This window comes from Erpetoichthys calabaricus, chromosome 9 (genome assembly GCF_900747795.2).
Source record: "Erpetoichthys calabaricus chromosome 9, fErpCal1.3, whole genome shotgun sequence".
NCBI classification, from domain to species: domain Eukaryota; kingdom Metazoa; phylum Chordata; class Cladistia; order Polypteriformes; family Polypteridae; genus Erpetoichthys; species Erpetoichthys calabaricus.
The window spans coordinates 44,574,979-44,647,067 of record NC_041402.2 but is presented as its reverse complement, the minus strand read 5'-3'; the positions used below and the strand labels follow the sequence as shown (position 1 = coordinate 44,647,067).

Here is a 72,089-nt window from a genome sequence, read left to right as displayed (position 1 = left end):
TTGCCAATCAATCTAACACATTGGGACATAAGAAGAAACTGACATGGACCTACTGTATGGAGAACATTCATAGTCCAAATGATAGAATTCCAGTCCAGGACTCCGGAGATGTGATGCGGCAGTGCTAAACAACATGCCATGATCACACCTCAGTAAAACGTATTAGAGAAAAAAATAAGAAAATACTGTTAGAGCATCGTCTCTTAAAGTTTGCTTGATACATTACACATGCTTTGCTCATTTTTGCACATATTCCAAATTTCCATATGATATTTATGCTATGTGTCTTGTAGCATGTCAGAATCAAGGTCACGTCTGTATGGTAAATTATGAAAGGAAGCCAGTGAGGACTGGATTACAATGGCTTCTAAGTTGATCTGATATCTAGTAATCTGGCCATCCAAGAAATAGTGAAATGCTGGTGAATAATTGACACCAAGTCAAGCATCAATGTTGTGGTGTGCCTACTTACTAAAAGGATATTGTAAACAGGCATTCCTAGAACTTTGGATAGATAACTCATGGGTGCCACATTCACTATAATAAATGCAGAATGTCCACTAATTTTGATATATGACTTCAAGGTGACTGATGATTCATCTCATGTGCTGCAGTGAAGTTTAAAACCAGAGTTGCTCAAGTGCATAGGCTCATGTTATAAAGCGGCAATGATGTCACAAGTTTTGTAGTTAAAAGGTAGATTAGTCACTTGAACTAATGGTGCGTTTATTTAGCACAAATGGTTCAAGAGCTTCTTTGTCACACCCTACAGTGAGGATTGCCCAAGGTCACAAAAGACGTAATTTATAGTAATACATCCCAGAAACTCAGTGAAATATAAGAGGTTTCTCTCACATATGCACAAACAATTTTCTGGTCTTTTCGTAAAGTTATTTTTTTTTCACACAAGATAAGACATAAAGATTCTTTATTATATGTGGACCTCGTTTTATTTAAATGCCTCCACATCTCATATGCATCACCACATTCCCTTTTTAAGCTACATTCTCACATTCCCTACCTGGATACTCTCAAAACCCTGGCTGCACCCACATACCCTGAGGGGGACAGGTTCTTGCAGAGTTTTATGCCCATTTTAAGCAGTATAAAATGATCAGACTCGATACACTTGAAAAGGTTTGGGGCAGCCACGCATATATTATCCCTGGCTGCAATGGGTTGCTTTTTTACAAGAGATGTTTCTCTGCTGGAGTCCAGATTTGAACTGCTGAAGGTTTGCAAAGATCAAACCAGAAGTGATGTGTAGGAACCGGAAGTGATGTGGGGGGACCAGAAGTGACATTATTCTGACACCAGTTTGTCCACCAGAACCGGAAGTTACCTTCTTCTAGGTGCCGGAACTGGAAGTGACGTCATCCTGGGCACCAAAACTGGAAGTGATGTCATCCTGAGCGCCAGGACCGGACGTGACGTCATCAACATTGAGTCAGACAGGTTTTCCCACAGCTGGTCTGCAGAGATAACAGGAGAAGGTTTAGTGCACCCCACCACCCCCTGGCCTGGAGTGGAATTACCTCCTACTCGCACGTGCGTGACAGCATATATTACTTGAAGGTACTGGACTTTCATTTCACTTATTGCCACAGGACCTGATATACAATCAGTACTGTCCATAATATATCAAGGATATGGAGTTGATATATCAAAGATATGGAGTTGTAGTCTTTCTGTAAGTCCACAAATTATTCATAGAAAGCATTGTCAAATCTTAGTGATTCCAGTAAAGACCATAGTTTTATTACTAGGAGTGAATTTACATTGACTCTCCGGCATCTGAGGTTTGATTATCAACTACAGTTTTTATTTCTTTACTAGAGTAATGGCTGAGGAGTGTGATATCTTAAAAATTGACAACTGAAATTAAAAATGTTGTCACCCACCACAGTTTGCCTTTCTCAAACAACTTCTCTTGATGACCATATCATTTTGAAGATACATGTTAAACAAAACTCACCTACCATACCCAGAACTTTTAGCATTTCTGAACAGTTCTTATCTAGAATTGTGACTTTGTTCCTACAGGGCTTTTTACCTACTACTTTGTCTACCAGAATGCACCACTTACTGCCCATCCAAGGAGGGTAGAGTTATACGTTTCTAACAATGTTCCACGTCAACAAGTTGAAGTCTACTTCCCCTCCATTGATTTGAACAGTCCCACCTATTATCTCTAAGTGAATAAATGCTCTGTCAGGACCACCTTGAGGCTACTTGGAAGTAATTCTCCTTGGCCTCACCTGACCCTTCTCACACATGTACCTTCACTTTAAATACAGTCAGTGACTTTCTGTTGGATCTACAGACCCTCTAAGCTAGTATTACAATGAAAGTCTCTTTATTTAACTAGCTGCTTGCATCATTGTTAATTTCTGCTGATGGGTGCTTGGGTTTCCACCGTGAAAGCCAATGACAAACTTTTAACAACAGCTCCTAGTTGAAGCCTTTTCTGTTGAGGTCTTGAAAAGTTTCCATGCAGACTCCTGTGACCCCCATAGCTACTTCTGTAAGTACAGCACTGCAGTAACACTCATTAAATTGCAATATATAAGTTGAGAATTGTATTTTCAATTTTTTGTTACTTTTTCCTTTAATCTCTGTATTGCTATGGTAATTGTTTTTTCTTTTTCCTGAAAATAACCACATTTGCAATAATTTCTGCAATAACTACAAATACTAAGAACTATAATTTGAACATGATAGCATTGATCTTAGTTGAGTATATTTTTACTTAGATAGTAGTCAAGAACGATATTAAAATATTACAGTTTACTAAATAAATAATTTCTGAAGTTACAATGTTGTTTTTTTTTTATTTCATTCTGGGTGGTTTCAAATAATGGTTTCTATTTCCAGTCCTCTGTGTGAATGTACAATATCATGTTCTCCTTATTTGGCTTTCTTGCCCAGATTTCCTCTCTTATGTCAAAGGTGTGTCTGTAAGGTTAATTAGTAAATCAAAATGAAGAGCCCATATGAGTGAGTGCTGGTGAATCTGCCTTGTAGCTCCAGAAATCTGGGTTTGCTTCCTAATCTGGTCACTTTCCATATGTAGTTTTAAAGTTCCTCCTGTGTTCACATGATTTTTCTAACTTCCTCAATTATCATTATTATGTGAGTTTTACATTTTTTGTCAACTTCAGATTTGCTCAGTATGAGTCTGTGATAGACTGGCATTTCATCCAGGGTTGGTTTATGTCATAAACCAGTAATGAATAATGAGTATTCACGAAACACATGGATTGAGAATGTGTCTAATACAATGAACCTTTTGTATAAAGTGTTCGTGCAGATCAAATAAATAAAGTATAAAATATCTAAATCCTTCTCTATAAAATAGGAGCTCCTCAGAAAGATCCTACACACCAGAAAACTGACTTCTCTTTGATATTCCAAATTCTTAATAAAAGGCAATTCTTTTAAACGCAACAGAACTAGGTTACATCTCTTGGTTGTGAGAAATGTCGTGACTTGAAGAATGACATTTTGGAATTCAATAAAGAAAAGGCAGGTCTGCAACCTGTCCCCTAATGGAGGCTAATGGAGATTCACAGAAGGCTGCACACCAGGTGAATGTGTCAATCAAACTGAATGAGCAGTTGCTAAGAGCACTGGAGCAAAGCTCTGAAACACCCAAAGCAAAGACAGATTGTCATTTTCAAACCTCTTCTTCTGACACTACTCATTAAAGATCATGTGCTATAGTTTCTTATCTGCCCTGATTACAGAGAATTCCTGTCTACTACAGACTATGACCACAGACTATCCCCCTGTAGCTAAAGGCATCAGAGCGACAAATCTGCAAGGTTTACCTAAATTGACACCAGGCTATGCCTTAGAGTCTCTGAAAATGGTCTCTTCACTGTTCTCGGGACTTGCTCTTTATAACCCATCTAGTTTTGTAGCTCACAGTCTCCAGATTCCTGTTCTCATTTCCCTGCATTGTTTAAATCTTATTGCTATGTGTCATTAATTGCTTTGTAGAGCACTTTGTGAAAAGTGCCTACTGTAAGTGACATTCTCCTGCATTCTAGACCCACTTCCTGGATTTAATTATTTTAAGACGGCTCTGCTGTGCTGCCTCTGTTAATGCTGATCTTGCTGTACTGTCCATCAACTGACTTCTGGTATATTCAGTTAATTTCTTTCTCCTTTGTTTTGATGTCAAGATTCCGCAGAATCTCATCATTGTTCTGTTTTATATTTTGGATTTGTGTAATATACAGTTCCCACTTTTAATTGTATTTTTCTTTGCATTGGAAACCTCTTAGTGTAACTCAATGTTAAAAAAGCCCTGTGTGTATTTTTGAATAACTGTGTTGATCTGTAGAATTATACAAATGCTTCCTGTTCAATAAGTGCATACAAATATAAAATGATTCTCTAAAAAAAAAAACAAACTAAAGAAGCATGAGTAGATTACTGAAAAATCTCAATGTATTCTCACTTGAAGCAACCCCCGATGTTTCACAAGTCCGTTTGTCTGATAGTCTGGCTTCAGTCTGATCTAGTGTTTCATTTTCTCCAAGCCACCAGGAGGCACATCAAGCTGTTGTAAAAACGGAAGAAAAAAAAGGGCAACCCTGGGGTCAAACTCATGTGTCACAACATAGTCACCCATCTGCCCTTGATCAAATGAGTAAGGTGAGCAAGTTCTGGCAGAGATTGGTCTAACAGTATAGATTTGTACATACACACACTCACACAGATTTTGAGTTTTCTATATAAGATACCACCTGTCTCAGAAGAACTTTAATAAGAATCAATTTTTTAGATTTTTTCAGTACCTTTCACACTATCCATCCTGCCAGATGGGAAGTATGTAAAAGGCCAGAATGGTAGATGCTCCCACATTGACCTGGATCATGACTGAAAACAAGTAGTTTGTGAGACCCAGGGAGTGTGCGTAGCAGATCAGCAAGACCAATACCAATGATCAAGAAGCACAGCGGCACTGTTAGAGTCACACTGTCCTGTAAATGAAGATATGGCAATGAAGAAGAGGATGGCAAAATCAGTGACCATCTTGTCTAATGCTGATCATCCAATAATGATATTACAAGACTGAATCACAATGATTTTAATATGTTTTTTCGACAGAATCTTTATTGTCAAAGAGAAAACAGATTTCTGTAAAGTGGTCTAAATTAATTATAAATAGAAAACACAAAATGGTTGATTGTGTAAGTATTCTCCCCTTTTAATACAACACTAAATCATCTCTGGTGCAGCCAAGTGGTTTTAGAAAACCCATAATTAGTTCAATGGAGATCAGCTATCTGGGGTTTTAATTGATTGTTGTTTAAATGCTCCTTATCTGGAAGGTTCCACTTGCAGTGAGTCAGTATGGTGGCCTAACCTACACAATAAAGACCAAAAAAAAAATACCACCCCAAGAGGCTCCATGAAAAGGAGATTAAAATGTACAAGGCAGAGGATGGAGACAAGAAAATATCAAAGTCACTGAATATTCCTTGGAGTCCAGTTAAATCAGTCATTAAGAAGTGGATGGAGTATGGAACAGGTCTAAATCTGCCTAGAACACGCTGTCCAGAAAAACACATTGTGCAAGAAGAAGAATAGTGAGGGAGCAGAGCAAGAAAGCTCTGATATCTCTGAAAAAGTTAAAAGCTACAGCAGATCAGATTGGAGAAACTGTGTAGACAGCAAATGTTTCCAAGGCATTCACTAGTTGCAACGTTCTGAGAGAGTGGCAAAGAGTGTTAAAAAAGCACACAGGACATCTGGACAGAAGGCATATGGGAGACTGAAATCAACTGGAAGAAGGTTCTATGGTCTGATCAGATCAAACCTCAGCTTTTTGGCCTTCAGACTTAATGTCATGTTTAAAGACTACACATCATCAAAAGCACATTATATCCATCGTGTTGGATGCTTCTCTTCAGCAGGCCCTGGAAGGTCTCTGAAGGTAGAGGGGAAAATGAATGCACCAAAATACAGAAAAATCCTAGAAGAAAAACTAATGGAGTTTGCAAGAAACCTGTACCTTAGGAAAAATAAAATGTGAAAACTTTTAAGGGAGGAATCATTTTCATAGGCTATCTATCATACATAATGTCTTTCTTATCTATCTATCTGTTGTGATGGACAGCGCACATGTCCTAGCCAGGATGGGGCATGTTTCCTTAACTGGATGGGAGGCCAACTGTACAATGTCAAGAAACAGGGTGAAGATCATCCGGTTTCAGCCACAAGACAGGCAGAAGATGCCAGTGTGGCAATGGGTACACTGGCATCCCAGCAGGATTGGACCAATGAACAATACTCAGCTGGGAGGCCAGTGTAGTGGAAGAAGAGGGGGCGACAACCAGGCAGTATTGCATGCTCCCCCAACACATTAGGTGGCAGCCTTCCTGGGAAACGATACCTGTACAGACCTCTGCAAGGCATGCTGGGAATTGTAGTGCCATATGACAACTTTGTCAGGTTCCAGGGGTGCTGCAAGGGGGAAGTACTTCCATTGGGCTATATCCTAGCACCAGAAGTACTCCGGGGTTCAACATAAAATACAATACATCCATCGATCCATTCATTATCCAACCAGCTATATCCTAACTACAGGGTCACGGTGGTCTGCTGGAGCCAATCCCAGCCAACACAGGGCGCAAGGCAGGAAACAAACCCTAGGCAGGGCGCCAGCCCACTGCAGGGCACGCACACACACACACACACACACACACCAAGCACACACTAGGAACAATTTAGCATCACCAATGCACCTAACCTGCATGTCTTTGGACTGTGGGAGGAAACTGGAGCACCTGGAGGAAACCCACGCAGACACGGGGAGAACATGCAAACTCCATGCAGGGAGGACCCGGGAAGCAAACCCAGGTCTCCTTACTGTGAGGCAGCAGTGCTACACTACCCACTGTGCCACTGTGCTAATACAATACAATACCATTTATTTTTGTATAGCCCAAAATCACACAAGAACTTCCGCAATGGGCTTTAACAGGCCCTGCCTCTTAACAGCCTCCCAGCCTCCTCTAACAAGACAAAGAAAAACTCCCAAAAAAAAACGTTGTAGGGAAAAAATGGATGAAACCTTGGGAAAGGCAGTTCAAAAAGAGACCCCTTTTCAAGTTCCTCAATACAGTACAAAAATAAAAAAATTACAAGTATGGAGTAGAACTTAACAGTAGATGATATCACATAATATGATTTGGATTTGTTTAGTGTCCTGGAGACCGCAGCCATCAAACTGCCTCCCCCATTTGGCCATTACACAGCTGAACAGCGCTGTACCAGCCAATCCGATGAAAGGACACCTCTACCTCACGATTCCTGTGATCCTCCATCAGAGATGACTTTACCTTAGGCAGGCAAAACAACTTAGCAGGTGGGCTGTGGCACCAAGTGCCACATTTGAGTACCGAGAAGAGAAACAGAATACTGTATATGAGGGTTAGTAACAAATTATAACTACAGTATCATGTTACTTATATTTTAGTGCTAATGACTGACAACAGAGATGCAGTCTGTACAGTTAATCAGCAGGTCTAGTCAGGATATGCTAAACTGAAGTATTGAGTCTTCAGTCGGGATTTAAAAGCTGAGACCGAAGGGGCATCTCTTATAGTAGCAGGCAGACCATTCCACAGGTTAGGGGCTCTAAAAGCTCAACTTCCCACTGTTATTTTATTAATTATTGGAATAATAAGCAGACCAGCATCTTGAGATGTTAGTGTGCGCTCTGGTTTGTAAGTCATGATAAGTTCAGACAAGTAAGCTGGACCTCAGCCATTTAATGCTTTATATGTTAAAAGGAGGATTTTGAAATCTGCCCTAAACTTAACCGGGAGCCAGTGTAAGAATTTAAGAACTGGAGTTGTGTGTTCGTATTTTCTTGTTCTTGTCATAATTCTTGCAGCAGCATTTTGGATTAACTGGAGGCTGTATAAATAACAGTTTGAACATCTGGTGAATATCGCATTGCAGTAGTCAATCCTACTAGAAATAAATGCATGAATTAATTTCTCAGAATCCTGTTTATTTAGAAAGCGCCTTAATTTCTCAACATTTTTAAGATGCAAGAAACATGTTTTGGACAACTTTGTAATATGCGCTTTAAATGATATGCTAGAGTCAAAGATAACTCCTAGATTGCAGATTGATTCAATAAAATTAATGATGATTCCAACTGAGTTAAATGATGACAAAATATTGTTGTGATCAGCGTCATTCCCTCCAACAATTAACATCTCTATTTTATCTGTGTTTAAAGACAAGTAGTTCTCATCCATCCACTTCTTTAATTCACTAACACAACTAATTAAAGACAACATCAGAGAAACTTCATTTGATCTAAATGAAATGTATAACTGGGTGTCATCTGCATACGAGTGAAAATTAACATTATGTTTCCTAATGATAGATCATAGTGGAAGCATGTAAAGTGAAAACAGTAAAGGTCCCAGTACTGAGCCCTGTGGGACACCATATCTCACTTCTGTGTATAATGATGAGGTACTGTCAGCACATTTCTGTACATATTGCAATCGATTTGATAAAAAAGAACTAAACCAGGCGAGCACAGTGCCTGTAAGCCCAACATCATTTTCTAGCCTGTGCAGTAAAATAGAACGGTCAATGGTGTCAAATGCTGCAGTTAAGTCCAACAACATAATTACAGTGGAGTTTCCTTCATTAGAGGATATCAAAATGTCGTTTACAACCCGTGTTAGTGTCGTTTCTGTACTATGACTAGTGTGGAAACTAGACTGAATTTCTCAAATAAATTGTAATGCGTAAGCTGTGGCTGAAGAGACCACTCAACCTCATCCAGGCGAGTCAGAGCTGAGTGGAAGAGGACGAAGCTTGCCTGGAGGAGTGAAAGGAGAGAAAGAGGGAAGAATTGTATTGTGTTTGGTTTATGCCCATTCTGAAGTCTTTGGGCAATTTATTTGTAAGAATAAACCTTTTATATAAACCAGGACTTGTGAATGTGTGGTTGTGTCTGGGGTTTGGGGTGCTGCAGCTCACACTATGAGAGGGGACCCAAAAATAACAAGATTTTTTTTTTTTCTGGAGGCTGGAGAGGCATCAGTTCCAGTGTTTGCCACTAGGTACATTAACTAGACTGCCCTCCGCAACATTTGGCCAAGCGGCATGCTTGAGGTGCTCAAGCAATTGAATGATGCAGTGCGGAGAAAACAACCAAAATTGCAGCGATCAGGCAAGTGGCTTTTGCATCACGACAATGCTCCTGTGCACATAGCATTGACTGTGCGGCAGTTTCTCATGATGACAACAGTTACCCCCCCGCCCCTTGCAACCTTGCCCCTTGCTCCACCCAAACCTTACTGCATGGACCTTGCAGGAGGAGGTCAAGATGCAAACAACAGAGGCACTGAAGGCTATCACTTTGCAAGAGTTTCAGAACAGTTTTGAACAATGGAAAAAGCGGTGGGACAAGTGTATTGCGTTTCAGGGAGAGTATTTTGATGGTAGTTAAATTTTAGAAATGTTCTGAGAAATAATATGATTTTTTAAAAATTTCTCGATACTTTTGGGTCCCCACTCATATATATATCTGGAAGGAATACTCAGAGCACAGACTTGTTCCTTTTAAGATAGCTAACTAAATCACAACCATTGGTACAAACAGGCTTTTTGACATACTGTCCCATCTCTGCTAGGTATGTTTTGTCTTTCAGACACAGCACATTTCATGCTACCAGTGTTAATAGTTATTAATTTAAACATGTTCAGGAACATCAAGAAGTAATCTACCCATCCACTAACACTCACACTGACTCAGTGTGGGCCAATTTAAAGTGAGTAATTAATAAAAATGGTACCAAGAGAACAACCTACAATAGCACAAAGATAATATGCAAATTCCATATAAAGTGGACCAGCAGCAGTGCCACCAGACCTTAACGAAGAGCGTGTTTTCTGCCAAAAAGCAAAGCTTTCATTTCCAAAATGTATGTTTTTTAGCAACCTTCAACTCCTTAAAAGGGTTCTAAACATTTTTCTTTATTAGAAACCCTCTGTATCCTGTACCCTTTACATATACACTATGTGGTCATATCACAGTCTTTCTCTGCTTTATTTGAAGGCTTGAAATATTCATTGCATTCTCCCACACCTTGTTTGCTCCACTTGCATTCTTTACCTTGCTGGGAGAATACTAAGGTGTGCATGGCCAAGTAAACATTTGGTTTCTTGCTTATTAAAAATGCTTCCGCATAGCTTCTACTTAAGAATTCTTTTAATATGCTGGCAAGGTTTTCTTGTGTAAGAGCTGGGCCTAGCCTACTTTACCCTGGTCGCCCCATTTCAAATAACCAGGCAGACAACTTCTTTTTTCAGAGCATTAAATGATTCAGCACAACATGGCCCTAACCTAAATTCACATAAGGTGACATCATTCTTCTGGTTTAGACACACACAGGAGGTCAATCTGAGACAACATTGTCCTGCTTCATGTGTTAAGCATTCCATACCTGATTAAAGAAGATGTTCAAAGACCAATGTTTTCAATCAATCAGTTTTGTATATTATCTTGTAATGATACTAGCTATGAAAGGTGTTATGTCAAAAAGATAAAAGGACTGACAATTTGTAATAAATTTAAACAATATACTTTTAAAAGTGGAAGGAATTGAATAGAAAAGCAAGAAAAGCTACAGGAGGAATGACTCCATCTAAAAAAAGTGTTAAGCTGTGTGTATCAAGATGAGACTTCAGACATGGGAAAGGTTTGGGGGAGCCACCCGTATAATATGTTCGTGGCTGCAAAAGTAAAGAATTGTAAGACCAGAGTAGTTTATAAACCTGAGTCCAAAACAGAACTGAATTCCAGAGGAAGGGAGGGAGGCTTTATAGGAGGTCTGGGGGAAGTGATGTCGTCCTCGGGGCCGGAAGTGATGTCGTCCTCGGGGCAGGGGCTGGAAGTGATGTGTCCTGAATTGGAGCAGAGGTTCCTGGTGGGATTTCTTGGGAAAGGTCTGCAGGGGACTTAGAAAGAGAGTTAGTGTGCCCCTCCGCCCCTGGGCAGATGTGTTACCATTATTCTTTAAGTCCTTCAGCTGCCTCCTATTCACACATGTGTGACATGTGTCAAAAGCAAGTGAACCCCTTGAAAAGTGTTATATCTTTCACTTTACTGTAAAACACTTGACAGTCATATTTCAAAGCGTAAGTAACATTCTTAGACCTGTTCAATTCAGGGCCACACGTGGCTGGTGTCTATCCTTGTAGCATTGTCTACAAGGCAGGAAGCATTTGAAGCAGGATTCCACTCCATTCACATAAAGTCAATTTAGAACTGACAACCAAATGTGAACAAAGTTTATTCCTTAGGATATGGGTGCCTTTCTGTAGAACACTGCCATTGCATTACTGAGTTTACTGTCACAATTCTAAACCTGCACATCTGTATGATGTATGATGAAACCAGAGAAAAACCCATGCAGAAACAGGAGAATGTGTAAATTATCAATGGACAACACTTAGATATGGGTTTCAAAGTGACACCAGATGCATGAGGCAGCAGCACTAAAATGAACAGACTCTAGTTTGGGTTTTGCCTATGCCTTGAGATGAACTAACATCTCACCCTTAGTTTTATCTTTCTCATTCCAAAGACGCAAGGACAGGCTATGATTTTCTGAAACTCGATTAGAACAAACACTCTAAACTAGTCTTAGATAGATAGATAGATAGATAGATAGATAGATAGATAGATAGATAGATAGATAGATAGATAGATAGATAGATAGATAGATAGATAGATAGATAGATAGATAGATAGATAGATAGTACTATACTCAGAGTATTAAAGTAATACAGAAGGTCTGTCCATTTTTGAGAACCTGTTTAATCCAGTGCACAGTTGCACAGGCTGGAGTCAATCCAAACAGCAGTAGGCACAATGCAAGAATGAACTCTGGGTCCTCCACCAAAAAAAAAAAACATATGAGAAGGACAGCCAACTATTGTGCCACCATGCCATCCTGGAGTATAAGGTGAATAATTCAATAAAAAGGCCACTGGAGATTCCGGTTATACTGCATGACTAGCTTCTAGGATAAGTGGCTTTTATGAGATGTAATATGATCTCAGGTTCTTTCTTGGCATTCCAATCTATTTGGTAGTAACATTCTTTGAATTCCTTCTTTCTTATTATCTTCGACTGTTTCATTTTCAAAATCATTAAAAAATGCATTTCTAGCAATTGATACATATACTCATTCACTTCTTAATGTCGCTCACCAAGGCTTCAACATTCTTTTATAATTTGTCAAGCTGTTTTGTGAATTCTGTCACATGTTTTACCTGATTCAAGTAAGATAAAAATAACTTGAAATGCTTATTTGATAAGTCATAATCATATATCCTGGAAGGGAGGCACCTGTATCAGGAGACATTGATTTTCATTTTTTAAGAATGGTATGTACAGTATATCAAAGAAGTGCTTTAAAAATAGGCAAGCTGAGTATTTTCCTTAACCATTTAATTCCCAGACACGGTCCTACTCTACAAACAGGTCTGTAGATAGCCATCTGGAAAGTCCTCTCAATAATCAATGGGAACTGTGCTCTATATTCATGTCTGATCCTTTTTGAGATGTATTCAGGGATAAGCTCATTTTTTCCCAGCTAGGGCTTATTTCTGTTCTACATGTAGACATTTAGAAATATGTACTTGGTATACTTCAGATCTTATTTTATTTACTGTTTTCCTGTGTATACATTGCGGCTGGAGTGACAGGTCTCCAGACAGCAAGAAAATTTTGCAGCGGCAACCAGGTCATCCTTTTCACTGGCATAGCTGTGTGTTGTTGGCAGAGGAGTAGGTCTGCCCCAAGCGGCACTGTGCAATAAACTTTAGTACCAGACGTTTTAGATTTTTTTGGAGAATTTTGTTTGATAGGGCTTCAGCAAGCTAATGTGTGTTATCTATGTGAAAATTACACCATTTTGATGTTTATAAACTGTTACAAATAAATATGTTGTAAAGTTATATTTTACAAATGTGAATCTTGACTGGGGACTCATGTATAAACGGTGCGTATGCACCGTTTATACATGAACGGTGCGTATGCACAAAAATGTAAAAACAATTCCACACTCAAATTGCGATGTATAAAACCTTAACTTGGCGTAAAGCCACGCACATTTCCACGGTACCTCATACCCTGTCGTACGCAAGTTCTCCGCTCGGTTTTGCAGACTGGTGGTACCCAGTATCAAAGCAGTGCTACTGTTCCTGTGTGTTTACCCTTTCTTTCGTAGATCCACATTCCTGATGCGGCTTTATAAATTCACTGAAACTAACTGCATATTGTTTATTAGTGTAATGCATCTGATTGTAATTAACCTGTAACAATATAATGGTGCAGGCAATAGCCATAGTATTCCAAATACCATAACTGCTTTAGCGTTGTTACTCTCACTGCACCTTCTTTTTCTTCTTTCAGCTGCTCCCGTTAAGGGTCGCCACAGTGGATCATCTTTTTCCATATTACTCTCACTGCACCACTCGGAGTATTTATATCACTGTATCTGAGTTTTGAATCACAGCAGCAGCTGATCGGAAAGAGAATTATCAGGATACGGCATCAAGCACACGCTGACTCAGCCACGGCAAAACACTTCAGAGTCTTTCCTGTACGGACCTCGCGGTTCAGAAACAGTTTCATCCCAAGAACTTTAAACGCACTCAATCAGTCCATTAAATGCTCCTTGTAGAACTGTTTGTACTTATAAGTACAATTACCTCACTGTAAACTTGCACTACAGTTATAATATTGCACAACCTGCGCCACTTTATAAAGCGCGTATTTACATATGATGACTGTATCATTTTTAAGATGAAATGCAGCAAAATATGTTGATTATATTAAACAGATAGAACTTTAACTTCATTTAAATAATCTATATTGTTAAAAATCAAACATGTGAGGACACGGTGCCGCAGTGCTGGCTAATTCACAGATTATTCTATACTTCGTACATTATTCTTGCTGGGCTGGCATGACACTGGTAGAATAGATAGATAGAATAATTAAACACGTACTACCAAGATATTTCAATGTTCCTTAAACGTTATGAAGAATCGTCGTTCTAAGCTTACAGGTGGCTTAACGTCTATTACAGAGCTGATTGTGTGGCGATTGGGTATTTGGAGAAAGAAAAGTAAGGACAACAATTGGAGGTTAGTATGTTTGACAGAGACAGTACAATACTGCTGTGATAAATTATTTCATTGAAGGTTTGCGCATGGCGCAGCAAGCATCTTGCGTGAGACATGAACAAGCACTGCGTCGCCGTGTTCCCATGTTTAATAACATGCTTTCATTCCTATCATCATGAAAAAGATATCCTGTATACATCTCATTATTTTAACTATTCAGAGAGCTGTAATATCACGAATGTAATGGATTATGTGTCCTGTCGGAGAAAGAGAAAGCCCGTTTAAGAAGCAGGTAGTGATTCACATACATAGAGCACATAGAAGATAAAATACAGAACAAAGCATTTAACGTGCTACTTTAGTTATGAAGGGATTTGAGAAACTAGTAAATTAAACAATTTTAAGATGAAGTTTATGATGTTCTACTTTAATGGCAAAATAAACTACGTGATTAAAGTAGAAATTTCGAGATTAAAGTTGACATTTCGTGCTTTTTTCCCACTGTGTGCCTATTTTTTTTGTCTGTACCCTAATAAGCTTTCATATGTCACTCAGACGGTGGGTGACGACTCGCCTTTTCATGGCGACTTTGATATGTGACTTCTTTTTTATTTTGGGCACTGTGCGACTTTGTGAACTTGAGCTTTCGAGTTTCTCCGACATTCTGTCACTCGATCAACTTCCTTTTGTTGATTATACCACTGTTTAAACCGACAAATAGTACGTTTTTTTTGCCTCCACTTGGTATTCGCTGAAATTCTTATATTTTCCCCCATGCTTTTCCCATTGTCATTTCACAGAAGGCTGAGCTTAAGGGATATTTATATTGATTTGCATATTCAAAGAGGCATAATTCTGGGAGGAGTTGGGGCGGGACAGCAGGCGCGTGCACGTGCGTTACTTTTCACGCTGATCGGGATTTATGTAACGGAAGAATGTGGAAGTTGGCGAACGCACAGACTCCTGCATCTGGATTTTTTTGTGCGTAAGTACATTTCCGCTTTTGTGCTTACATCATGTTATAGTGTGAATTCTACGCACGGTGTTATGCATGAGGCCCCAGATCACCAACTTACTCCAACCAAAGATTCTCTCCATCAGCTCCATCAGCTTCATCTCAAGATGAAGTGAATAAAAAAGAGTGGTGTTGCTTTTAGAAAAAAGAAAAAAGGCAAGAGAAGAAGTATCAAAAAAGAATGAATGGGCATTATTGAAATACCTCGATCATAATTGATAATTAAGAATGTAGTTATAATTTTCATTGTTTTCATTTCTTATATGATATGTATTATCTTTCATTTTGTAAGTGGGGAGGGGGGCAGCAAACTCAAAGACTACCCCAGGCAACAAAAACTCTAGCTATGCCACTGGTCCCTTATATTGCCCGCAGACAACAAAAAAATAATTAAAAGAAATGTCGCTCTTTGGCATATGTTCCTAATTCAACAAAATGAAGAGTAGCAGGGTTGCATTCACTGGTAGCAGAACTCTGTCTGGCGGGTTGCTCTAGTCTGAAATGATGCCTCTTTCTGGGACAAAAGGGTTTTTATGGCAGCTGGACTGGAAGGGGTGGGGTCAAAAGACTTCATCGGGTGGCTTCTCAGCACTGTGGAGAATGAAGGAGATGACAACATTTGCGGCAGTGCTCCCTCTTGTCTCGGCAGGTTACTACATACTTCGAATGAGCCTGCAAGGAGGTCCTCCAACATGCATGGGTGACAGCATGAAGATAAGAAATACATACATTTTTAATGTGGTTTGCTTCAAATGTTACAAGAGGTGCTTTCACATGGGCATATCTGTAAATGCTTAATGTGATCGACCTCAAATTATCCATCCATCCATCCATCCATCCATCCATCCATCCATCCATCCATCCATCCATCCATCCTTCTATCCAATTATATTCAGTTGTTTCTATGATAATCTTAGGAATATATTTTGTATGGTTTTGTTTATGTACAGTGGATTTTGAAAGTATTCAGACCCCATCAACATTTTCACATTTTCCTATGATGCGGCCTTGTGGTAAAATCGTTTAAACTCTTTTTTCCCCAAATTAAGCAACACTCAATACGTGAAGTGAAAACAGCATTTTTAAAATTTTTAGAATTTAAAAAAAAATTAAAAATCTGAAATATCCCATTGACACAAATATTCAGACCTTTTGTTATAACACTTGGCTCTAGCTCTTGTGGTTCCCGTTTTTTTTATCATTGTTGAGATGTTTCTACATCTTGTTTGGAGTCCACGTGTGGTCAATTCAGTTGTTTAGATATGATTAGTAAAGGCACACAGCCTGTCTATAGAAGGGCCCACAGCTGACAATGTGTATCAGAATGAAAACCAAGCCATGAGGTCGAAGAAATTGCCTACAGAGCTTAGGGACAGAATTGTGTCAAGACACAGATCTGGGGGAAGGCTACAAAAAAATTCCTGCAGCATTGAAGGTTCCCAAGAGCACAATGGCCTTCAATATTATTTTTTTAATTGAACACATTTGGTACAACCAACACTGTTACTAGAGCTGGCCACCTAGCCAGACTGAGAAATCACAGAAGGTTGCCATGCAAAAGGCAACCAAGAATGATAGCCACTCTGGCTGAACTCCAAAGAACCTGTGTGGAGATGAGAGAATCTTCAATCACTGCAACACTCTATTGATCTGGATTATATGACAGAGTGGTAAGACTGAAGCCTCTGCTCAGTAAAAGACACATGGAAGCCCACTAGGAGTTTGCAAAAAGGTTGCTAAATGACTTACAGATTATGAAAAATAAGATTCTCTGGTCTGATGAAACCAAGATTAACATCATGTGTGGAGGAAACCAGGCACTGCTCATTATCTCTACACTACCATTCCAATGATAAAGCATGGTGGTGCCAGCATCATGCTGTAGGGTTGTTTTTCAGTGGCAGGGGCTATTGAGACCAGACAGGGTTGAAGGAAAGCACAGAAATATCCTCAATGAAAACTTGGTCCAGAGTTCTCTGGATCTCAGACTGGGCTGAATGTTCACCTTCCAACAGGACAATGACCCTAACCACAAACCAAAGACAGCACAGGAGACAGTTAGGAACAACTCTGGGAATGTCCTCGAGTTGCAGAGCCAGAGACTGGGCTTGAACCCAAATGAACATCTCAGGTGAGACCTGAACCACTGACAGTCTCCATCCAACCTGATAGACCTTGAGAAGATCTGAAGAGAAGAATGGCAGAAAATCCCAAAATCCAGGTTGGGATTTTGTTGCATCATGATACCCAAGAAGACACCAGTCTGGAATCACTGCCACAGGGAGGAGAGGAGGCGAGGTTAGGAGCGTTTGCTGATACAGTGCATTGCTGCACCCACCACATGACAAGATCCCAGATTAGGATCACGCAGCCATGTGACGGGATCCATCTAAAAACAAAGAAAAGGATCTGAATACTTGTGTCACTGTGATATTTCAGTGTTTTTTTAATTTGCAAAATGTTGCATTTTGTGGAGGGTAATGAGTATTTCTTAATGTGGGAAAAAATAATTTAAATTACTTTAGCACAAGGCTGCAATGTACAGTAGCAAAAAGTGGAAAAAGAGAAGGGGTATGGATACTTTCTGAATCCACTGTTTATTCAGAAATGTTTTTTCTGCTCTTTCTCATATCTTATTCGATTCAATTCATTTTACCATCTTCACAGAAATACATGGCATTCCTCAGGCAAAAACGGAGATCTTTCTGAGGTTTTATTGTATTCAGTACCTTCCAAAATTCCTCTGCATGGCTTTAATCCTATACTCATTGTATCTCAAAGCTTATGATATCTAATCCCTTCTTAAATCTTCCCAAATATCCTTATGATCTTGCAAGGCCTATTAAGAGATGACCATCTAAGTCTGTCTCATATCTTCTCAGATTTTATTAGAAAGACTAAGAACAATCGTACTATTCCATATTTAGAGAAGCTTAGTATATTCTAAATAAGAGTTAATCATATATACAATAGATAGATAGATAGATAGATAGATAGATAGATAGATAGATAGATAGATAGATAGATACTTTATTAATCCCAATGGGAATATATTTGGGGGGGGGGGGGGGTATTCTGAGGTGTCACTGTAGACCACCTCAGATCTTACCACCATGCAATGTTTTTTCTTAACTCACATGCTCCAGCCTCCCAGAAATGATACAAATAGTTCACATAAACACCGTGTGGATTGTCTGAGATTTAGGACGTTATTTTGTTCTCAGATTTTCCAAGAAATGTTCAAAGTTGTCTCGCTCACGCAAAGCCAGAGATGCTCTTCTTTGAGCAGATCAATCAATTATTCTTCAAACTAATCCAACAGAAATCCTTACTTCCAGCTATTAATGTTCTTAATCCGGCACCTGCCTTTCTTTGTCTAGGAAAATTAGATTTCAACTAAGCACTACATAAATACAGTAGTTAGTAAAGCGATCTTTCTTTACATGAGTACCTCACGCCACCTCGTGGCGATATAAAAAGGCTGCATCCTTTATTATGAGGTCTAACCTAAGTAAAGCCCGCCGAAATTCTAACCTCATTTATTCAACCTCATAAAGTGCTCATCTGCAAACGAAACTACAAAACCGTATTTTTATTTGTTATTTTGGTTATTACGAATTCTCTCGGTGACGATGTAATACATATCCATTCCCCAAACTGATCCCTCTACAGTGAAACGTCTTTAAAAAGTGTCGTTACAGTAAAATCGTACGAGTTCTGAGCAGCCTGTTTGAGCATTTCCACTGAATTCCTTTGCGAAGCTCACTAGTGTTATCAAAACCAAAGCTACTGAAGACGGAACCTTTGAATGAAGCGTCAAGTTCCGACCGGAGCAAATACACAGCTGCAATTGGTATCTCAGCCGATGGATAACTTTTTGTTGTTTGGGGGTTTTTATGGTGTCTCATCCTTTTCGTCAGTAGGATTTTTAAACATGAAATAAAAGGTGCGTAAGCAAGACTGTCTGCGGAGAGGTTTTATGAACAGAGAGTAAGCAATTCGGAAGAACCGCGTATTTATTTGAAAGTTCATAAGAATGTTGTTTTTGTAAATATGGGTGCGTGTTATTCTATATTTTTGAGTGAGAATATATTCAGTATGGGAGGGATGCTGTAAGAAGCAGGATAAACTGCTTGGGTAGATACGTATGTTTTGGAGGATTAAGTCGGTTGTGTGAGAGACAACAGAGAGTTCTTTTTAAAAATACGTTATTGACTAGAGAAATAGTTTGTGGTTCATTAAGGTTGACTGACAATTCATTGATGTTATGGATGACAGTGTGAAAGAGAGTACATGCGATGATTACGGCCGATGCTGAGTACATCTTGTGTGAATCGACGTGTTCTGTGGCCAGAAGTGATAAAGTGTGCGAAAAATACGCTGGTGTGCATGGTCGAATATGCGGTGTTGTTTTAAGTTTGAACAGCACCAACATGTCGCTTCTGTCATCAGGAATGACAGGTGTTACAATCAAAATCCCTCAGTTCTGAAAAAGACTAGGAATGAGACAATACACTTAGCCCACTTTACAATTCGTATTGCGATTTGGGCTTCACGATACAGTATTCTCACGATATGAAATTTTCATAAAATAACTGTACTTAACTGTTTAGTTTTTCTTATTATGAGACTTCAATAAATCAAAAAGTAAATTTACCTCTTTGCACACATTCCAACGTTTTAACAAGTTTGTGAAAGCTTTTTCTTCCTTTTTATTAAAATAATCGTAAATAATAACATAAAATATTTGCACTGCAATAACATAAGATGCGCTGCATGTTGATTATGTACACACTACAATAAAGACCCTGTTAAACTAGTGCAAAACCATTAAAGTTTAAATGTTATCTTTTTGTTTTCTGAATGAATATCAAGCATTGGGGATTAACAAAGTATATCAAATAAAATTAAACAAAAACATTTCCCCAACAGTGAATTTCTTTTTTCTTGCCTGAATCCTTAGCTATGGTTCCTGACTATACCAATGAAGAACTTACAATGTATGGAAGATTATTTTGGACAAAATTAAATAAATAAAAATAAATAAAAGTATTGTGAAATATGAGTATAAATAAATAAAAACTGCCTGAAATGTGAGCATAAATCAGTAAATCTGTCACGAAATATGTTTTTCACTGCTTATTATTTATTTGTTTAAATTTTGTCTGTAAAACTCAGGCCCGGTCTTAGGTATTATGGGGCCCTAGGCGAAAGGGGGGTCCAGAGCCCCCCTGGAAGCTCTGTGAAATGCGTGATAATTAGACCAAGGAGTCGATCCGTGGCCCCCCGGACGTCGGGGCCCTAGGCGGTAGCCTACTTCGCCTATGCCTAAGGCCAGTCCTGATTGGAACAAATAATGCTGTAGTACAGTGGTGTGAAAAACTATTTGCCCCCTTCCTGATTTCTTATTCTTTTGCATGTTTGTCACACAAAATGTTTCTGATCATCAAACACATGTAACCATTAGTCAAATATAACACAAGTAAACACAAAATGCAGTTTGTAAATGGTGGTTTTTATTATTTAGGGAGAAAAAAAAATCCAAACCTACATGGCCCTGTGTGAAAAAGTAATTGCCCCCTGAACCTAATAACTGGTTGGGCCACCCTTAGCAGCAATAACTGCAATCAAGCGTTTGCAATAACTTGCAATGAGTCTTTTACAGCGCTCTGGAGAAATTTTGGCCCACTCATCTTTGCAAAATTGTTGTAATTCAGCTTTATTTGAGGGTTTTCTAGCATGAACCGCCTTTTTAAGGTCATGCCATAGCATCTCAATTGGATTCAGGTCAGGACTTTGACTAGGCCACTCCAAAGTCTTCATTTTGTTTTTCTTCAGCCATTCAGAGGTGGATTTGCTGGTGTGTTTTGGGTCATTGTCCTGTTGCAGCACCCAAGATCGCTTCAGCTTGAGTTGACGAACAGATGGCCGGACATTCTCCTTCAGGATTTTTTGGTAGACAGTAGAATTCATGGTTCCATCTATCACAGCAAGCCTTCCAGGTCCTGAAGCAGCAAAACAACCCCAGACCATCACACTACTACCACCACCATATTTTACTGTTGGTATGATGTTCTTTTTCTGAAATGCTGTGTTCCTTTTACGCCAGATGTAACGGGACATTTGCCTTCCAAAAAGTTCAACTTTTGTCTCATCAGTCCACAAGGTATTTTCCCAAAAGTCTTGGCAATCATTGAGATGTTTCTTAGCAAAATTGAGACGAGCCCTAATGTTCCTTTTGCTTAACAGTGGTTTGCATCTTGGAAATCTGCCATGCAGGCCGTTTTTGCCCAGTCTCTTTCTTATGGTGGAGTCGTGAACACTGACCTTAATTGAGGCAAGTGAGGCCTGCAGTTCTTTAGACGTTGTCCTGGGGTCTTTTGTGACCTCTCGGATGAGTCGTTTCTGCGCTCTTGGGGTAATTTTGGTCGGCCGGCCACTCCTGGGAAGGTTCACCACTGTTCCATGTTTTTGCCATTTGTGGATAATGGCTCTCACTGTGGTTTGCTGGAGTCCCAAAGCTTTAGAAATGGCTTTATAACCTTTACCAGACTGATAGATCTCAATTACTTCTGTTCTCATTTGTTCCTGAATTTCTTTGGATCTTGGCATGATGTCTAGCTTTTGAGGTGCTTTTGGTCTACTTCTCTGTGTCAGGCAGCTCCTATTTAAGTGATTTCTTGATTGAAACAGGTGTGGCAGTAATCAGGCCTGGGGGTGGCTACGGAAATTGAACTCAGGTGTGATACACCACAGTTAGGTTATTTTTTAACAAGGGGGCAATTACTTTTTCACACAGGGCCATGTAGGTTTGGATTTTTTTTCTCCCTAAATAATAAAAACCATCATTTAAAAACTGCATTTTGTGTTTACTTGTGTTATATTTGACTAATGGTTAAATGTGTTTGATGATCAGAAACATTTTGTGTGACAAACATGCAAAAGAATAAGAAATCAGGAAGGGGGCAAATAGTTTTTCACACCACTGTATATTTAAGTATATATGACAATTGCTCACTCGGACAATTTGTTTTGGGGGCCCCCAAGAAGGCGGGGGCCCTAAGCTATAGCTTGTGTAGCTTATACGTAAATCCTGCACTGGTAAAACTCATCCAAACGCATCGTGAAATATGGCTTGAAATAAAGCTGTCACTTTCACTTGTCAAAGTTGAGAGGGCGGGCTGTTGCATATACTGTGTTTTGATTGGTGAATCATCTTCTGTTGATTGCACATGCCTAATTCAATATGTTAATGCGGGAAATGGAGGTACATGAGATGGCACAAAAATTAATTAGAAAAATTCTTACTACTGCTGATGAAATTGATTCTGCTGAGGTCATCACGTATTTCAGAGAAAAATAATTGAAGATTTATTAGAAGAAATTACAATGTTGGCAACCCTTTTAGACTATGATATTGATGAAACTATTTTTGAAAACGCCAAAGAACAGGTGGGACAAACTAGGATACATTCCAGTTCAGGTGACGAAATTAACTGCCCTGGATGCCCATCCTTTGAAATTCCAGCTGAGTCAATAGAACACTTTTTTTTAATGCGGTTTAAAAGTACGACAGACTGTAGGTCTATATGGTGTATCAGAGAAGACAGTCACAAAGCAAATGAGTCAGTATGAGATATGGTGAGCTACACCTGAATCAGTTTAGTCACTTTGACATGGAAATACCAAAGCAGCGCCAACTAATATTTTGAACTGAATATTTGACCCTTGTTTTATGAATCTAAAGTCAGGTGTATAATAGCAGCTATGAACTGTAACCATTTAAATGATATTTAGGCCCTTGAATTAGTCTGAATAGCATAGTATAATTGTTATCGCTAAACATTTACCCTTGATTTCTGCTTTCTGTTTTTTTGCTAGTATATGCAAATAATGTAGTATCACCATCCCGTCTATGCCCTTTGTCAGTTTTTACAGCTCAGAAGAAATTTTTTAGCATGCCAGGAGTAGAAATGAATGTGAACAATATAATTTTTAAGTAAATGATGGTGATGAAAAACAGAGGACAAGATATGCAAAGTTTTAACCCAAGTGTTCATGTAAGGCAATTATGCAGATTATGCCATTTTGTAAGTTTTTTTTTTTATTTCTGGAATCTGTTTAACGTATCCGACACAATGTCTGTTAAATGTTTCTTAAGTTCACACTGTACATGTTAAAAGCGCAGGCATCTTCTAACTTGCTTGGCAGTCAGAAACAGCCAAGAGTAGTGTTCAGGAGGAGCAATACAGCCAAGTTTCACTTTGAATTCAGTTTCATATTATACACTTGTATTGTTTTTTAATGCCTATTTTATGCTTTATTATTTCAAAGTTAATCTTAATGGATATATATATATATATATATTTTTTTTTTTTTTTTGGAACATTCACATAATGCACTGTATCGCAAAGCCCATATAGAAATACATATTGTATGTGAATTAAGTGCATTGTCTCATGCATTTAGTGATATTGTGGGGGCAGGGGGTGAGACATAATGAATTATAGTTGAACTTTGATATTAGTTGATGGAGCAAAGTGTAGTGGCAGTTCAGTATGTTGATTATTATTGGATGATGGTTTTAAGTATTTGGGGTGTGGAAAATGTGGAACGTATGGAAGCCAATTCCATGGGAAAGTAATTCGCATAAAATTCCCTTATTTTTTTAAAAAAATAAGTCCTTCATATTTCATCCCTTGAAACTCTTCCTTCTATTTTCCCCATGACCCTGATTCCCCTTCCTAGGAACAGGGTGATTCGCCCTGACCAGGCAACTCTAGCTGTCATTTGCTTGAACAGTTGTGCGTTGTTAACATTATCTCCTCATCTTTGCAGGGCATTATGATTTGGAGAAGTGTCTAAGGATCAAGACATTGCAGATAAAAGTGGTTTGAAATACACAGACTGAAAGCTTAAGCATTTTAAAAGTTACCTGGGGCCTCATGCATAACGCCGTGCGTAGAACTCGCACTATAACATGACGTAAGCACAAAAGCCAAAATGTGCTTATGCACAGAAAAATCCAGGTGCAGGAATCTGTGCGTTCACCAACTTCTGCGTTCTTCCGCTACATAAATCCTGCTTAGCGTGGAAATAAATGCACGTGCACACGCTTGCTGTCCCACCCCAACTCCTCCCAGAATTACGCCTCTTTGAATATGCAAATCAATATAAATAGCCTTTAAGCCCAGCGTTCTGTGAAAAGGCAATGGCAAAAGTACAAGGAAAAATAGAAGAATTTCAGCGAATACCAAATGGAGGCAAAGAAAAACGTACTATTTGTTGGTTTAAACAGTTATATAAGCAACAAAAGGAAGCTGATCGAGTGACATAGCATGTCGGAGAAACTCGAAAGCTCAAGTTCACAAATTCGCACAGTGCCCGAAATAAAGTTTGTCACATATCAAAGTCGGCGTGAAAAGGCGACTCGTAGCCCAACATCTGAGTGTCATATGAAAGCTTATTAGGGTACAGTGAAAAAAAAAAGGCACACAGTGTGAAAAAAGCACGAAATGTCAACTTTAATCTTGAAATTTCCACTTTAATCACGTAGTTTATTTTGTCATTAAAGTAGAACATCATAAACTTCATCTTAAAATCGTTTAATTTACTAATTTCTCAAATCCCATTGTAACTAAAGTAGCACGTTAAATGTTTTGTTTTGTATTTGATCTTATATGTGCTCTATGTGCCTGAATCACTACGTGCTCTTCCTCCGACAGGACACAGAATCCATTACGTTCGTAATATTACAGCTCTCTGAGTAATTAAAATACTGAGAAGTATATGTGATATCATTTTTATGATGATATGAGTTAAAACATGTTATTAAACATGGGAACACGGTGGCGCAGATTGTTCATGTCTTACAGCAAGATGCTTGCTGCGCCATGTGCGACCTTCAATGAAATGCTTTATTACAGAAGTACTGTCTTTTTCAAACGTACAAACCCCCAATTCCTGTCCTTACTTTTCTTTCTCCAAATACCCAATCGCCACACAATCAGCTCTGTAGTAGACGTTAAGCCATCTGTAAGCTTAGAACGCCGATTCTTCAAAACTTTTAATGAACATCGAAATATCTTCGTAATCTTTAATTATTCTATCCATCTATCCTTCCAGTGTCGCGCCAGCCACAGCATGAAAACAGCGCGAGGCAGGAACAAACCGTGAACGAAGCTCAAGCTCGCTAGCGCTGCAGTGTAGTCAAAGTTTTTTCTGTATAATATAACCAACATATTTTGCTGCATTTCATCTTAAAAATGATATCATCATCATATGTAAATACGCACTTTATAAAGTGGCTCAGGTTGTGCAATATTATAACTGTATCATAAGTACAATTACCTCACGGTAACTTGCAAGTACAAACAGTTCTACAAGGAGCACTTGAGCCGCCGTCGTGGATGTGGATCTAAGAAAGGGTAACCACACAGGAACAGTAGCACTGCTTTGACGCTGGGTGCCGCCAGTCTGCAAAACCTAACGGAGAACTTGCGTACGACAGGGTATGAGGTACCGTGGAAAAGTGCGTGGCTTTACGCCAAGTGCAGGTTTTATACATCGTGATTTGAACGTGGAAACGTTCTTACGCAACATTTCTGTGCGTACGCACCGTTTATACATGAGGTCCCTGATGTTTTTACATCTTGATCAAGCTGTACTTTTTAGTTACTTCAATTTGTAAATATGAACACACTAGTAAAGGCATGGTGCCAACCCAGGATCAATGAGAGGGTGTTAATGAGTCAAGAGTTTCCCAGAAAGGTCATTTTGTGAAATGTTATTATTATATTTTAGATTTGTCAATTTTCAGCATTTGTGAAGAGAACAAACGAAGGAGAGGTAAACAGCAAATCATTTCTCCTTATTTTTTTTTTGCCTTCTACTCAAAAGTTATTCTTGTTTTGAGATGTAACATTTGTGTAGGGTAAGCGACCTGAGTTAAAATATACATTAATAAATATGATTAATAAAGTATGATATAAAGGATTATTTTTGTCACAAATATTCTTTACAGCTGAAATTTCTATTTCAGTTATGCTATTCTCTTTTTGTCTAGCAAGGTAATGCAGCAGGAACTTTATCACAAACAAGAAAATATATTTGTAAATGTTTTAGAAGAAAAGCACACTGACTTTCTTTATGATATTCAGACATTGTCAGCATGAAAACAGCGATCTAGAATGGAAGGTGCACACAGAAAATGCAATAGAAAAAAATGTAAACCTATAAGCCACAACATTAAAACCACCTGTCAAATATTGTGTAAGTCCCCCTCCTGCTGCTAAAACAGCTGTGACATGGACTCCACAAGGCCTCTCAAGATATCATGTAGTATCTGACACTAAGACGTTAGTAGCACATCCTTTAAGTCCTGTAAGTTGTGAGGTGTGGCCTCCTTGGATCAGAATTGTTTTTCTAGCAAATCCCACAGATGCTCAATAGGATTAAGATCTGGAGCATCATGTATAATGCTGTGCGTAGAATTCATACTGAAAAATGGCATATGGACAAAAACAGAAATGTGCATAATCACAAAAAATTTAGATGCATAAAACTGTTTGTAAGCAAAGTTCCACGCACTTCACCTTTATAAAATCCAATCAACGTGAATTTTAACTCATATGCACAGCTCCTACGAGTCACACCCTGACCACTCCCAGAATTTCACATATTTGAATATGCAAATCAATATAAATGGCCCCTTTCATTCAGTGTTTTATTAAAAGACAATAGTAAAAGCACAAATAAAAAAGAAGAATTTCAAAAAAGACATGGTCTGATGTCAAAGTTGATGTGAAAAGGCAAGTGTCTGAGTGTCATACCGAAGCATATTAGGGCCATAGAGGAAAAAAATAGGGACACAGTGAAGAAAAAAAAGGTCTTTGTCAAGTTTAGAGTTGAAATGTTGACCTTAATCTCGAAATTTCTACGTTAATCTTGTAGTTTATTTTGTCATTAAAATGGAATGTTGTAAACTTTATCTTAAAGTCACTGTTTAATTTATTAGTTTCTCAAATCCCATCGTAACTAATGTAGCACTTTAAATGCTTTGTATTCTGTGTGTTCCCTAACTCAGTCATTAATCGCTGCGTGCTTCTTAAACAGGCTTTCTGTTATGGCAACAGGAGTACGCAGGCAGTGATCGCCACACAGAATACATTCCATTCATGATATTACAGCTCTCTGAACATTTTAGAATACTAAGATGTATACTTGATGTCATTTTCATGAAGAAATGCATTAAAGCATGTATTAAACATGTGGGGGCACAGTGACACAGCGGTAGCAATGAACTGGTGCCCCGTCCATGGTTGTTCCTACCTCCCACAAGATGCTTGCTGTGAAGCATGTGACCCTGGATGGAATAATTATTACAGCAGTACTCTGCCTGTCAAACATACCAACCCCAATTCCTGTCCTTCAGTTTGCTTTCTTCACATAACCAATCACCACACAATAAGTGTCTGTAATAAATAAAAAAAATAGCTGCAAGCTTAGAATGACGATTCTTCATAAGTTTTAAGGAACTTTGAAAAATCTTCATTGTACATGTTTAATTATTCTATCCTTCTATCCAGGGTCGCGCCAGTCCTAGAAAGCATAGAGCGCAAGGCAGGAACAGTCCCAGGACAGGGCACCAGCTCATCACCACCGATGCGCCATATGTGCCCCCACATATTTAATTATTAATAGTATACATTATTTAAATGAAGTTAACAATTTAATAATAATAATAATAATCTGTAAAATGTAATATACATACTTTAATGCATTTCATTATAAAAATTATACCAAGTATATGTCCTAGTATTTCAGCACAAAGCTCCAAGAGAACAGCTCTTAGAAATCAAAATCAGCGTAGAAGCCAGTCATAATAATTTGTAAATACACGCTATCTTCTATTGAATTGAATTGAGTTTCTTTATTGTCATTTTATGGTACAATGAGATTCAATATGCAGCTCGTCCATAAACGTATTTTTCTATAAAATGATTAATAATAATAATAATAATAGTAATACAATGAAAAATATGCAGTATGAAAGCATAATTACAATATACATGTGCATATAGAGCAGATGGTGCAAATGGTTCATAAAGTCGCTCAGGTTATGCAATATTAGAGTTGTAGTGCAAGTTTACAGTGAGGTAATTGTAATTATAAGCACAAACAGTTCTACTGGGAGCACTTGATGGACTGATTAAGTGCATTTATAGCTCTTGCGATGAAACTGGCTCTGAAACATTTGCCGGATTGGAGAAGTTCAGATAGACTATGGCATGAGTGAGTGGAATCCATGCTGATGCTAGTGGCTGTCCTGAGGCATCGTGTGCTATAAATGTTCTCCAGGGCTGGAACCTGTATCCTATACTGTAAACTAATCCTCTGAGCTTTCGAACACAATGAACAGGTTAAAATACTATTTTTGGTGCTCTGAGAGTAACAATGCTAAAGCAGTTATGGTATTCGGAATAGTTGGGCCATTCGGTGCACCATTATATTGTTACAGAATGATTACAATGAAGTGCCTTAAATTTGTAAATGATAAGCAGTTCAGTTCAGTATATTTGATAAATCCCGCGTCATGTATGCAAATCTAAAAAAGAAAGGGACACCACAGAAGCAGTAGCACTGCTTTGACGATGGGTGCTGCCAGTTTGGAAAACCGAGCAGAAAAGTGTGGATGCATGGTGTGAGGCTGCTGTGAAAATGTGCATAGCTTTACTCCAAGTTTAGTTTTTATACGGTACATCTCAAAGTGAGCATGGAAACAGGTGTACACAACATTTTTGTGCATGCGTATCGCTTGTATATGAGGCTCCTGGTGAATTTGGAGGCTAAGTCAACACCATGAACTCTTTGTCATGTACCTCAAACCATTCCAGAACAATTCTGCAGCATGACAGGTGCATTATTTTGCCAAAAGAGGACATTGCCATCAGGGAAGAGCATTGCCATGAAGGGATTTATGTGGTCTGCAACAATTTCTAGGTAGTTAGCATGTGTCAAAGTAATATCCACATGAATGCCAGGACCCTGGGTTTCCCAGCAAAACATTGCCCAGAGAATCACACTGCCTGTTCCAGCTTTTCTTCTTCTCCTAGTGCATGCTGCTGCCATCTCTTCCCCAAGTAAACAACATACACACACCAGCTGTCCACATAATCTAAAAGGAAGTCATTCATATGATCAGGCTGTCTTCTCTCATTGCCCCATGGTTCAGTTCTGACAGTCACATATCCATTGTAGGTACTTTCTGCAGTGGACAGTGGTCTGCAAGGGTGCTGTAAATGGTCTGTGGTCCCTTATATGGACACCTTTCTCTTAATGCCAACATTAAGCTTTTCCATGTTGTATGCTACAATAGCTCTTCTGTAGGATCAGACCAAGTGGGCTAGCCTCGTTCCTTACACACGTAGCCTTAAGTGCCCATGACACTGTCACACTGGTTGTCCTTCCTTGGACCACTTTTGGTAGGCACTAACAACTACATACTAGGAATATACTGGTCACTTGCTGCTTAATATATGCCACCACTTGACATGTGCCATTGTGGCGAGATGATCTGTCTGTACTTTTAATGTTGTGGTTTATTAGTGTATAGAAGGCATTCAAAAAAATATAACTTCATTGTCACAATGTGAAATTCACTTTGAAACATTGTTCACTCCATTAATTTGACGTGCAACATAAAAATCACAATAAAATATTATTTACATCAAACATATTGAACATCTTTCATGTCATTAAATTGAAAAGACCATGCCTCTCCTTCTCTGTTTAATCACCAATTTCACAAAATAATATGTCTATTTTTCTTACACTGGGGGACCCAAAGACTCTTGCCTGGTTAAAGTGCAAAGTATTTGTGGGATCTGAGATGCTTTTCTGGGCTTGTCCTCCCAATAGGTTATGTCACTTGCATTTTCTTCTTTCTTGTCTTGGCTACTTTAGATAACTTTTCCTACTTTACACTGCAGCTTTTTTTTGACTGAGCCAGGAGACCACCTCCATTAACAGTATAGTGATTGACATCCAGGTAACCCAGAGTTCAAGATTCTTGCTTGAATATCATTATCTCCACATATGCGTCTGCTGCTTGGTCAGGCAGGTGATCCTGACCAAAGAGCATATATATTTAGTTTACTAAAATTTGGAAATGTAGAATCACCAGGAATTCTGTTGCATAACTTGTCTTCCAGTTGTATTTATTAATAAATAATTTACAGTTGAATATTTCTTTTAACAGACTAAACAAAATGGTATCATGGAATTGAGCACGGCATTCTTCCAGCCTTGGATTGTGAAACTTATAGAACAGTATGAAAATTCAGAAGAGCTGACCAAAGCAGTTAAAGCTAAAGTGTTAAAGGTAAATAACACTTGATTAGCAATGAACTTCCTGTAAATTACTTTCTAGAACTACTTTGCAGTTTGGGTATTTTCAATTATTACCATGTTTAAGTAGTGGAAAATTTAATATATATTAAAAAATAATGTTTTGGATAGCTCAATGGTGACTAATATAGTGATATTTTCTTGCATGAGTTAGAATCTCAGCCCAGACACTGCTTTCTTCAACATACTCTGGTTTCCCCCTCCATATCCCAAATTTGCAGGTTAGACTCTCTTGGTGTAGCTTTGTGTTTGAGTGCACCCTGCACCTGACTGACTCTTAGTCCAAGGATGGTTTCTGCCTTTGCAACCAGTCCTGTCAGGATAGACTCCGGAACCCTTGACCTGGATTATAGCTCAATGATGAATGGACGGATTAAAAACAGATTTATTTTGAATTGCTTGATACCCAAAATGAAATGGCCTTGATTGTAAGGGCTAGATTTTGCACAAATGAAATGCCACACTTAACCGTAAAAACACTGTGCCATCTGTGAAGCAGTTGTGGATAGATTTCAAAATAGACACAGCACAGTACATTGCAATTCTGGACTGATACAGTAGGAGAACTGAAGTTATTTTAAAATGAAAAAGAAAAAAAAAACAAAAACCATATCCTTTAGCAACCCATTCAAAATCTTGAGACTATGCCGTTTGGTCCAATTAAAATTGTCTGTAATTATTATTTAAAATTAGGAAGATTGAGCTGTTTTTAAAAAGAAGAAAAATAGGCAAAAATGTATCATTCTAATATGTAAAGCTGATAGGGATGTCACCTATTAGCCCAAAGACTCAATGGATGAGAAAATAAAACAGCTGAAATTGCTGTCTTTTGGGAAGAACCCTGTAATGACAAAATGTAAAAATAATAATTTATTTTTTTATGATTTAATAATAAAGCATCTACCCACACTGTAATTTTGACACTCCAGGTTTATTCAGTTTATTCTCTGTTGTCCTTGAATCCACAGCTGAATCTAACAGTCATTTTAGATCTGTGGTCTGTAGACCAGAACCTTTGTAGCATTCATTTAGTAATTAATCAGTATTCTGTGTGTGTGTATTTATGTATTGTGGTGGACGGCCGGGACGCCTCCACGCTGGGAGGACCGGGGAAGCAAGTGTGGTCAGAACGTTATCTCCCCCGGAACGCTAAATGGCAGCCCCCCTGGGTTGCAGCGGTGCCTCGGAATTCCCACAGGGCTTCATGGGAGTTGGAGTTTAGTGCAGCCCTGTTGGCATCCAAAGGCATCACCAGGGGGTGCTATAACTGTGGCTGAACCCTGGAGAACGGTTCTTCCGCCATCAAGCACCTGGCAGCACTTCCGCGGGGCGTTATGAAAGGGGCCAAAAGAAAAGGACTGACAGATAAAGAGAATAAGAAAGAAAAGCGTGTGATTGGGCTGTTGGGGACACAATATATAAATAAATTCACATTGAATTTTTATATACATTGTAGCAAATTCCAGTCAGTGGAGTCCCTTGTGGTCGTTTTCCATTGGGCCCACTGTTACTCAGAAGCAATGGATAGTGTGATCAGACACCAATGAACTTTTACCTTGGAATTCAGCTTGTATCTTTTTTTTAAGTTGTTCTTCAATTTTTGTCTACCCTTCTCACTATCCTTCTGCCCATTCTGAGGTCGGTTTTTCTCTTGCAGCCCACATCCAGGAAGTTTGGCTACAGCCCCTTGGACCTTAAACTTCGTAATATTTGCAACTGTTCTCACAGAAACTTCAGGCTTCTTGGAGATGGTCTTATAGCCATTGCCTTTAACATGCTTATCTACAATTTTCTTTCTGATCTCCTCACACAGCTCTCTCTCTTTCTCTGGTCAATGTTCATTGTGAGATTCACAATTATACCAGACAGCTGAGTGACTGCTTTTATCTATTTAAATAGGCCGAATGACTGATTGCACAACTGGAGACATGCGTGATACTACTTAAAGAGAACAGCTAGTTTGAAAAATCACTCTAATCCAATTACTTGTCTTTCTAGGGGTACCAACAAATGTGTCCAGGCCATTTTAGAATATCTTTGTACAATAAGCAGTACTTTACTTTTCTCACTTGTTTTGTTTTACTCAATAAAATATCAAAGGCATGCAAGTGTACATGGGACAACTGCTTTTCATGTAATCACTTTTCAGGAAGCATACAGCACTTTCTCAATGAGTCCATTTGTCCATGTCTGCACATAATAGCTTGTAGTCATGTGTACGATAGTGATTACTGGTTGCAGAGCTCCTGCCTTTTGTCTTTACTTTGTATCTGTACCAACTTACCTTTGTATGTTCAAGGTTAGTGACATGGTCCGCTGTGCTGAGATTCACCTGCAATTTGCAGCAGTATATGTGAATTGCACATATTTAAACGTTTCTCTTAGCAGTATGTGCACCAAACTAGCATCTATCTATAAAGGTGGACAGATTTTAGTTTTAAAAGTGGCAGGAATATAATCAAAACTTGATATACACCTTCATATACAAGGGCCTTTATTAATTTTTCTAATCAAACACTTCAGTCATTTTAAATGTCTTAGTTTATACTCAGTTACTTGGTAAACCGTTGAAGGACTTGCAGGGTCCTTAAAAGGCTCAAAAAGGTGCAGTTGGGAATGGAACCTTGGATGGGTGTGAGGGAAAGCTGTTGGGAGTTGATGGGCACAGGATGGAATTTTGTCGGGACTGGCTGGGAGTAAGGCAGAGAGGTTTTGCTGTAGGCACAGTGTGAGATAATCACACTAAACCACCCCCTCCCTTTCAACAGACTTTAGACAACAAGTGAAACTTTTGTTTGTGTGCTGCACAGAGTAGGTGTATGATTGTGTCCAAGGGTCTGGTGGGGGTTATCCATTATTTGCTTCACTACTAGTCCTGATTCCTAAAGCTCATATCAACACCAAAGTCAAAATTCTAGTACAATTTCCATTACTACTATAAATTAACAAGTACACTATGGCTCACATTATTAAGGTAGATTTTAAAATAGTATATTATGACGTTTTAACATTTTGAATTTTACTGTGTACCACTGCTTGGTTGGTTACTTTTTCTCACCGCCTGTTCCTCTCTACTGTTTTCAGTTTGTAAATTTGACTGCACTTCAGAATGAAACAACTGAAGGTCAGAATGTTATTGTCTACCTGTCAGACCATGAGACCTACATCCCAGCGGTTATTTCCCAAGAAGCGATACAGGCTTTGGATGAGTAAGCTGATTTTCTCCTTCTGTCTTCAAGCCATGTTGTCATACTGATTATCAGTTTGTACTATTGTGGTTTCTATATATATATATATATATATGACTTTAGAATTCCAAACAAAAAACACTTTTTTAGCAATAAATAATAAAGGAGGTAACTCCATATTTTAATGTTACTGGAATTCAAGCAAGATGGAATTCAGTGCATATTGCTTCTATTTAATAAATTTGTATCTTCATGCACAGAAAGGTGTTTTGCTTGTTTTATTATATTGTAGCTAATTTTTGACATATATTCTGCCTTCATCATACACATTTCCTTTGTAAAAGGCAACATTCTGGATTTTTGAAGGTTTGCGTAGAATATTATTATGTTACTTTTTTAAATGGATAACTAGAAATAATATTTTTTGGTGCAATCTTTTACTTTTTTGTTCCTATTCTTTCCTGTTTACAGTATAGGCCTCAGTCCTGTAATGCATACTCTGTTTAAGCACTACATCAAGGCAGAGTACTCACTTTTTATATATTGCGATACTGCATTTATTTACTGTACATTCCTTTTAAATATTTATCAAGTATTTATTAACACTGGACTATTTGCTTTTGAATAGGGAGGAAGACCATTATGTTTTAAGTGACCTCAAAAATAAAGTAATTGTTTTAAGAAAATATAGAGTGATGTTTCAGGCAGAGACTGAGGAGGTAAGATCTTTCACTTTAAATGACATTGTCATATCTGCGGTGGGTTGGCACCCTGCCTGGGATTGTTTCCTGCCTTGTGCCCTGTGTTGGCTGGGATTGGCTCCAGCAGACCCCCGTGACCCTGTGTTCGGATTCAGCGGGTTGGAAAGTGGATGGATGGATGGATGACATTGTCATATTGTCCCATTCTGCATTTTATATTAAAATGAAAACAAAAATAATTCTACACCCCTCAAAAAATAACACATAAAATGTTAAGAAAGGACAGGAAAATGAAAGTGAGATAAACTTTACATTTAGAACTTTGCACAAAAGTTTGATAGTAAATTGAAAAATGTACTAGTCCTGTCTATCTTCACTAGTCCATTTTGTAATGAGCATTACATGTATCGTTGCAGAACTAAATAACAAAGCAGCCATCTGCTAAAATTGAATTCTACAACAGCATTAAAATTTGAAATGATATAGGTGTGTGTAGAGCTAGCAAATGTAATATTTAATCTCTAGCACTATTTTCTAATACATTTGTTCCAATTACTATTTTCAATGTATATCTACATTATATTTTGACTAGTCACAATTCTAATCAGAGAAAGTTGTTATGGCATTTTGGTTAATGAAAACTGAGGAGGATTTTCTGTTGATTTTTATGGTGCTTTTCATTAGAGATTAAAAATTTACATTTAATTATATTAATTACTTATGGGCTAGTCAATGTTTGATTTTCAGGTATCTAAAATATCATTAATATGACATGACATATGTAAAGTGTATCAAACAAATAATTTCATTTGAAATGATGTGCAATTCAATTATGAATATTATAGCACACAACATTCTTAAAATTGTAGGCCATAAATTTTCAATCATCAAAATGTAATTATATTGAAAACTCTGTAGAAGTTAAAAGGAAAGTACCTCAGTTGTGTAAATAGCAAAGCTTATTACAGTGCAGGATTCATCTGCGTGAGCAGCTATAATTCAAGTGGAGTCACTCATATAAGAGCTTACTTGTGAACCTGCAAAAAGAGTAAAGGGCCAATGGCTACAATAGCATGGCTGCAGTATAAAAATATTTAGAGCAACAATGTCAATTAAAAAAAGAGCCATGTCACTAGCTCAATACACCTGGACAAGCAAAAGTACAAGCTTTATCCTCTTTCCTGCATAGTGTAGTAAGGACACCTTTGTCCTCCATTCTTTTGTTTTGGCATCTATCCAACTGGTCTCCTCTCTAAGGAGAATTCCATTAAAGGCCCACTCTAATAATAGTGCTGGCACTTTAAAATAAGTTTCATCAACAGTCAATAAAGTTTTTTAAAAATTCATAGGCCATCATAGGTATCTCCAAAATTTCTAGATGGGCAGGATATCGGGTAGACTTGCTTTATCAATCTGCCACCTGTGCCTTTCGACAGATTAAATTATAATTTCATTTTACATTTACTTATTTGTCTGACACCTTTATTCAAGGCATATTACATTTATGATATAATTGGTTACATTTCTTTTGGCTTTCCATTTGGAGCACAGGCAGGTCAAGTGACTTGCTCATGGTCACACAGTGTCAGTAGTGGGATCTGAACCCACAACCACAGGATTTGATGTACAAAGTTTTAACTACTGCACCACACTGCCTGCCTTATTTTAGTGAATCTTATTTTTAGGAATACAAGTCCTAACTATGCAAATGTTTTTTAGGGAGTCCATAGGCTATAATGAATTTACACTGTATCTTTTAGTACTGAAGTCAGAGTGATTAATGTTTAATTTTATGGGAGTGATCTCTGATTTAGAAACTTATCATTAGATAAAATGTGTGAACATTTAGAATAATGCATGTATGCAGGCAAAATAGTAAGAATTAATACCCTAAGTATACAATTATTTTTTGAATATCATTTAATATGGTAAACAGCAGGGCGGCACGGTGGCGCAGTGGGTAGCGCTGCTGCCTCGCAGTTGGGAGACCTGGGGACCTGGGTTCATTTCCCGGGTCCTCCCTGCGTGGAGTTTACATGTTCTCCCCGTGTCTGCGTGGGTTTCCTCCGGGTGCTCCAGTTTCCTCCCACAGTCCAAATACATGCTGGTTAGGTGGATTGGCGACTCTTAATTGGCCCTAGTGTTTGTGTGTGTCCTGCGGTGGGTTGGCACCCTGCCCGGGATTGGTTCCTGCCTTGTGCCCTGTGTTGGCTGGGATTGGCTCCAGCAGACCCCCGTGACCCTGTGTTCGGATTCAGCGGGTTGGAAAATGGATGGATGGATGGATGGAAGATGTACAGGCAAAGTATACACATTTAAAAGCAAAGTAGTGTAGAGTTCCAGAGTCCAAATATAGTTCTTCATTGCTCTACTGAGTAAAAAAAAAAAAGCAGTCCACATTAAGTTTTTTAAGCAAAATGTCTTTTGTCCCAAAATGATGATTTTGTTTCTGCAGGATACAATTTATTATTAACTGAGTTACAAAATTATTTCAATACACTTCTGTAGTTTCATGGTTTAGATGTCATAATAGTCACAGTTATACTACAACAGTTAAAGCTGTTTCATTTTAAAAAGTTAATCTCTCTCTTTCACAGAAAAAATGTGAATTCGTTATTGAGATCCTCAATTTCAGGATTATGTCAATATATACTGACACCCCACATGTCTGTGACTGGTAAGAACTGCATACAATGTGTTTTGTATTGGTATGAGATATTTGTATATTGTGCACTGAGAAGGGTAATTTCATGTCCTGCACACTTACATTATATCTACATATTCTGTTCATAATCTGTCAATTGTGTGCATGAAAGTTTAAAAAAACATGCAGTGTTATTAAAATTATAGTCCTATTGTAAATTGAATGTTCACTTGTCCCATGTCATTATTAAATAGCTTAATCTAAAACACAATGGTTTTCTTAAATGTAATCGTTTTTTGCAACATAATTAAACTTGGTATCAGATACACTCTAGTAATATTCTACTATAAAATAAAAATTTCAATGTATTGATTTTTAAATATAGATTTAATTGATATCACTCAAATTCATGTTCTGTAAATGTGTCTGCATTCTGAGTCATTCATTTAATGTTGCTTTTAATTTTTTATAGTAAAAGTCTTCCTGAAGTAAAACAGAAAATTCACAAACTGTGGCTGTAAGTATTATAAATTTGAATCTAATTTTAAGAAAAATAAATCAAAGAAATATTCAACCATATGAAATTTTATTATTTTATAGCAACAGCAAATAACAAAATAAATAATCTTTCATACATATTTAAAATAACATCTTGGAACACTTTATTTAATATCTCATGTGCGATGTTTATGTAGTATTTAGTATACGTATATAAATTAAATTTCCAAATAAGTTATTTATTGTGTAAATGTGAGTAGCGTTATAATCTACCTTTATTCTATAGATCCTTCGTGGGAGAAGATTCAATTTCCACTGCATCACATGCAGGTAAATGTTTTCTTTTTACAAGAAATTGCCTTTAGTGCAACGTGATTCTAAGATTCCCTTTTTCTTTAACTCTTAACTACTCACACCTTTTTCCATCTCATAAGTACTCGCGCAGTGTACTTAATATGCACCAGTGTTAAAATGGGTTATTTATATGCATGCTGTGAGGTTATAATTTTAAATATTGCAATAATTTTAAATTGTACATGGTTTCAATATAATTTAATACCATATAACTGAATAGTATGACACAGTCTAGGACTATCTGAAAATAAACCTGATCCACTTCTCCAGTCCTCATTCGTCACTGGTCACACTTCCACTCGCTGCAGGATTTGCACATGTATCACATTTCACTTCAGTTGTTGAATGTTCTTTGCAGACAAAGTCATTGCAAGATGAACATCGTATCGTTGTCACACATACTTAAGTACCCGCTCGGTGTACCAAATGTAGCATATGGAATTTGCGAATGTGCATCCACTCATAAAACTGGCTGGAGTCACACTGGAAAGAAACCATTGTGACCCTGTGCTTGTAGTGAATCAAGCTGAGGATAGATGGTAGATTCAAGTAAAAGGGCGTTGGACAAAAATAACTGAGATTGGTGTTCAAAATACACCAGCGCGAGTAGTTAAGGATTAAAAAATGTGTGTGATGTACACAGGATATACATACTTAGAATTCATGACTTTGTATATATAATAATTGTTTTACATAGTGCCAGTGTTTACTCAATAATCATTAATGATAATTATTGTTGTTGTTATTGTTAATAGTTATTATTACTCAATTATTATTGAGTTGATGCTTTTATCTAAAGCCTGGACTCTACAAGACCTCAGTAGTTACTCTGTGGTGTCTAACACCAGAACATCACCAGTTGATCCTTTAAATCTTGCAATGGTTTATATTTGAGAAAATAAGTCATTTATTATATTAGTTTATTAAATTTAAAAAGTCCAATCTCTGTTTTCCTAGAGTACAAATGAATGAGAAACAAATATTTTAATCAGGATTACAAAGTAAATAATGTTTAATGTTTTAAAGCAATATGTTTAAACCTGCTTAATCTAATTCAAGGCTCTGTAGGAATGGAGCCTATCCCAGCAGCACTGAGCACATGGCACACACACACTTGTATTTAAATAGGGACTAATTTGCAATTGGCTGTTACCCTAACTTGCATGTGTTTGTCTGTATGGAAAGAAAACCATGGTGAGAATATGCACATGGACAGCAACTGGGCATGGGATTTGAACCTAAAATGCAGGATCTATGAAGCTAACCAATGTGCCATTTAATCTTGGAATTGACAAATTTACATTTTGAAAATTTATTTTGAAGAATGTCATAAAATTTTTAAGATGAATATTTAGACCAGATACCGATTATGAAATGTGTACAGGAAAAAGTTTATCATTGTGTCTTTGCCTGTAAAATTTATCCAAATACAAATGCCTGTGCTACAATCCATGGACTCTTCTTTTGAATCTTGTGGGTTTTTTTTAATTTTATTTTAACAAAAGATATGTTTTCTAAATTTGGTTTTGATTACAGTAAAGAAATCTATTCAACATTGTATCAGCCTGATTTGATTTAGATATTTAATAGTGTGCTCTACCTCTAATTTTTTTTTTTTTTTTTTTTTACCAAAGCCTCCACTCTTTTCTCAGTCATAGCCATTTTTTTAAGAAAGTTAAGAACTATTTTGGATGATGATAGCCCTTTTCATCTACATAGTTTTTCAATCTTTATTCAAATAGCTCTTTACAAAAAACATCACCTTAAGATTTTACGATCCCCAAACTACTACTTCAATTTATTTTTCTTTCACAGCCTGCAAATTCCTCTAGTGGATTATCGCTACACTTTCACTAGCACTAATACATCCTTTTTGTAATATGTGGTCTAAAATGGCATGTAGTATTCTTGATGACATCTCGAAAGGCCATTTTATTTTTTAATCATAAGTTCCATTAACTTATACTCGGCCCAGTTTGCTGAGTAACTCAACATCTTCTTACCTTTCTGTTGGTCAGAGAAATCTTTTTTATTTTAATTATAATTGTTGTTGCTTATCATTTACAATTCAATATTGCTGCAATTTCAGAGTCTTGTAACAATGCAATATTATTAAAAGTATAAGGCTGACACCGCACTCAAAATTTCAACATCACTTTTGATCAGACAGGATGTCAAGATTAAAACTTGCACTTGATGACTCTTGTTGCCTGTGAAGCTATCATATTATCCAACTAGGAGTCACAGGGAGTTATTGATTAAACTATTCCATAACAACTTTTAATCATAGTTCAAAACCTCACCTCTTACCATACGTTTGTTTCATTTTAGCAGCCAATCAACATAGAACACACAAGAGTGAGAAGAAGAGCACTGTACAAAAGTAAACAAATATTAAACAGACATATGTTCTAACTGCAAGATCCAATAAGCCACTCTTACATTTTAACAATTCAAAAAATTTGCTTTCCTTCTTTCCTTGTACAGTAGCTGTCACTCTTCATTGTTGGTATGCATTGTGTATGTTGTAATTCTGGCTGAGTGGTCACTTACTGTTAAATTTCACAGACAGAAGTGCTCACACCTTTGATTTGCAGATTGCTAAGGGAACATTCAAGCAGATTTATTTATGTCGTACTGAGTCCTGAATTCTATAACTGAATAAAGGGTGTGTGCTACAACTAACTACAACTTGGTTTTCATTTTCTTTAGATAATATAAATGTAGACAATTATGGAAAATCACAGGATCTGTCATGTAGTGTAATACTGGCTTAAAACAATTTTGTGTGTAAGGCCATTTTTCACAAGCTCCAGCCAATGTGCAGGGCATGACTGGAAGACTACAAGGCTGTCACTGCTGTGGCAGCTTGACTGTGGCTTAATGCCAGTCAGTTTACAGCCTTGCTCTAATATCTTCACCCTCCCATCTATTGACTTGCAACATGTTTCACAATTTCAAGATCTCTTTGAATTTATTTTTATCTCATTCTTTTTCATCCTCTCATTCTTCTAACCATATCTTTTTTTTGACATTCTCTTATTTAAAAAGGCACTAAAGAGTATTCTTTAAAAACCTAGTATCTTTACACACATTTGATGTAAATCCTTCCATTCATTTTTCTGTCTTTTCTCTTAAAGGTCACTAAGTAAGGACTGTAATATTTGTTTGCTAATAGTTTGAAAAAATAAAATAGTATTTAAACAAGTCTCTTAAAGTTTATTGTTACTGAAGATAAATTCTTTCATAATCATTTCAGGTATCACAATCCAAAAATCTGTCTATACCAATTACGGATATTTTTCTAAACAAGTTTACCATTACTGTATTTGTCTTGTATTTGAATGCAAGGGGTTAGGAGCTTTTCAGTTTGCAGCCTTAAAAAGACAGGTATGGCATTAACAGCTGGGTTTCATCTAGCTCCGTAGACTAAAATGGCATTCATTGTCAGAATTGTGCTGCATGGTTATTCAGGCATTAAGGTTATCTTGGTGAGTAGTAATTCCCACTAATTTAAGAGCAAGCTGGAGTACTGCACTGCATTCTGTGACCAACAAGACAAGCTTAGAAAAGTAATATAATTGGAGCATTCCTTTATCATTGTATGAGAGGGATTCACAAGTACATAACAATTTCTAGAATTTTTAAAAATCCTGATGTTTTGTTGATATCAGTTGTTGCTTAAAATATGTCCATGCCAGACACAAGCACTGGACAGACTTCAAAAGTACTTCTTCCTTACGCATCACATATTACACATTGCACAGGTGCATCTTTTGTAAGCAAAACATAGTGACATGCCACTGAAAGAACTACAGTACATTTAAGCCTTTAAAGAGTAGTTTTATATATATATTTATAATATATGTTGTAAGAAAAGGTGCTATATAGCGCCCGACCCGACACAGAGTGGACACGGGAGGCACGTGTAAAATAAAAGAAACTTTTATTCTTCTTCAGCTGGAGGGCACATCTTCCCCGTAATCCCTCCAGCCACAACACAGTCCCAAGTACAGTACTTAAGCACCACCACAAAATCACTCGTTCGACCACCACCACTCCTCTGCAAGCTTTGTCCTCCTTCCACCCGACTGTGGCCACTGAGTGGTGGTTACTGGCTCCCTTTTATTGGGTACCAGGAATTGCTCCAGGTGTTTGATTGCCGACATCCGGCCGCACTTCCGGGTAAGGCGAAACCAGTGTCCAAAAGGGGCCAGCAGCTCCTGTTGCAGAACCCCCTGGCGCCGCCTGCGGAACCCCACAAAGTTGCACAGAACTCCAACCGCCATGAAGCCCTGGGGGAGTCCGAGGCACCGCTGCAACCCAGGGAAGCTGCCATCTAGCATCCAGGGGGAGATACTGGGCTCCTCACTCTTGTCCCCCTGGTAGATTTGGTGAAGGGGCGTCCCGGCCAGGTATGGGCCCTGGCCATCCGTCACAATATACAGTATCTCACAAAAGTGAGTACACCCCTCACATTTTTGTAAATATTTTATTATATCTTTTCATTGGACAACACTGAAGATATGACACATTGATACAATGTAAAGTAGTCTGTGTACAGCTAATTGGGCACAATTTGATATATATATATATATATATATATATATATATATATATATATACAGTGGGTACGGAAAGTATTCAGACCCCCTTCAATTTTTCACTCTTTGTCATATTGCAGCCATTTGCTAAAATCATTTAAATTAATTTTTTCCCTCATTAATGTACACACAGCACCCCATATTGACAGACAAAAAAAAGAATTTTTGAAATTGTTGCAGATTTATTAAAAAAGAAAAACTGAAATATCACATGGTCCTAAGTATTCAGACCCTTTGCTCAGTATTTAGTAGAAGCACCCTTTTGAGCTAATACAGCCATGAGTCTTCTTGGCAAAGATGCAACAAGTTTTTCACACCTGGATTTGGGGATCTTCTGCCATTCCTCCTTGCAGATCCTCTCCAGTTCTGTCAGGTTGGATGGTAAACGTTGGTGGACAGCCATTTTTAGGTCTCTCCAGAGATGCTCAATTGGGTTTAAGTCAGGGCTCTGGCTGGGCCATTCAAGAACAGTCACAGAGTTGTTGTGAAGCCACTCCTTCGTTATTTTAGCTGTGTGCTTAGGGTCATTGTCTTGTTGGAAGGTAAACCTTCGGCCCAGTCTGAGGTCCTTAGCACTCTGGAGAAGGTTTTTGTCCAGGATATCCCTGTACTTGGCCGCATTCATCTTTCCCTCGATTGCAACCAGTCGTCCTGTCCCTGCAGCTGAAAAACACCCCCACAGCATGATGCTGCCACCGCCATGCTTCACTGTGGGGACTGTATTGGACAAGTGATGAGCAGTGCCTGGTTGTCTCCACACATACCTCAGTGCAAGACACATGACAGCCCGCATGGAGTTTGCTAAAAGACACCTGAAGGACTCTGAGATGGTGAGAAATAAGATTCTCTGGTCTGATGAGACCAAGATAGAACTTTTTGGCCTTAATTCTAAGCAGTATGTGTGGAGACAACCAGGCACTGCTCATCACTTGTCCAATACAGTCCCCACAGTGAAGCATGGTGGTGGCAGCATCATGCTGTGGGGGTGTTTTTCAGCTGCAGGGACAGGACGACTGGTTGCAATCGAGGGAAAGATGAATGCGGCCAAGTACAGGGATATCCTGGACAAAAACCTTCTCCAGAGTGCTAAGGACCTCAGACTGGGCCGAAGGTTTACCTTCCAACAAGACAATGACCCTAAGCACACAGCTAAAATAATGGAGTGGCTTCACAACAACTCTGTGACTGTTCTTGAATGGCCCAGCCGGAGCCCTGACTTAAACCCAATTGAGCATCTCTGGAGAGACCTAAAAATGGCTGTCCACCAACGTTTACCATCCAACCTGACAGAACTGGAGAGGATCTGCAAGGAGGAATGGCAGAGGATCCCCAAATCCAGGTGTGAAAAACTTGTTGCATCTTTGCCAAGAAGACTCATGGCTGTATTAGCTCAAAAGGGTGCTTCTACTAAATACTGAGCAAAGGGTCTGAATACTTAGGACCATGTGATATTTCAGTTTTTCTTTTTTAATAAATCTGCAACAATCTCAAAAATTCTTTTTTTTGTCTGTCAATATGGGGTGCTGTGTGTACATTAATGAGGGAAAAAATTAATTTAAATGATTTTAGCAAATGGCTGCAATATGACAAAGAGTGAAAAATTGAAGGGGGTCTGAATACTTTCCGTACCCACTGTATATATATATATATATATATATATACACACACACACACACACACACACACACACACACACACACACACACACAAAACAACATACTGTATAAAATATATTTAACAGCCTAACATTTATTTTTCTGCAGTATTGCAGATCTCAGCACCCTTTTAAATATATTTATTATGATTTAAAGAAGAATATATCAGTTACAGTAGGGACCACTAAGCCAAAAACCTCACAAAGGTATACTCTGTTTACTCTTGTTACCTTTGAAGTTGGCACTATCCTGCTCTAATAAATGAAGTAATCCCTTAATGAACTTTCAGTCGAAAGGTAAAGAATATAATAAGTAAAAGCATGGCAAGGATCCTTTATCACAGGATGTATAGAATATGGATGTCACTTGGAGCAGTTTCACTGTGAACTTCAGAGTAAGGCATTTTTGTAGAGGCCAAGTCAGTAAGCCTAACCTATGTACTTTAGTTGCTGCCTATGCCCTTTTCTTTGGTTTCTACGGCTGCATTTAAGCAACTACTGTAAATACATCTACTGTCGGCAGAAGATGAATCAGTTCATAAAGGTATTTCATTCTTTTGTAGTTTACTTTAAATAATGCAGTTTCACAACTATGACATTGGTTTGATAACTCATGGTTGCATTTATCAGACTATCTATCCATTGATTGATTGTTTTTCTACCTCAACAGCATTGAAAACAAGGTAGGAACCAATCCTGGATTGCATTTAAAGTATTAATTTTACCTTTGGTAAACAGCCATCTTGGCACAGCACTGCCCACTTTTATACTGTAACTACAACATTCACAATTTCCTCACAGTCCAGCTGACCATTTAAAAATCAACAGAAAAAATATTGGTTAGTATGTAAGATGAACTGACATATTTCATTCAGGATTCATTCCTACCTTATGCACATTCTACAAGGACAGGCTCTGCTCTGGTCCCATGCAATTTTTTATCAGAATGAGTGGTTTTACAAAATAAATGAAAAAAACACTGTAATGTAACTTCACATTATGCACCACCATTTACATAGCTCATTTTAAGAGTGTACTCTTAAAACACCCAAGAATTTATTTCAAAGCAATAAAACAGCAGTAACAGAAACAAACTGAAGTTAAGATTGCTGATATTCAGGTCTTAAGTTTTCATTTCTCCTTTGTGTTCTTATAATGAGTATTAGTTTTTTTTGGCATTGATGGATTTTTTTTTGTTTGTTTCCAGTTATGGCTTTTGAAAGTGTTTCTAAAAAAGCTGTTGCCATCATTTTTAATAGATTAAATGAGAAATGGATACATGATTTCATTTGTACTGTAAACCAGAAATATATGGATACATGATTTAATTTGTACTATAAACCAGAAATATATTTGTAGATATTTCAGGCCTACCTTTAAAAATAGATTACTGCAGGATTCCTTTTACAGCAGTTTGAAAGATATTTTTTGGGCCATCAATTTGCGTTGAACTTTACGTACTTTTTTGTATCCATTATTCCTTTTTTCTGCTTGACATTGTTTTTCTTAATTTCTTATATTTTCTGAGAATCTACGTTGCTATTATAGTGAGACCTAATTAACTTTAGCTTTTTGTACTGTCTTTTATAGGTAATGTGTACATATTACAGATGTTGGTTATGCACAGGATTTTTATTAATGGTTATGCAGTAAGCCTCACCAAAATAATTACCTGGCATAAAGATGGCAAACCTTTCATGAAGGGCTGCTAAGGTTTTTCCACAATTGTTTTTAAATTAATATGATCGTTTTGTGTTAGGTTATGAATGAACCATCCATCTAGTCCATCAAGATTATCAATGTAAGCACTTTACTACTTGTGCCCACATCTGCATTAAAGTTACAAGTCAGTTTTTTTGGTGTAAAACTGCAGTGTTAAACATTTGAATTAAATATTAGTATTATATATATTATTACTAATTAATAATTAGTATTGTTATATTAAATATAGTAACAGGTGACAGTACAACTGAAAATCCTAGCACATTAAGCAGGATGTTTTGTAGCAATTGGTCAACAAAGTAAGGTTATCTTCCTTGAAAGGTATGTGTTAGCATTCTATGAATCATATATTGTTGTACAGTGTGATTCTTTCTATCATATAAAAGTTTGCTTTGTGTTTTGTGCAATAGTTGTCGTTTTCTGCTCCTTTTAGTCATATAAAATATCCAACATTGCAACTATTAATAATTAAAATGTATAATTTAGCTGCTGTTTTGCAAAGGATTTTCTGAATTGGTGGCATGAGCTATATAATTTGAGAAGACAGTGAGTTTGTGAAGACAAGTGAATCAATTAATGGGTAGCGTAGGAGCTTTTCAGACACACATGCTAAATCCTGACCATGTCCTAAAAGCATATACTTGATCAAGACATACTGAATGATAATGTTCTCGTTAATTTTGTGTTTACGGTTACTGCTGCACTGTGCATACAAAATGTAACTGTGTAAATCATTCAAAGCAGTTGTATTATGTTTAATACAAGAAATAAACTAAACATCTAGAAGAAAAAATATTATGGGAAACTAGGAAAATATCTGATAACATCCACAGAAAAAAGCAACCCTTAATCAAGTAAACAAAAATATTTACAGGGTACCATATAACAAAGAACTAAAGTCTGCATGTGTGTCCAGTCCCTCAGAACAATCTGATTGGTCAGTTTGGCTTTGGTTTGATTTGTCAATTTAGCTTTAGTGAAACAGTTGAAAGAGGAAGCATGGCTGTGAGACATTCAAAGAGAAGAAAATACATACAAGGTATGATGAAAGAGTTGCCTTCCGAGACAGGAGGTATGAAACTGGACAGGAGGTAAGACTCAAAAATAATGTCAGTCTGAGGCACAGGCATTACGTTAACGGGCTTGAGAGAGGGAGCGCCAGTGCTGTTCAAGAAAGGTTCAGACACACTTGGATACAGAGGAAAATCACTGGAGATATATGTAGGACAAAAGATTTAAAAATGTATATTGTCTTCTATAGGTAGCACGGCTAGTATAGAAATAAATACTATTTACACATTTACACTTTAGTTATTATCAAGTACTCACATATAGCTTAACCTTAAACCTTAACATACAGAAAAAAGCAAAGTGTGCAGTAACAATCTGAATAGCCAGATATACTTTAGAGATGCCCTGTGTTTTCTTGTTTAGTCATTCCTACCTTTAAGCCAGTGGCAGCACTATATAGGATTCTCTGCGAGGCAGCTTATAACCCTTACCAATAATCTTGGTTTGGTAGTGTAACCTACCCCGACATCCTTCTTATCTTGAAATTCAATTTTTAAAATATCTTTCAGTCCTCCAAAATCCCAAACCATTAACATGTTCAATCCAAATATGTGCATCTTTTATATCTTGTTCCACGCAAACATCATGCCATGGGGCTGGCTGAAAACATCTTGCTTTTCCTTGCACTCAGTTGCAGTAATTCTTCCTTTTTTATCACATACATAGCTACTGTCAAAGCACTCTGAAGCTTCACATGACCAAATTCACTGGGTGAATTACCTGTTGTGGTGGTTTGGTTGTACAGTGCTATATCCTGCATCAATTTTACATCGTCATCACTATAGCTCAATTTGAGAAAAAGTTCAGTTTCACTTCATTCTAAAACTGCCTTTATGGCTGTTCATTTCCCATTATGTTGTTAGTTAGAAGCTTGGCCTCACTCATGAATGCTGATGAGTTACTTTAGAGTGGCAAAACGCATAGACTGCGGTGGGTTGGCACCCTGCCCGGGATTGGTTCCTGCCTTGTGCCCTGTGTTGGCTGGGATTGGCTCTAGCAGACCCCCGTGACCCTGTGTTCGGATTCAGCAGGTTGGATAATGGATGGATGGAAAACGCATAGAAATGTTTGATTTTTGCAGCATGATATTATTTCATCCACTAGATGGCAGCAGATAGTTTACACATCACCCTAATTCTTACTCCTGGTTAACCAAGTCACACTCAGTGTTCATTCCAAGGAGGTTAGTATATACAAATGTAACATTTCAAAAAAGGAAACAATATTTTGTCAATCATAGATGTACTTTGGAAATGCTCTGTATTCTTTTCCAGCTGTAAATTACAGAAGTTTGATATCCCAAAAAAGTAAATCACCAACATAATAAAACCTATGTAGAAATTAAATTTCTCAATATTTCCATTTATCTATAGATGCATTAAATCTCAGTTAACTTTGGAACTGTTTTTTAACAAGCTTATCTATATTCAAAAAATGTATAGATACAAAAACCAATATACAGTAATTTAAAGTTGTTTTAAAAACTGATTCACTTTTCAGAAGCATCATGTTTCAAACCTTATGAACAGTGCAACAAGAGAATGTTTTTGCATATATTTTCATTAGTACCTTCTCTTAAAACAGGCATGTCCTTGACGCAGATGTTAAGTTACATGAAAGAGGATGGGTTTACCAATCTGGTCAATCTAGCAACAGAATGCCTTGACATTTCTGATCCTGCAGACAGACCATCTACATCCTGGGACACCCATTTACTGTTTCCAGCTCCTCTAACTGGCTGGAAGGCTGAAAGAAGGAAAAATAAGGTAATTCTGTGGAAAGAATTTTTTGCCTTGAAAAAAAACCATTGCTCATTTTTGCTAGTTTGTCTTTAGTATGTGTCATGGAAATAAACGGAAAATTAGTAATGAATTTTAGTTAACATTCTTGGTGTTTGGATGTAACAGTGGCTCAGTTGCATCTATAGTGACATGGATTTATTTACTGACCCAGTCTCACAATGTCCAGCTCTATTTTTTATTGCTTCTTCAGTTTTCTACCACATCCTGTTCAGGCATTTGTGGTGCAGTAGCTAAGATACTGGATCTTAAACCCAAGGATTGTAAAGTCATTTCTTACTAGTGGCTATCTGTGCAACCCTAACAAATCTCATAACCTGTCTGTGTACTATGTTAAAAAATAAATAAAAGAAAAACAGTTGTTACTTTTCATGATCGTATTCCTTACCTTGTGTCCAACAAATATACTGTCATTTGTCAGTCAGTCATTTTCTAATCCACTTAGTCCTGAACAGGGTGGTGGGGGATGCAGGATCCTTTCCCAGCTAGCACAAGGTGAAAGACACCAACACACCCTGGACAGGGTGCCAGACTATCACAGGAAGAACACACACACACACACACAAGGGCCAGTTTTTAGTATTGCCAATCCACCTAGCCTGCATGTCTTTGGACTGTGGGAGGAAACCCACACAGACACGAGGAGAACATGCACTCTTTGCAGGGAGGATCTGGGATGCGAACCCCTATCTCCTTACATCAAGGCAGCAGCACTACCCCTGCATCACTGTGCCGCCCCTAATAATAAGCATCATTATAATTTGCCAGTTAGAGTCGATATTGGCCTGTTCTAATTTTGTGTTCTTATGTGTATTGGATATATTTTGTACTTGGTACTATGTTGATAGCTTGTACTAACTGTAAAAGTGCCAGCTCTCCACACCTGTCTTCTGTTCATCCTTTAATTATTGAGTTTATTATTATGCTGTTTTCCACTAATGTTTCAAGCCTGAAATTGAAAAGGGTGTTGTGTAGTGATATTTGTGTAAGTGGTCAGAGATTAGTTCAGGTGAACTAAAATGCAGTTTGTGAATCACGGGGGTTTTAACATTTTTGATTTATACAGTATGTTCATTATTTTAGAACCAAGTCAACATGCTAAAAACCATGAAATCAAGTATTTTGCCATCAGTTGAAAACAATGTTTCTTCAAAGATTCATTCTCACATGAATCTTGTACCAGAATATCTCTTGAAAATGACCCACAATCATTGAGTGATTTCAGTCAAAGAGTAACTGTGCATGAGATAGGGGATGTTATAGAGATTAGTTACAGGCAGTTGAACGTGAGCGTGGTCTGTGCACATTGGTGCCTAGAATGTTGATTCCTGAAATGATATTTCACCACTTTCAGTGTTCGAAGGTAAATCTTAAAAAAATGAATTTGGACTGGGAATGATCTAGGAAGGATTTCATAAACAGAGATGAAACTTGAATGTTTCACTATTAAAAGAGGAGCCAAACAATTATTTATACTGTGGGAGCATGGCAATTGTCCACCACCAAAGACATTTAAGATCTATGCCAGTGCCAGCAAGATCTTGAGCGGTTTTTTTGTATGATGCCAAGGGAATATAGTTAATATTGATTACATGCCTCAAAAGGCCCGCATAACTGGCCATCATTATGATGATATGCTTTGCCATTTGTGGCAATCAGTCATAGAGAAGTGTGTAGGAAAGCTAACAACTATTCTGCTTCATGACAGCAACTACACTCGCACTACACAGCTTGCAATGGCTGCATTTACAAAATTTTGAATTTGAAGTGATGCATAACTGGCCATGTATGACTACCAGGTGTTCCCTGAAGGGCTACCTCCTTAAGGGAGCATTCCATTAATTGTGGATGTAGTGTGCATACTGAAGTCTGTGAGCAATTTATTGAATTTGCTAGCATTAAAAGTCCACAGCTTCATAAGGCAAATACCTCCTTTGTAGGCTGTCTAATTATTGTTGGAGATTAGGCCCATGATAGTCTCATCGACAAATTTAATGATGGTGTTGTGTGTGGTCACGCATTTGTAGCTGAGCATGGAATGCAGGAATGGGCCCAGCACACTACCCTATGGAGCGCTCGTGCTAAGTATTATTGTGGAGGAAGTTATGTTGCTAGTGTACACATGCTGCAGTTCACCAGTTAGGGATTCAAATTTCAGAGGATGGACATAAGTCCAAAATCTAGGAGCTTAGCAATCCGGGCTGATGCCATAAGAGTGTAAATGGATGAGCTCCAGTTTATAAACCATACTGTGGCACAGCAGTCTTTATTATCCAGATGTACTAGGACAGTATTAAGTGCAAGGTTCATGGCATACTCTTTGGATTAGCAGTGGCAATGCAGAAATCAGAGGTGATCAGAACTTTCAGTAACATGGTATTTAATGTTTCTCAGTTTCAGTCTCGGCATTGATCATTTGATATTTCACGTTTTTACTCCTGTTAAATGATGAAAGTTAATTGAAAGTTGGTTTCTATCTCAAAGTATCCGGTGAACTGTGTAAATACGAACTGACTCACAATTTAACCAGAAGTATCAGGCATAATGAATTTTGCCCCAATAACATGATGTGCCAGACTCTGTTGGGCACAAACAAATGACTACACTGGGCAATGGGTTATCTTCATTTAACAGTAAGAACTCGTTTCAAATGAAACCTATAAAAGAGAATGCTTACTCTGGACCCCAGTCATGTGAGGAGAGGTAAAGAAATGGGGAAGAAATGCATGTGCCAAAGTACTGCCAGGATAACCATGGGAGGGTAAAGTCCAAAAGCGTTAGCAGATCCCCCATGACAGCCAGCTATGTAGCACACAGCTGCTTCCTGATATTGGACCTGGGTGACCCAGTAATACATTGTGCAGGACAGGTTGAAGAAAGATCCAGTTATAGAAAGAGGATTTCCAGAAATTAGAAGAAAGAATATCGGGATTTTAAGCAGGATGCCCCTGCCACCTTGGGAAAATGTTTTGCCCAAGGAGCAAAGCTTTTGCTAAATGGAAATGAGAGGAACAGTAGATCTAGTATGTCTAGGAGGGGAAAGGTAGGAGGCAAGCGGGTGATAGCAATAGACAGGATTGAAAAAAGAATGTCAAAGGCAACGAAAACATGTGGAATAAAGTATTAAAGGTATTTGGATAACAGAAATGGCAGCATGTATCATTGACCAGACTCACAGTATAATGCTTGTGAGGTGTGCAAGGGATAGGTGATGCAGAAATCTGGAGATTTGGATTTTTGGAGGAGAATGAAATTTAATCCATCTATCCCAGGATCGATATAATGTATATATTCTGGTTTTCATTCTGCTTTTCCACAAATGTAGGTGAAAGACCTTGGAAGAATCAGTGTTTTGCAGTGTAAGAAAATTCTAATGCATAATTTGTGACTTTAATAAAAAAAAGCCCATTAATTTGTGTAAAAGAGATGAGCATCATAATTTGTACTATTAATCAGTATGTGGCATAAAATACTGTATGTATCTATCGTTCTTGGCTTGGTCTAACAAACTGTAAATCAGAAATAAAAAGGCTGTATAGTTACTCTGTTACACTGATCAAAATCTAATTGAGTAATAATTATTTTAAAAAAAGATCAGCAGAAAAATGTGTGTAATTACTTTTAAAATAATATCTGAATATTTACTTTTGTATTTATCTTTTGCCAGAACATATTATTCACATACTTAATCAAGTTCAGGCTCTTGGATGGTAAGAACTTGACATCACTGGGCACAAAGCAGGAACCAGTTATGGAGCCAACTGACACACACGCCTACACTGCCATTAAGTCTGGTTTAAAGTTGCTAATCAATCTTGCATACTCACCTTTTGAATGTGGGATGAGAATCTGCAAACTCCATTCATTTTAACAATTAAGCAGCAGAGCTAATCACAGCACCACAATATACTGTATTAATTTCCTGAAATGTGTTTTCTTTTTAATAGGGTGTGAAGCCTTTCTCAATTCCAATTTCCCTACTTACTATCCCTGAGGAGCAGAAAAAAATCATTGATAATATTCCAGGTAAGCAAATTTCAAAAAAGTCTAATAATTGTATTGGTTAAAGAACAAGATATAGGTGGCAACCAGAATGTTTCTCAAGTGTGAACTTTAAACATGAGCAAGGAAACTCCCTGAGGGAAACGTTTTCTTACTATTTACCTGTAATAAGATGGATTGTTTTGCTCCTGTAAAGAGTTGCTTGCTTCAGCTGTTTTTATTTTCCACAATTAAGACGCCAGGAGTTCAAGCATTAATGCTGCAGATGTTTATTGTCAGTGTGAATCTTACATATTCTCCCAGTGTATACTTGAGTTATTCCTGCGATTATTCCTCCTACACTCTCAAAGACATGGTTTTTTGATTAATTAGTTTTTGTGCATACAAGAGTAGACACTGTAATGGAGCGTCTCCCAATTCAAAGTTTTTTCCTGCCTTGTGTCTAGTGTTTCTGGGATAGACTCCAGTCTTCACAATCTAGAACTGGAGGTCTGAAAATGCGTATAACATGCATCTTACTTTAAGTAGCCATTTTCACCCTAGAGCTCCACTGGAAATTGCATCTTATGTTTTATAAACTTAGATTGTTGTCCTATAAAATCTAACAGTACCAGCCTTGCTTGCTGGTTGCACAGATTGACAAATCCCAAAATGGCCTGACTCACTTTTGGTTGTAGCTTACAGCTAACTCTCAGATGAATGTAATTGCGTTAAAGGAGCTAAGGAAGACATCAGTAACCTATATCAATGTCTTATAGTTCAATTCACACAGTTAATTATTTTTAATGCCTGTACTTTTTTTTTTGGATTTGATATAGTTTGTTAATCCCCAAGGGGAAGTAGTCCTTTCGTGTGACCCTTTGGAGGTCAGAGCACAGGATCAGCAATTTTCAGGTTAAGGGCCTTGCTCAATAGCACAACGGAGTAGGATCCCCTCTGGCAGTAACGGAATTTGAACTAGCAACCTTCTAGAAAGCAGTGCAGATCCTTTGCCACAGGGCCACCATTAAAACTTTACTACCATTCTGTGATACTAGTATAGCTGTATTTGTCTGACGTGGATGATGGTACATATAAAGGTAAAAAATGTACTTTCAGTAGAGTTTCATCTAATAAAACTGATGTGATATTCCATGCTTTGGACAGCTGTTACACAAGCATAAAAATACCACAATCTGCACAAACTCAGGCTCCTTGAGTTATAATATTAATAGGTTAGATAATATGATATGGTCAAGCTTTACAGAACATTTTTTTTCTTTATTCTAACATTATTCTTTATTTCCTGCAAGCCAAAAAAATTTATTCTGTTATTTCATAAAATTATTTCACAATAATTATGTTATTTCTCAAAACTATTGCATTATTACGCAAAGAATATTGCCTGTTGTAGTCCATAGCATGGTGTATGTGCGTGCTCCATATGTTCTATGACGTCTAGTGAGGGATAGATTAAGGATATGCATGTGTGTAATGAAGTGTTAAGAAGTGAACAAAAGTCGTTAGTATACATTTAATCCTGCATGTGCTAAGGGGTAAATTTAATCCACCCAATTTAAGGTCACTGGGACCTGTGGAGTATTGCAGCAGTACTGTGAGTGTAAGGCAAGACGCAAACATCGTTGGCAATATGCCTGTCCTTTGCAAAGCAAACTACACAGCCAAACAGAAAGGGGTGTGCTTCATGCAATCTACTAACAGAAAACTATAAATAAAGTATCTGTTTAATGTGAATCTAGTTAATTATTTTAGATATTCTAAAACGGTTTGGCTGAGGTTGGGGATGGAAAGAGGATGGATTTTATTTACTAAACGGCACATGAACGACTAAACATTTTTTGTCAATTGAAAAGTATTCCTGACACATTTGCAGTATTTAAAGATCTTGCCTGCCTCTATTGGTAATATTGGGAATGTGCATGGAGAGAAATTTAAAACATGTTTGTAGCATGCAATCAACTGACATGCAAGGGGAGAACATGCAGACCCTGGTGCCATGAGTTAGGAATGCTAGTTCTGCAATACCACTCTGCCTATGTTTAAACATATGCCCTAAACTTACTAAACTTCAATCTAAATAAAATTAAATGTATATGTATAACTTTTGTTCCGTTATTGTCATTTGATTTCAAATTACAGTAATCCCTCGCTATATCGCGCTTCGCCTTTCGCGGCTTCACTCCATCGCGGATTTTATATGTAAGCATATTTAAATATATATCGCGGATTTTTTGCTGGTTCGCGGATTTCTGCGGACAATGGATCTTTTAATTTCTGGTACATGCTTCCTCAGTTGGTTTGCCCAGTTGATTTCATACAAGGGACGCTATTGGCAGATGGCTGAGAAGCTACCCAACTTACTTTTCTCCCTCTCTTGCGCTGAGTTTCTCTGATCCTGACGTAGGGGGATTGAGCAGGGGGGCTGTTCGCAAACCTAGACGATACGTACGCTCGTCTAAAAATGCTGAAAGATTATCTTCACGTTGCTACCTTCTGTGCAAGCTGCTTCCTGAAGCAACATGCTGCACGGTGCTTCGCATACTTAAAAGCTCAAAGGGCACGTATTGATTTTTCACTGTTTGTTTTTTATCTGTCTCTCACTGTCTCTCTCTCTCTCTCTGCTCCTGACGGAGGGGGTGTGAGCTGCCGCCTTCAACAGCTTTGTGCCGCGGTGCTTCGCATACTTAAAAGCCAAACAGCCCTATTGATTTGTTTGCTTTTGTCTCTCTCTCTCTGACATGCTCTGCTCCTGACTCGCACTCCTTTGAAGAGGAAGATATGTTTGCATTCTTTTAATTGTGAGACAGAACTGTCATCTCTGTCTTGTCATGGAGCACAGTTTAAACTTTTGAAAAAGAGACAAATGTTTGTTTGCAGTGTTTGAATAACGTTCCTGTCTCTCTACAACCTCCTGTGTTTCTGCGCAAATCTGTGACCCAAGCATGACAATATAAAAATAACCATATAAACATATGGTTTCTACTTCGCGGATTTTCTTATTTCGCGGGTGGCTCTGGAACCCAACCCCCGCGATGGAGGAGGGATTACTGTATGTGGTTTCTTTATCTCTCCCTCCACATATGTGCCTGATGTTACCAGCAGCAGCAGTTGCTTCTTGTTTTACATCCAGTGATGCTGCGATAATCACTGGCTTCCTGTCACAAATGTGACACAGGAAATTGTCCACGTTTGTTCCCATCGGACACCCACATTTGCCTGGTTGACCTGAAATTGTATTACCCAGCACATGGTCAGTATTTCTTGGTCTTATGAGTATATATTAAAATGACACAATTTCATTACAAGAAACATCTCCTGTAAATCTGATATATTCAGTTATGTTATTGTAACAAACTCTGGATATTGAGTTTTTTTAATTTGGATGGCCCATTCATTTGCTTTGTGTTTTGTTTTATCTTTTTTATATTTTGTGAGTTTTGGTGAATGTTATGATGTTGTATTTTATGTTTCCTTTTGTATTTGTGTAGTGCACCTGTTAAGATTTGGCTGGAAATGTAACAACTTTGATGTTCTTTCATCTTCTCATTAGAATGGAGGGAAGACTATGTTAGTCCTAGAGAGGATACAGGAATGGAGGTCCTGCCTGCCGTTGACATGTCTGTATCAGGTAAGTGTACATGTTTTGGATTTTATAAGATAATGTATTCTCTGTTGAATTGATACTGCAATTTTTTTTCTATTTGAAATCTGTTGCTATCTGTTTGGCTCTTTTGTCTGCATTATTGTGTTACTGTTTAGACTATTTTGCTGCTCCCTTGATTAGATTTTAGTAGCATAATTACAAATGGATGAAAACTGAATATTGCCATGTAACAAAGTTGCAAGGAATTTGTTGGCTATAACCGTAACAGTGCTAATATTAAATTAGTATAATCCACCATCAGCACAACATCATGTACAACTGCAGGAAAAAACAATATAGTAAACATTTTACAATTAATACATTGTTCATAGACTAGTTATGTAAGCCAGCATAACACTTATTACCCTATGCATTGATTCTTCTTCAAACCAAATTGGTAGACTTGAAGTTGGTGTTCCTGCAGAAGCATTTGATTTGATTGGTCAGTGTGACTGTGGTAGGGAGGGGACTATTGACATGACAGGTGGTCCTTATTTTATGCACCCTGTACCTTTTAACCAGGTGGTAATAAATAAAACGTGCACCCTGTAAATAATTTGCTTGTTCATGACTTTACCAGGGCTGCACATTCAGATCCACAATCTTCTCTGGTTTTTGGAAAACTTGTTGCATATTGTGTTGTCAGTAGGCAGATGTAATAACTAACCAATGACACAGAGTAAACTTTTTAAATTCAATTAAAGTGTAGTCTTTGGTGTAAAGTGCAAAAAGAAAACCTGATAGCTATGCACTCTGTGGAGAGGTTCTGGTATAGTTGTGTTACATATAGGAGTACAACATTCTAAGATAAGTGCCTGGTGTATGTAAGATACAGTAGAAAGCCATATCTGCTGCACTTTCTACTGGTCTGTTGGCACAGCTGGCAAACTAAAGTGGGTCAAAATGAGAGAACTGGATACAGGAGAATCAGAGGCTCCTGTGATTTAATTAATACAGAAATAAGACACTCAGCTTTAATTATTCAGGCAAAAAATGTCCTTCCTTTGGGATTTTTTTTACATTTTACATAACACAGCGATTGCACAGTAAGAATATTAAAAGAAAAGGAAGTCATTTTCTTTAATCCCCCATCATCTTCCTATGAGTCAATGCTCTGCTATTGTAATTGGTAATTCTGTTGAACAATAGTAGTATTGAGCTGGTACTATATTAGGTACAGAAGAGAGCTGCTTTTGTTTTAACCCTAGCCTAAGTACCCGATGTTGCCTGGATATATTTGTGTAATGGGTAGTACTAGGGTGCTGTACCGTGTTAGCCATTATGAATGTAGAGAAAAGCCAAGCAAAATGACACCTTTTATTGGCTAACTAGAAAGATTACAATATGCAAGCTTTCGAGGCAACTCAGGCCCCTTCTTCAGGCAAGATGTAATGATTACATCTTGCCTGAAGAAGGGGCCTGAGTTGCCTCGAAAGCTTGCATATTGTAATCTTTCTAGTTAGCCAATAAAAGGTGTCATTTTGCTTGGCTTTTCTTTGTGTAATGGGTTAAGATAAGAACGCAAATATTTACGTACTGGCTGTCCCATTCATCATCATTTACCCTGCCTCTCTATCAGTGTGGCTGCTGTCATGAGTCAATAATTTGTTCTTTTTGTGTATGATTAGACTCCATAATTGTTGTAATTCCTTGATGGGTTGGAACCATAAGCACTGTTTCTTCTTATTTCCTAGTTTAGTGTGGTTTCAGCAATATAAATTTAATCTCCGTTAATAAACTGAATGGCCTGTTGAATAATTTAATCATTGATACAGGATGTAAGCTGGGCAGAACTACTGATTTTTGGATCACTCCCTCAGTTGAACCCCTGTTCATGATAAAACTTTAGAAATTCCATAAGCTGTGGAGTCGAGTTAACCGTGACATGCTTCCAAAATTTAATGAACATCCACTTTGTAGAAATGCATAGTTTTTGTGGTGTTGGTCCTGTCATTATGACTATTGGTGAAATTCCATGAGGCCTATATTTAAAATGATATGAACAATATTGTAAAACAGGGTGAGCCAAAATGAATTACCACAATTCTCAAGGTCATTGCGAGAGATAGAAGCAGTCGAGTGGCTTGGGGGGGGGGGGGGTCCTTTGATAGGCGATCCCTTGTAGTTTTCAATCGGCAACATGCCATGGTCCAGTGCACACCGTGCTTTCTCTGTCGAAGTGTTCTTCAAAAACAACGAATACATCCAAAGGCGTGTTGCGTAGTGATGAACCTCCTTCAGCATTCCTCCTAATGCTGATGTCCAAAATCGGAAAACAATTCTTCAGTGGGTGGCTAAATTTAGACAGATGGGTACAACATTGAACAGAAAATCTCCAGGCTGTCCTTGGATTGTACGAACGCCTGAAAACATCCAAGCTGTAAGGACATCCATTTTGTAGTCTCCTAGACGTTCAGCACACAGACATGCTTCTGCCTTAGGCATTTCCAACACGTCTTTGAGGAGGATTTTGCACAAGGACATTAATTTCCTTCCATACAAAATGATTGTAGTGTAGGAACTCAATGAGAGAGACTGGGGGAGCCGTAGAGATTTTTCTGCAAACTGTTCATTAAGATGCCATCATCATCACAAGTTCTGGAACCATACAAAGGGGAGAGGAAGTAAAGCTTAGTTCAAGTGGAGAGTCTTGGCTATGAAACTCTTCAGTGTGGAAGAGAATTGTAAATCACATTCACTGCGTGAAGGAGAATGAATGATGTGTTCTCTAAAATACTACGGTGCCCAAGATGAACAATTGGACAGACCACATCAACATCAATCTTCACTTGAAAGGACAAAGAGCTGAGGTTTAAGACCAGGCTTTGTGTTCAGACACAAGAGTGCACTCACCAAATTCTTTAGAGTTCTTAAGTGAATCCTGAATCAAAGATACCGTCACATTGAAAAGCTGCCTCGATATCTGCACAAGATAAATGAGAATTCTCAGTAGGTTGTAAAAAGCTAGTCAAGGATTTAAAAGAAGACTCAACATCACACTACGCGACTTTATGTCAGAAAGCATGCTACACTTAACAACTGCTGTTGCAGGATCTTGTTGACTTCAGGATGTCTGATTACACAACCAGGAATCACAGGGAATGAGCGATTCTTTTTTTCACATGTTTATCTATCTGTTAAAGTTGTAGGTTTGTGAATTTTATACAGTACGAGTCCAAGAGCTTCATTTCTGATAGATTAGCTATTTATTTCAAACTGTATGCTGGAGTTACTGCAATTCGTTCAAATGAGATTTTTATGTTTGACATTACAGAAAAGACAGAATCCCAGAGAAAAGTTGCTATGCTGTGCCAATACTGTTCAAAAGAAAAAAAACATATTATCTGAGGTGTCATTTAAAGATTCTGCCAGTAGTCATCCTTAGTGATTAGGTGAAAGATGACGAGGATATCTTTTCACTGGTCCATGAGGAAGCGTCTTAATTCAAATAAATGACCATCATGCATATACACAAGTTGTGTAGTAATAATTCACAGCTCAAAGATGAAGTGTTATTGACTCATTGCTGCAGTACTAGGGTGTTAGCCAATGTAGTGAGAAGTCAAGCAAAATGACACCTTTTATTGGCTAACTAAAAAGATTACAATATGCACGCTTTCGAGGCAACTCAGGCCCCTTCTTCAGGCAGGATGTAATGAACTCATTTATAGACCATTCTTTTAGGGAATGGAAACTCTCTGTCTTGAGTGAATGCACCAAGTGGCTGTTACACTAATAGTTTTGCTGACTTTTAGTAAAGAGTGTTCTAACTCATCTGGTAACAATAAGCTAAATTAGCAGGACAGCTCTTCTTGAAGAAAATATTAAATTGTTTTGTGCTTAATATGGCAGTATGTATGATCCCTTCCTTTTCTAAAATGTAAATGGTTTGTTATACATCTGTGATTATGACATTTGTGTGTTTCCATCAGTGGAGTCTGAATCCACAGCAACCAGCTTTTCAACCCTAATCTCTGAAAAAACCGTCGGGAGCTGCGACACGGGGGCTTCCCAGCTTCCCTGGAACCAGTATCCGGGCTTGGATTTAACAGACCACTCATCACATGGTATTCTTTTAACTTTCCTCCTTCCTCTGTTTTTAAAACATGATATAAATTATTCTTAGAATATGTTTTAACAAGTATAATTTTCTGTGTTTGGCTAACTCATGACATTTGCCTTGTGTACTATTTGTTAAAATCATTCACAGTTTAGTCTTTAATTCTAAGCTTTAAGTAGGTGTGAAATAGTGCAGCAGCAGCATGGCGTAGGAGTACAATGTTTTTGGTCAAATGTATAATATGAAATAAACTCAGAATATAGAATTCCTGAAATTCTTACCCTGGCTATGACATGAAGAGGTGCGTTTCACAATACCAGAAGCAAATACTTTAAATGAGTCCTGTGGAAAAGTCCAGGTAGGACACTATGTAAACTGAACGCTGCTGTCTATGCCCTGGACTCCTTCCTTATGTTTTTTAATTTCTGCTTTAGACACAGTGTCTCGCATCGATTCCCCTGAAGACCAAAGCAGACAGCCATCCATTGTGGAGCATGCGACCAGTTCTAGTACATCAACAAACATTCACACACAAAAGGAGACTTCTCAAAATCAGCAGTTGGCACCAATAGTAGACTCTGACAATCTGGATCGAACACCACTGCTGTTTAGGATAAGTAGCTTGAAGCACCACAATCAAGCTGTACTGACATTTGTTTCCAGGCAGATTTCTGAAGGCTCTCTCACCAGTTATCAGAAACCAGGCCCTTCCAGAGCAGAAACATCTTCTTTTGCCCTGTCTGCCAATATTCCACAGCCCGTGGCTGTTTCTTCTGAAGCCTGTCTTAGTGACCTGCAAGTTGATAACAGGGAGAACTTACAGGTACAGAGAAAGTTTCTATCAGCAAAGAGAAAATGCTCAACCCTGAATCCTGCAAGCAAAAAGGCTGTTGTCAGCTCAGAGGACGACACATTGAGGAAGGCTGTCTGCATCAGAGACTCCATGCGGGCTTCTGATTCTCCAACAAAAGAAAAATCCAAAGAATCAGGACTTGGGATGAGATCTAATCAGAGTCATGTCTGTACAACCAGAAACATGACTGGGGCGTCTGCTATAAATGAGACGTTCCAAACACCTATTACGGTAAATTGCTGCTTTTATTTTCAAAATTTTCATTAAAGTTTAGACATTGTGGCAAAGTTATGTTTTACTAGCTGAAGTACCCAGCGTTGCTGTTATAAACAAATGGGAGAAAGCTTTTTTTTTTTTTCTTCAAAAATGAATATCGCTAAATACAACAATGAGACAGAATCCTGCAAGACAATGCCCGATTAATTGAGAAGAATGGATCCTATATTCAATTGGGCCTAATCGCTACAGGGGCGCTGTACAGTGTCTGCTGCAAAAACCCAGCCCATCCAAAACAGTTTTCCTTTGAGGTTGAACAAAGTGTGCGTGTGTGTGTGTGTATATATATATATGTATGTATGTATGTATATATATATATATATGTGTATATGTATATGTATGTATATGTATATGTATGTATGTATAAGTATATACAGTGATCCCCTGCCTATCGCGGAAGTTATGTTCCAGAACCATCAGCGATAGGTGAAAATCCGTGATATAGAAAGACCATATAAATAAACATTTTTTTATTTATAGTTTCAGCCTTAAAATACTCCTCCCACACGCTTTAAACACGTTTACTTATTAAACGTGCCTTTGAATGTAATGGGTTTGAATAAATGTGTACCAACAAAAAAATGAAAAGCTAGCAGTCGCTTTTACTCACTGAAAGCTGCGACTGCCATTGGCATCTTTCTATTACATTCTAAAAATCAGCCTACCCATGAGCTATAGAAAAAAAATGCTGTTTGTTCTGTTATAATTATGGTTCTTTTTTGTGTGTTTTTATTCAGAAATTGGTTATTGCCAGTTATTGATTTGTACTGCAAGGTTAATGGTGATGTGCAAGTGCATAACTGTTGGCTTTTTCAAAAATAGAAGGCTGTGCCTTTCAGATTTATTGTCATGTGTGGTGTACACAGTAAAATGAAGAGTACGCTTAAATGCATGGCAGTGGGCCGAATGTTGCTGTGTACGTTACGTGAAATCCAGCATCAAAATACTGTAGGTAGTGATTGATTGGCAACACTGCATAAGCAGCGTTTGGATTGATACATTTCTCAGAAAATGGTTGACATGAAGGTGGGGGGGGGGGTTAAGGGTCTTCTGTAAATGTAACCTGGCTAAACATAACCCACCATGTGACAAAAAGACACATTTATGCACTGCGCTTCACAACGAGCATTTGTGAAGGTTGTTGTCAGGAATTATAGGAGCCCATGTGTGACTCATGTGAGCAATGGAAGGATCAGCCAGCCTGTGTAACGCAGGTCACCACATTTCTTATCCTGTCAGGTATGTGGCTTGAACAGGTGGCGCATGCAGCACTCACGAAGGCCAGCACTACTGCTCACTGCGCCGAGATTATCGTAAAGGTCATCTACTGGATGACTCGGTAGTTTGTTCCTGATTCCCACAACCCTTTGTGTATAGAAGGTTGTGTAGTTTTTTTTAGATGTGTCCTGTGAGAGAAGCAGATTGGCTGGTATTGTACATTCGTTCATACATTTTCTGGGTGCCCTCTCTTCAATGCAGCCACAGCCAACGCACTCCTGCTGAGCCACGCCAGACCTGCTTAGCCAAACTAACAGGAACTATTTGGGCCGTAGCAGGAAATTGACGTGAGTGTCAAAAAAAAAGGCATGCTAGCTGGCATAAGTCAGGTATTTCTGTTTCATATTTAATTGAAGTGGCCCTAATGTAATGCCAAGTGTGGGTGTACACTGCATAGTACTATTTATGGATATTCTGAGCCTGTTTTTCTGTTGTTCTGATTTTTTTTTTATTTTTATTTTTAGAAGCATTCTGATGGAACACCATTCATGTATGTTTACCAGCCTTCAGTCAGCCTTCAGAAGAGAGTGGCTTCACTAAGGTTAGTACTGAATTATTTATTCAGTTAAGTTGTCTGCAGTGTTAATAAAACATGGTGTCTGTCTGAAAAACTCTTCATGTCGGACAGAGATATTTGGACATTCTGCCCGATGATCCTCTCACTAGTTGTCTGCAGAGCAGGGGATGATTAGATATGCAGGATAGCCCTCATTTCTGCACCACATTCTCTCCGAAAAAAAAGTAGAAACATCCCAGGAGTGATTACTGGGCAGCAGCCAGTGAAGACCTGACACCGAAATGAGTGCTGACCTGGCCGTACAGCAGGGAGACTGGAAACAGGGCCACGCACGCACCACAGCCATGTCAGGATCTAAACTTTATGAAGTTACTTGAAAATATGAGAGCTATTACATGTATTTAAATACAACATGTGTTTCTGAGTTGGCCATATTTATCATATCTGTATATATATATATATATATATACAGTGGAACCTCTAGATACGAGTTTAATTCGTTCCAGAACTGAGCTTGTATAGCGAATTTCTCGTATCTAGAACAAACTTCCCCATTGAAAATAATGGAAATCCAGTTAATCCGTTCTGCACCCCAAATATATTAACATAAAAATCAATTTTCCTAATAAATAACACTGATAAATTATATATACTGTAGTCTACCTTTAATAAATAACACTGGTAAATAATATAACTGATTATTAAAAGAATCAAAACAGGTGTCCAAAGTGCAGTAGAGCATTCAATAAATCTTTAAATAAATAATCCTTAAAACAGTTGTGAAGTGGAGGTTTAAAATACACAAGAATAACAATCCTTTAACACGAGGTTAAAACGTCAACAAGAAGCAGTCTTTAAAAACAGATGACAATCCCCGGTGCTTCTTCTCTGTTAGCGTCTCACCTATTTCTCCCATGCGGGCTCTAAAACAGGCGAGACACTGTTAATGCAGCTGACCTTCTCTACACCGTCCTGCTTCAGCTGTTTGGCTCGCCTGTTCAGCTACACACGAGCCTGCGCGAGCCTGCACTTGCCTGCCTGCCTGCTCTCTCTCTCTCTCTCTCTCTCTCTCTCTCTCTCTCTCTCTCTCTCTCTCTCTCTCTCTCTCTCTCTCTCTCTCTCTTTTACTTTTTCTCCCCCTTAACCTGCTCGCGCTTCTCTATATATGCGGGGAGGACATGGCAGCTGCAGCCCATCAGCCACAGGAACAATCATGGATGTGGGCAGTTTCCCACCTGTGCACTTAAGTGAGAAACGCAGACACCGCAGATCGCGGCTCGCAACTGCTACCACGCCCCCTTGCTAAGCCGCGAGCTATACCCACAGCCTGGCTCGTGGCTCGTTACGCGAACCAATGCTCGTATTTAGAGCTGAATTTTTCGCTCATACTTTCCTCGTATTTTGAATTTCTCGTATACAGAGGTGCTCGTATCTCGAGGTTCCACTGTATATATATATATATATATATAAATAAATAAATCCAATGTCTGTCTGTCCACGTTTCACAAGAGAACTACTTAATGGATTTAGATCTGGGTTTTTTCTATAATTTGCTTGAACATTCTGGTTGATTTTGCGACTTCTCTCATTGCGCTAAGAATCATAGTTTGCTTGCAGGAGTGATATATTCTCGCTAATCCGAGACAGAGGCTGCAGGCTAAGGGGAGGGGGAGGCTGGACCTCCAAAGTAGGGAGCCGGGCAGGGCAATACTTAACCACATGCCACCCTCCGTTTGAATCGCTGTACCTCTGGCCACATGTTGGTGCGTACCTTGCATCCACTTACCTAGCAATACCTGTTTTGTTTATTGATTTTTAAAGTTTGTCCTGTTTCACTACTACACGGGGGATGGCTAGTATCTAATATAAAAGGGTGCTAATGTGCATGTTTGTCCGATATACACATCCACAAAATGTATCAGATTTTTGCACAGATTGCCCATTTGTACAGGGGAACACCAAAGGCAGTGTTTCATTCCAAAATTTACTTGGTGCTCCCACCCCGCATAGTGCCAATTGTTGCCCTGAACCTGGGCAGCACTGGACACCCCTGATACTGTGGTGTGTATATAATGCCATCAGAAAATATTCAGACTCTTTCTCTTTTTTCATATTTTCTTATGCTACAGCCTTGTGCTAAAATCATTTAAATGCATTTTTCTCTATTAAGCAACACTCAGTACCCCAGATTGACAAAGCAAACACAGGATTTTAGAAATTTTTGCAGATTTATTAAAAATAAAAAATTGAAATATCTCATTGACACAAGTATTCAGACCCTTGGCTGTGACACTGTTGCTTATCGTTGAGATGTATCTACACCTGTTGTGGTTAATTCATTTGCTTGGAAATGTGCAGTAAAAGCGCACACCTGTCTAGAGAAGGTCCACAGCCAGCAACGTGTGTCAGTGGAGAAAAATGAGCCATGAGGTCAGAGGAATGGCCTGCAGCGCTTAGAGACCGCATTGTGTCGAGGTGCAGATCTGGAGAGGGCTACAAAGAACATCCAGCAGAACTGAAGGTTCCCAAGAGCACAGTGGCCATCATAACTCTTAAAGGAGAAGTACAGTATTGTTTCAAGTCAAAGTTATTCCTTCACAGTCAGGGTATATATATATATATATATATATATATATATATATATATATATATATATATATATATATATATACACACATAATTCACTAAGTCCATAGCAAGCTCTGAGCCACGTTGACTTTTCATTGTTCTTTTCGGTTCCAGCTGCTTTTCTATATATAATCCACCCAACCATGGGATACGCACGCATGCAAGACAGAGCCCCGCCCACCAACTCTAAGACCATGGGGTACGCACGACAGAGCGTTGTTCTTAGTCACGGAAGCATAGTCATACAGTCTGCTCCACAATACGCTGACTACATGAATACTTCCGGAGTTTATGGTGGCGAGGCAGAAATTGTGGCGATGTCCCAAATGCTTCCAGCTACTATCACCATTCACTTCCGAGATATCCCAGACTCCATCAGATTCAAATTTTGCCTTTTACACGCAGACAATTTCCTGTTAGATTGGCCTTCACAATGACAATTAATGAGGCACAGGGCCAAACTTTCAAAAAGATATGCCTGTATCTGCCAAAACCAGTTTTCAGTCACGGACAATTGTATGTGGCTCTCTCCAGAGTTCCATCTTTCATTCACTCACAGTCGTATCCTCAAACCCACCCCCTTTGGACAACTGTGTCTTTGAGGAAGTGTTCACCCATCAGTAAATAATTATGCGGCGTATGCTACGCCAAGGGTTGGCTAGTTTATATTCATTTGCTACATGAAATTGTGTTCTGAATTGAAGCATTTTTTATAAATTATAGAAATTCCTTGTCTGTTCTGACATGGAGAGCTGTGTAAAAATACAGAATGTAATGGGCAACAAGTTAAGTGATGTTTAGGAAGAAATAATCATGATGTGAGCGCACGTCTGTCTGTTATTATAGGCCATGGACAAACAGAACTGTTGAAAAAGCAGAATTGCACAGGCAGACATAGAATTATAAGCTGAATTTAGGTTGGAGCTGGGGGCTCGTCAGGTTATCATAACTCCACCAGGACGGCGGCTGTGAGCAGACACGTGAAAAGGAAATGGATTCTCATCTCAAGAAAAAAGGTTCTAAGAATATGTGAAAAAATTATTATTTCTAGTTTGCTTTTGTTACCACATGGATGCCTCATAAATGCAGAAAGCACTTTTTCTCACATCGAATCCCTCAAAGTGGACAGACATAATTGGGAAGTTTTAATGCTTTTTCATTCACTTATGGACCAGTGTATTCATTATTCCTATTATAACCTGCAAGGAAAGACAAGTGTTTTTTAATTTTTTTAAAGAATGTTTTAGAACACAATTGTGAGTGGCAAATGAATATATACAATAATTGTAAAGAAATACCTTTGACTTGAAAAATATGGGACTCATCCTTGAACCTCCTTAACGTTAGATCCAAGCGTCACTTGGGCTGTAAAAACTGTGCTAACATATCGAGCGTCACTCAGGTAATGGTATGGACACAAGGATTACTCGGGCTGTAAAAGTGGCAACATTGCCCTGGCAGTGGCATGGGCGTGTCTGGTGTAAGTGTCAGGCCTGAGCGTTACTTGGGCAACGGTGTAGAATCACCCTTATAATGGCGTAAGAAACGCCTCTCATCTGCAGTGATGACGAAGTGAATCTTTCTTCAGGCCGTGAACTAGAAACGGTCAGTCAAACCGAAAGTGATGCTCGTGCCACTCACACATGTGCAGTGTGATGTTCATATTATTATTATTTATACTTTCTACACTTCTGAGTTTGTACTTGTACAGTAGAAAGATGAAATTTAATAAAAATGTAATTTCTCAAGCCAAAAAATGCAATGCTTTTGAAATTTTTTTTTGAGAACAAATGTAATGCTAAGGAGGTTAAATGGAAGAAATTTGTAACAACCACAAACTTGAGCGATCATGGAAATAGGGCCTTAGTAAGAGAGGTGACTGGTCACTCTGACTGAGCTCCAGGTAACCTGTGTGGAAGTGGCAGAGAATTCCAGAAGGATAGGCACCACTGTAACACTCCACTGATCTGGACTTTATGACAGAGTGGCCAGACAGAAGACTCCCCTCAGTAAAAGACACATGGAAGCCAGCTGGCAGTTTACAAAAAGGCATCTAAAGGAGTCTCTAACTATGACAAACCAGATTGTCTGGTCTCATGAAGCCAAGGTTAGCATCATGTCTGGAGGAAAGTAGGTACCGCTAACCACTTGTGCAATATAATCTCAGTGTTGAGCATGATGGTGGCAGCCTCATGCTGTGGAATTGTTTTTCAGCAGCAGGGACTGGGAGACTAGTCAGGATTGGGGGAAAGATGCATGGAGCAAAGTAGAAAAACATCCCTAATGAAACCTTATGCAGTGTGCTTGGGACTTCAGACTTGGCCTGACGTTTACCTTCCAACAGGACAATGACCCTAAGCACAAAGCAGAGACAACACAGAGGTGGCGTAGGGTCAGCTCTGAGAATGTCCTTGACTGGCCCAGACTTGAACCCATTCATCTATTGATGGTCTCATCCACCCTGTCAGAGGTCGAGAAGCTGTGCAAAGGAGAATGGCTGAAAATCCTCCAATCCAGGTGTGCGCAGCTTGTCACGTCAGCCAGGAAGACACCAGGCTGGAACCACTGACTAAGGGGATTCAACTAAGGACTGACTTAAGGGTCTGAATACTAGGGTCAATGTGCTATTTCAGTTTTTATTTTAATACATTTGCAAAAATTTCTAAAATTCTGTTTTTGTTTTGTCATTCTGGTGTATTGAGTGATGCTTAAATGAATTAAAACGATTTTAGCACAAGGCTGCAACACAACAGTACTTGAAAAAGGTGAAGGGGCGCGAAGACTTTCTGAAGGCACTGTACGTATGTATATGTGTGTGTACATATACTGTATATATATGTCTAAATTTTGAATGTCTTACCTGCTTTACTTCTATTTATTACATGGAGGATGCACAGTTGACTTTCCAGTCGTTTGTGCAGCCATTGCTGTCGCTCATGTCATTCTCGTATTCTTTTTCACAGACTGTCTGGTGCTTTGCTGAACTGGGCCACACATTACATCGCCAAACAGGAGTAACTGCAGGATGTAAGGAAGCTGAAGCTCTGCTGCTGCTGCTGCTGTTGAGAGGAATGGCCTTTCATTTGGATTGATGGACTTTATTCAAATGTGAATCATTAAATGCAGAAAACCAATAATAGCTTAATAAATTGGTCATAAAATGGAGCTCACCTTGGTAGGCCAGAGATGTTCTTTAACATGGGCACCCTTGTTTTGAATAATTGGCTGAGCTGCTTACACAGTGAGATGGTGTTTTATGCATTAATTTACTTACCCAATCTTGTATATAAACTGCACTCTTCAAAATGTGTGTGTGTATATATATATTTTTTATTTTTACATAAGTGCTTGAGTTGGCCTGAACCTTGTCCTTTTACACAATACAATTTTAGCATCTCCGAATGAATGAAGTATGGTTATAAATGTGATTATTTTCTACCTCATGAAGAAGCTTTTTGTTATTAAATATTTTGAATGTCACTGTTTTACTCTCTTACCTTGATTTGTACTAGATGGCATACTGGTGAATCGGTCAGTGACTCCTTACACAATTCATTTACATAACAAATAATTCCGAGATCATTCAGTGCTTTGATTGTCATCTTCCTTAGGTGATAACAAACACGTCTGACTGTCTGCAGAGTACAACTAGAACTAGCGGCCATATTTTCTTTTTCATTTTCCCCAGATCTGTTAGACTTTGCTTCATTTTACATATTTGTCCAGTTTTCAGCTACTGTAATGTCTTACAAGGACAGAATTTGTTGTAACTGTTACAGAATGTTTATTTTTTTTAATACTTCAAGTATATCCTGATTAAGTGACTTGCTGATGGTCACAGAGTGAGACTGGGGTGGCAGTTGAACTGTCTGCCTTCTGTTGTTTTAGTTAATGGAGGCACATTTTGTCCTTTGCTCTTCCTAAAATGTCAGTGAATTGTTTGTGAAACTTCACTCCAGTGTCTCCATGTGCCATCTTCACGCTGTTGGCCTCAAGGTGTTAAACATTCATTTGCTGTTTTCAGTGTTTATGCACCTTAACCATTCCTATTTTTTTCTTGTTGCCATTAGCATGTGGGAAAAGAGGAGCAAACAGAAGAGGATGAATCCCATCGGCCGCAGTGGGCTGTCACTTGAGTTCTGCTGGTCACAGGAGTGGGTCGGGATGTCTCCTTAATCCTTTGGTATCTATGGTTTCGGTCGATCTAAAACTAACTTAGTAGTTGAAAATAATTTGATCCTATGCACTATGCTCAAAAAAAGTATCCACTCCCTTGGAAGTTTTTGAATTGTCTTTAAATGTATTATATATTATTGAACCACAGTGAATTTAATTTGACTGTTTAACCCTGACTAACAGAAGAAAACTGATTAATGTCAAAGTGAAAACAGATCTTTGCAAGGTGGTGTTAATGAAATACAGAAGCACAAATCACAAAGTACTTGATCTCCGAAGTGTTCACCCCGTTCCTGTCAGTATTTAGCAGATGTAGCTCTGGTAGCCAAGGCACTATCTCTCTGTCAGCTTTTCACATCTTTGTCAAACTGCTGAAGCTCTTTCAGGTTGCGGGGAGGGTTTGGGGATGGAGTCCAGAGTTTAAAGCCTTTTCTAAGTCCAGACACTAAGTCCCAGTAGGATTGAGATCTGGACTCTGACTTGGCCGCTCCAGGATATTAACACTGTTGGTCTTCGGCCACTTCTGTGTAACTTTGGCTTTATACTTGGGCTCGTCGTCTTGCTGGTTGTAGATTACCTCCCAAGGCATGGACCTTGCAAACTGCATCAGGTTTTCCTCCAGGATTTTCCAGTATGTTGCTACTTTTATTTTACCCTCATAAGCCTTTTAGGTGTGCTGCACAGAAGCATCTCCACAGCCTGATGCTGCCACCACCCACTGTGCTTCATTGTAGGGATACTGTGTTATTCATAATGTGCAGTGCTGGGCTTACAACGAATATGGCATTTAGTCTGATGGCCAAAAAGCTTGATTTTATTCTCATCAGACCATAGAACCTTCTTCCATCTGTCTTCAGAATCTCTCAAGTGCCTTCTGGTAATCTCTAGCCATTGATATTGTGTGTGGTTTTCCTCTTTGCCACCATCTCATAAAGGTGTGACTGGTGAAGCACCCTGAGAACAGTTGTTGTCTCATCAGCCTCAGACACTGACACTTGTGACTCCTTCAGAGTTCTCGGAGCTCTCTTGGTGGCCTCCCTCATAGTCATCGTCTTGCTTGATCAATGGGTTTTAGTGGATAGTCTGCAAATTTCTGGCTGTGCCACAGTCTTTCCATTTCTTCATGTTTGATTTACCTCAGCTCCAGATGATATTTAGTCACTTGGATGATTTCTTGCCTCCATTCTCTGCGTTGTGCTTTTCAATTGCCTTTTCACAGAGTTTTTGGAGTGTTCTTTTGTCTTCATTGTGTAGGTTAAGCCGCCATACTAACTCGACAGAAGTGCAAAAGTTGAAGCCCTCGACGAGTGACCTCCATTAAACTAAATTTGTGATTTCAAAAACTAATTGCCTGTACCAGTGATGATTTAGGTGTGTCATAGTAAGGGTGAATATTTATGCCAGTTTGTGTTTTATATTTGGAGTTAATCTAGACCACTTTGAAGACACCTGGCCAAACTAAATCCACTGCCACCAATGCTGTATAACAATAAAATGTGAAAACTTTCTATAGACACTGCATATCTACTCAAGAGATGGCCTCCTCTCAGGCTCACTTACTCCCTAGGGTGGTGGCAGGGCTTGAGATTGAACTCGGACCACTACGTTACCTCAGTATCGCTGTAGGGTGGCTTGTTCTCCCAGTAACTGAGTGGGATTTCTTTGGGGAATCCAGGTTTCCTCGAACATCCCCAAAAATAAGTACGTTGGATTAATTGGCTGAAATTGGAATAATCAGATCTGAGAGTGTTGTGTCATTGATGCACTGAGTATGCCATTGGCGTCTTTCTGGAGTTTAATAGGTGAAGGGG

At 38.3% G+C, this 72,089-nt stretch overlaps 1 protein-coding gene across 3 annotated transcripts; it reads left to right on the top strand.

The window, feature by feature from the left end:
• The first annotated feature begins 18,998 nt into the window (after window positions 1–18,998).
• acd (ACD shelterin complex subunit and telomerase recruitment factor) lies at window positions 18,999–69,582 on the top strand. Of its 3 annotated transcripts, XM_028809417.2 has the most exons (15): window positions 19,049–19,148; window positions 30,193–30,251; window positions 30,462–30,584; window positions 33,695–33,819; window positions 34,427–34,517; window positions 37,097–37,176; window positions 37,616–37,660; window positions 37,928–37,971; window positions 48,631–48,812; window positions 52,793–52,871; window positions 56,398–56,475; window positions 60,423–60,557; window positions 60,985–61,634; window positions 63,422–63,498; window positions 69,066–69,582. In XM_028809417.2, the coding sequence occupies exons 3-15, from the start codon at window positions 30,480–30,482 to the stop codon at window positions 69,118–69,120; spliced, it is 1,746 nt and encodes a 581-aa protein (XP_028665250.1). In that variant the 5' UTR covers window positions 19,049–19,148; window positions 30,193–30,251; window positions 30,462–30,479; the 3' UTR covers window positions 69,121–69,582. The 3 variants fall into 3 exon arrangements, with proteins under 3 accessions (XP_051787607.1, XP_051787608.1, XP_028665250.1); XM_051931647.1 differs by lacking the exon at window positions 30,193–30,251 and having other exon boundaries at window positions 18,999–19,148; XM_051931648.1 differs by lacking the exons at window positions 30,193–30,251; window positions 30,462–30,584 and having other exon boundaries at window positions 19,044–19,148.
• The last annotated feature ends 2,507 nt before the right edge of the window (window positions 69,583–72,089 follow it).

What these genes read in the sequence shown, in the direction of transcription:
- acd (XM_051931647.1), top strand. Translation starts at nt 30,480, where the DNA reads ATGGAATTGAGCACGGCATTCTTCCAGCCTTGGATTGTGAAACTTATA. An exon ending in TTAAAGCTAAAGTGTTAAAG is followed by an intron (nt 30,585 to 33,694) that starts GTAAATAACACT and finishes TACTGTTTTCAG; the next exon opens with TTTGTAAATTTGACTGCACT. An exon ending in CGTTGACATGTCTGTATCAG is followed by an intron (nt 56,476 to 60,422) that starts GTAAGTGTACAT and finishes TGTTTCCATCAG; the next exon opens with TGGAGTCTGAATCCACAGCA.